The sequence below is a fragment of the Oppia nitens genome, unplaced genomic scaffold (assembly GCF_028296485.1).
Source record: "Oppia nitens isolate AA-2021 unplaced genomic scaffold, nextdenovo-longstitch-racon4-pilon3 scaffold43_pilon_pilon_pilon, whole genome shotgun sequence".
Taxonomy (NCBI): Eukaryota; Metazoa; Arthropoda; class Arachnida; order Sarcoptiformes; family Oppiidae; genus Oppia; species Oppia nitens.
In genome coordinates, this window is record NW_026533225.1 from 800,264 (window position 1) to 872,352 (window position 72,089).

At 21.7% G+C, this 72,089-nt stretch overlaps 7 protein-coding genes across 7 annotated transcripts; 1 reads left to right on the plus strand and 6 right to left on the minus strand.

Annotated features, from left to right (window-relative positions):
• Positions 1–25,808: 25,808 nt before the first annotated feature.
• Positions 25,809–28,600, minus strand: LOC128959282 (putative uncharacterized protein DDB_G0279653). The gene is made up of 6 exons (XM_054305222.1): positions 28,523–28,600; positions 27,952–28,328; positions 27,058–27,306; positions 26,723–26,980; positions 26,095–26,346; positions 25,809–25,982 (listed from the first exon to the last, which is right to left on the minus strand). Exons 2-6 carry the CDS (start codon positions 28,297–28,299, stop codon positions 25,815–25,817), a joined length of 1,275 nt encoding a protein of 424 aa, XP_054161197.1. The 5' UTR covers positions 28,300–28,328; positions 28,523–28,600; the 3' UTR covers positions 25,809–25,814.
• Positions 28,601–29,647: 1,047 nt separating this feature from the next.
• LOC128959268 (cytochrome P450 4V2-like) lies at positions 29,648–32,845 on the minus strand. Its single transcript, XM_054305207.1, has 2 exons — positions 32,834–32,845; positions 29,648–30,160 (listed from the first exon to the last, which is right to left on the minus strand). Exons 1-2 carry the CDS (start codon positions 32,843–32,845, stop codon positions 29,648–29,650), a joined length of 525 nt encoding a protein of 174 aa, XP_054161182.1.
• Positions 32,846–41,611: 8,766 nt separating this feature from the next.
• On the minus strand, positions 41,612–48,703 carry LOC128959269 (cytochrome P450 4V2-like). The gene is made up of 7 exons (XM_054305208.1): positions 48,563–48,703; positions 48,332–48,444; positions 47,830–48,148; positions 47,366–47,749; positions 46,671–47,310; positions 42,818–42,933; positions 41,612–42,729 (listed from the first exon to the last, which is right to left on the minus strand). The coding sequence occupies exons 1-7, from the start codon at positions 48,660–48,662 to the stop codon at positions 41,612–41,614; spliced, it is 2,790 nt and encodes a 929-aa protein (XP_054161183.1). The 5' UTR covers positions 48,663–48,703.
• Positions 48,704–49,992: 1,289 nt separating this feature from the next.
• Positions 49,993–50,564, minus strand: LOC128959286 (kelch-like protein 18). Its single transcript, XM_054305224.1, has 4 exons — positions 50,456–50,564; positions 50,315–50,392; positions 50,146–50,243; positions 49,993–50,070 (listed from the first exon to the last, which is right to left on the minus strand). Exons 1-4 carry the CDS (start codon positions 50,547–50,549, stop codon positions 50,056–50,058), a joined length of 285 nt encoding a protein of 94 aa, XP_054161199.1. The 5' UTR covers positions 50,550–50,564; the 3' UTR covers positions 49,993–50,055.
• A 525-nt stretch (positions 50,565–51,089) lies between these two features.
• Positions 51,090–52,395, minus strand: LOC128959270 (kelch-like protein 5). Its single transcript, XM_054305209.1, has 4 exons — positions 52,324–52,395; positions 51,615–51,700; positions 51,467–51,522; positions 51,090–51,313 (listed from the first exon to the last, which is right to left on the minus strand). The coding sequence occupies exons 1-4, from the start codon at positions 52,393–52,395 to the stop codon at positions 51,090–51,092; spliced, it is 438 nt and encodes a 145-aa protein (XP_054161184.1).
• An 8,678-nt stretch (positions 52,396–61,073) lies between these two features.
• LOC128959271 (sodium-dependent glucose transporter 1-like) lies at positions 61,074–63,994 on the minus strand. Its single transcript, XM_054305210.1, has 5 exons — positions 63,954–63,994; positions 63,762–63,885; positions 63,081–63,605; positions 61,854–62,642; positions 61,074–61,120 (listed from the first exon to the last, which is right to left on the minus strand). The coding sequence occupies exons 1-5, from the start codon at positions 63,975–63,977 to the stop codon at positions 61,074–61,076; spliced, it is 1,509 nt and encodes a 502-aa protein (XP_054161185.1). The 5' UTR covers positions 63,978–63,994.
• Positions 63,995–67,078: 3,084 nt separating this feature from the next.
• LOC128959272 (E3 ubiquitin-protein ligase NRDP1-like) lies at positions 67,079–68,725 on the plus strand. Its single transcript, XM_054305211.1, has 3 exons — positions 67,079–67,681; positions 67,784–68,068; positions 68,708–68,725. The coding sequence occupies exons 1-3, from the start codon at positions 67,079–67,081 to the stop codon at positions 68,723–68,725; spliced, it is 906 nt and encodes a 301-aa protein (XP_054161186.1).
• The last annotated feature ends 3,364 nt before the right edge of the window (positions 68,726–72,089 follow it).

Sequence of the window (72,089 nt, forward strand, 5' to 3'; positions counted from 1 at the left end):
TAWTTATTAAATAATTTTATTTTATAATTTTTTTTTCTAAATTAATTAAAAATTTTGTACATAAAATTCMGTTTCCAATAGTGAATGTCTATAAATCGATGGTATAATATCATCGGCAGCCATAACAATATCATCTAAACTATCGATATCATTGACAAATCGATTGGCAATCCTATCGACTGATATCATCGAATTGAACAATTGATTTAAAATGAACCAGATCATTATCAACATGGATAATAATACAGTTATCATGGTACATTTATTGTTGTTATTGTTAACAAAATAATCTAATTAATAATTAATTATAAATAATTTTAATATGCTAAAAAATATTTAAATAAATAATAATTATATTTTTATTAGCTGGCTAACTTTGAGCATAGACTACACGTACGAGTGTCCAAAATTTAATAACCCGGTGCTTGTTGTTGTTGTTGATTTGACCATGATGATGATTATGATGCTGCTTATTAGTATTTAAATAATGATCTAGATAACTAATTAAATAGACYAATAGAAAACTGCTAAWCAATAGTAGCCAGGTGCCCAGGTCAACATGTTTTAGATGATCAGTTAGATCGGGTATCGACCGAAACGAGTTGGTTCGGGTCATTATAACATAGTAGACATCAAACAATGGCCGAGAAATATCTATTTGAGATAATTGTTTGGCATTTATTGACGCTAAYGATGTTATTATAATATCGGACTCCTATTATATATATATATAAATAGAAAAATAATTTTATTAACTAATAAAAAATAAATAAATATTTTATAACCAAAAAAAACATTAGGAATTAAAAAACAATTATTTGTTTTTTAAACTATAATTACATTTCTAACTAATGTATTGATCAATGAGTTGGCCTTTTTGTCRATTGTCATCGTATTCATTGAAAAACTTTTTAAAACAATTTTTTAAAAAAAATTAAATAACAGATAATTATAAAAAATATTATTTGTTTATTTATTATATTTAAAAAATGCTAAAATAGTTAACTACTTATWAATTATATATATTTTTAATATTTACCTTAAATTTAAATGTGTCTGCAGTATATCAATAAACTTAATTAATGAGCCAGTAAATTTTGTTTTATTACTATTGATATTATTATTATTATTATTATCAGTTATTACATTGATTATTGGCATAAACTAAAAAACATAGATAATTTTAATTTTAAAAAAAATATATATATATATATATTAATAAAAATTATAAWTTTTTAGTATTAATTTTAAAATAATATTTAAAAAATAAAACATTTTACWTACCGGTGCAACCATTACTCTAAGATAATTCATGTTTAAAATTATCAATTTTTGTTGTTGTTTTAACAGTTTGTTTGTTATTATCATTTAAACTAATCAAATATAATATAAAATTTTAATATAATATTCATATATATATATATATTGATATTAATATTTTTTGTATAGACTCTAAACTATAGAKTATATAAAAATATACATCAATATATTTTTTGAACATTATTAGTTTAATATTTATAATTATTGTATAAATAATTAAATTAATATATATATATATATTTATAGAATAATTATGACTGTTAAAAAAATTTWAAAAATGTTTTTTAACATTGATGATATATTTGAAAATTTTTTTTTTTTAAATATCAAACTAATATATAATTTAAAAAATAAAAATTGAAATTAAATAAATTGATTATTAAGTAGAATAAATATTTTTTGTTAACATTTTTGTTATTATTATTATAGTATTTATGATAATTATATGTTTTTAACTTATATTCATTCATAATGTGAGTAGTAGTCAAAAAAAAATTATTAGTTGTTATAAAAATTATTAATAATAATGACAMTAATTTGAAATTTTTATTTTATAAAATCAATATTGTATTAAAAAAAAAAGTATATATTTATATATACTWTTTATTCAATAATATATTTACATTAAATATTAATTATATAAACTATATATTTAGATATTTGCTATATTTATAATAATCATTGATTATTAAATTGATTGCTCCAGTTATGCTAAATTTTATTAATTAAAAATTAAATAATAATAATAATAAATATTATCTCATTATTAATGAGATAATAATTTTTTAAAGATATAGTAAAAGTATTATAAATATATTTAGCTAAATTATTAATAAACTTAACTAACTATATTTTTTTATATAACAAACATATTTTTATGTATTTAATTAATAAATAATTCATTGTATTAAATTACTTAATAAATTTAACTAAAATATTAGTTTTAATAACTTATATATAATTATTTTTAAATGTATTTATTTAATAAATTTTTTAAAACAATTGATAAATAATTCACAAACTAATACAATAGTAGCTATTATTAAATAATGAATTAAAGTGTAGCCAAAATCTTTGATATTTTTCAGTGATATACCAATAAATAGCATATTTTTTATTAAATTATTATTATTATTATATGAATTAGTTAAGTAATTAACTGATGTATCACTGGCTACAACACAGCCAAACAGTCTCATAAAGGGCTGGTCATACCAGTTATGGGTATCGTAATACCACCTGTCCATCAAACCGTTTTCAATTGTATAGGCAATCCTTTTTTTAGACAAAAAATAATATTAATAATAATACTCAAAAAAATAATAAACTATATATCAATATAATTATCAAAAAAAAAATTAATACATTTTATCAATATTTTTGGCAATAGTTTTGTTAAGTTGTTTACGATAGGCCAGCGCTGGCATCATATGCGGTAAATTTGCGGCCGCTGTATGCCATTCAATGTCCGGACCGTTATTATTGTTGTTGTTGTTGTGGCCATACATACAGACACTGTGTTTTTGTTTATAAACTAAATAGTTGACCTCCAGGACAGCCAACTTTCCCCGTGATAATAGTTGCAAATATTTTTCAATTATTTTCGGTTCTGATTGTTGTTGAATACTAAATGATCGCAAACTTATGTCACGATTTCTATCGATTCGTTGCCAAAGTTTTTCATAGATTGGATTATTTTCTGTATTATTCTGTTTTGTAATTAAAAAATTAATTGTAATTATTTTGTTATAATTTAAAAAAAAAATATTTTTTTTTGTTTATACATATAAATCAATTTCCAATAGTGAATGTCTATAAATCGATGGTATAATGTCATCGGCAGCCATAACAATATCATCTAAGCTATCGATATCGTTGACAAATCGATGGGTAATCCTATCGACACTAATCATCGAATTGAACAACTGGGTAATAATTAGCCAGTTCATTATTAATGTTGATAATAGAAAATTTATCATGCTAAATTTATGGTTGTTAACAAAATAATCTATAATTGATATATATAATTAATTAATTAATAAATAAATAATCTATAGACTATTTAGCTAGCTAACTTTGTGCACAGGCCACACGTAGGAGTGTCCAAAATTTAATAACCCGGTGCTTGTTTTTATGATGATGCCTATTGATACGATAATCTAGATAGCCCAATAGATAGACTACCAGGAAACTGCTAAACAATAGTAGCCAGGTGCTTAGATCAATGTAATGTAAATGGTTAGTCAAATCGGGTATCATTTTCATCGAGTTGCTCCGGGTCATTATAACATAGCTAACGTCAAACAATGGTCGGGTAAAGTCAACTATTTCATAACGATTGGCATTTATTGTCATCGGTGTCAATATAATATCCGATTCCTATATATATATATATATATATATATATATAGTATAGTATAGTATAGTACTTATACTAAATTATAAATCAAAATTTATTTTTTTTAAATATTAATTGTTATTTACATTTTTGACTAACATATCGATAAATTTGTTGGCATTTATGTCCATCATAGCCGTCATTGAAAGACTATTATTTGGGATTTTTTTTTTAAATAAAATTAAATATAATTAATTATATCTAGGTTTTTCAATTTAGAAAATTAATTAAATTAAATATGTAACATTGTAACATATGTAATATTTGTTAGTTAAATAATTTATCTAGATACTTGATATTTAAATGTTTATGTAGTATATCAACAAATTCCATAAGTGATCCAGTAAATTTTGTTTGATTATTATTATTATTATTATTATCAGTAATTACATTGACCAATGGCATAAACTATTGAATTAATTTTTAATAAGATTTTTTTAAAAAAAAGTTAATTAATTAAATAGATATACTATTAAAAAATTTTTAAAAAAAATATATATTTTTTTAAATATTACATACCGGTGCCACTGTTAGCCTAATTGTTGACATAATTTTTATTTTGCTTTTAATTTTGTATTAATTGTTTATTAATAAAGCATCACAATTTAATTTAATTTTTTTTATAAAATACTGTAATAGTTGCTAACAATAATTAATTTTTTTAATATACTATATATAGTTTGTTATTATTTATAAAAATTTTTGTAATAATAATGAAATTTTAATTAAATGTATATATAATATAGTTTATTATCTAAATTGAAAATGTCTAATCACTCTAATAAATATATAGTTAAATACAAAATATAAAAATATAATAATAAAATATTTTTTAATTACAATTTGGTTTTCATTGTATTTTATATTTGAAAATAAAAATTATTGTGTTTTCTAAAAATTTTTTTAAAAATGTAAATTTTTTAATAATACTATTTATAAATATTCAACGATATATTATAATAATAATAATTTTTGCAAATATATTGCTATTTATTATAATAATAAAAAATTATTTAGCATAAATAAAAACAATAATAGTTAATATAAATTATAAATTAAAATTAATCATAAGCAAATTACCCAGGGTTAATAAATTTTAATAATATTTTGTTATTGCTGTTGTTGATAATAAACTCATAAATTATTAATATATAATTTATTATTCAAATTGATTTTTTATAAATAAATACTATAATTTTATGAAAATCATATTACTGTATATACAGTATATTAAAATATTAAAATACTATTAAATAAAATTATTATACCGGTAGTAAAAAACAAATTCAATATATATATATATATATATATATATATATATATTACATATTATTTATTATTAATAATATTTTTGAAAAATAGAAAAATAATATTAATAGTTTTATTTATTTAAGATAAATAATATAATAATAATATTATTTTTAATGATAATGCAATGAAATAAATAATATAATATTATTATTTTTTTTAATGATAATGCAATGCAACACAAATTATAAGCTAATTTACAATATATAACTACTATAATATTGTTATTAGAAATAAAATAATTGATAACAATTATAATAATAATAATATTTTTTACAAAAAATAAATATAATATTTATTGATAATTTTTATGGTTGCACCTAATTTATACGTGAATTTAGTTTATTAATTTTTGTTGTTGTTAAATTAAGTACATTTAAATGCTTATCTAGGCCAACAAAAATAAATAAATAATTTTTTTGCAATAAAATAATCATGATAAATTTGGCATTGAATATTATGTTACAATATTGCTATTGTACACTGTATATTAATATTATAATTTATTTTTTCATAATTATATGTCTAGTAGTATTAATATGATTACTGTATAATTATTAATAATAATGACACTTATAATAATAATAATAATACAAATTTGAAATTTTTATTTATAAAATCAATATTGTATTAACAAAAAGTATGTATGTTTAAATACTATTTATTCAATAATATATTTACATTAAATATTAATTATATAAACTATATATATATATATAGATATTTTTTCAATATTTATAGTAATCATTGATTATTAAATTGATTGCTTCAGTTATGCTAAATTTTATTAATTAAAAATTCAATAATAATAATAATAAATATTATCTCATTATTAATAAATTTTTTAGATATAGTAAAAGTATTATAAATATAATTAGCTATTTTTATAATGTATTATATTATCTTAAATTAACTATAATTTTTTATTTACATAACAAAAATATTTTATATGTATTTATATAATAAATCTTTTGAAACAATTGATAAATAATTCACAAACTAATACAATAGTAGCTATTATTAAATAATGAATTAAAGTGTAACCAAAATCTTTGATATTTTTCAGTGATATACCAATAAACAGCATATTTTTGATTAAATTATTATTATTATATGAATTTGTTAAGTAATTGATTGATGTATCACTGGCTACAACACAGCCAAACAGTTTCATAAAGGTCTGGTCATACCAATTACGGGTATCRTAATACCAMCTGTCCATCAAACCGTTTTCAATTGTATAGGCAATCCTTTTAAACAAAAAAAAATTATAATAATAATAATAATACTCAAAAAAAATAAAACTATATATCAATATAATTATTATTTTTTAAAAAATAAACTATATATCAATATAATTATTATTTTTTTAAAAAATAAACTATATATCAATATAATTATTTAGTTAAAATTAAAAAAATAAATACATTTTATCAATATTTTTGGCAATAGTTTTGTTAAGTTGTTTACTATAGGCCAGCGCTGGCATCATATGCGGCAGATTTGCGGCCGCTATATGCCATTCAATGTTATTGTGACCATACATACAGACACCATGTTTTTGCTGATAAACTAAATAGTTGACCTCCAGGACAGCCAACTTTCCTCGGGATAATAGTTGCAAATATTTCTGAATTATTTTCGGCTCTGATTGTTGTCGGATATTAAATGATCGCAAACTTATGTCACGATTTTCATCAATTCGTTGCCAAAGTTTTTCATAGATTGGATTATTTTCTGTATTATTCTGTTTTGTAATTAAAAATTTAATTGCAATTATTTGTTATAATTTTAAAAACGTTTTGTTTTTAATATTTTTATACATATAAATCAATTTCCAATAGTGAATGTCTATAAATCGATGGTATAATATCATCGGCAGCCATAACAATATCATCTAAGCTATCGATATCATTGACAAATCGATGGGTAATCCTATCGACACTGATCATCGAATTGAATAACTGGGTAATAATTAGCCAGTTCATTATCAATATGGATAATAATAAATTTATCATGCTAAATTTATAGTTGTTAGCAAAATAATCTATTTGATAGTTTTTTTTAAAAAAAAATTAATTAATTAAACAATATAATTTTATCATATAATTATTATTAGCTAGCTAACTTTGTGCACAGGCCACACGTATGAGTGTCCAAAATTTAATAACCCGGTGCTTGYWTTTACGATAATATGTTTTGATACGATAGTCTAGATAACCCAATAGATAGACTACTAGAAAACTGCTAAACAATAGTAGCCAGGTGCTTAGGTCAATGTAATGTAAATGGTTAGTCAAATCGGGTATCATTTTCATCGAGTTGCTCGGGTCATTATAACATAGCTAACGTCAAACAATGGTCGGGTAAAGTCAACTATTTGATAGCGATTGGCATTTAGTGTCAACGGTGTCAATATAATATCCGATTCCTATATATATATTTATATAGAGTAAAGTAATTATAATAAAATTATAAATTAATTTTTTTAAAACAATTAATTAATAAATAAATAAAAAATTTATATACATTTTTGACTAAAATATCGATAAGTTTGTTGGCTTTTATGTCAGTCATAGCTGTTATTGAAAAACTTTTTTTTTAAATTTTGAGAGACATTTATAAAATAAATAAATTAATATTAATTAATTAATTTTTCATTTTAAAAAAATAAACGGATAGAAACTATATTTTATAGTTTTAAAAATTAAAATGATCAAGATACTTTAAATCTAAGTGTTTATGTAGTATGTCAATCAATTCCATAAGTGATCCAGTAAATTTTGTTTGGTTATTATTATTATTATTATCAGTAATAACATTGAAAAGTGGCATAAACTATTGAATTAATTTTTAATAAAATTAAAAAAATTAATTAATTATAAAGATATACAGTTAAAAATTAAATATTTTTTTTATATAAATATATATATATATATATATATTACATACCGGTGTCGCTATTAGTCTAATAGTAGTCATATTTTTTAAATTTTGTTATTTTTTATTATTAAAGCATCACTTTTTAATATATATATATATTTTTGCTGATAAAATAGTGTAATATATGCTAACAATAAATCATTTTTTTAGATATAGTATTATATATGGATTGATATTATTTTTTTATTAGTAATAATAATAATAATTTAATTAAAATGTTTATATCATATAGTTTATTATCTAATTTTTGAAATATATATCACTCTAATATATATAATTAAATATAAAATATAGTAATAAATATTTTTTTAATTACAATATTGTTTTCATTGTATTTTATATTGAAAATAAAAATTATTGATTCAAAAAATGTAAATTTTCTAAATACTATTTATATATACTGTATATAAAAATATATAATAATAATTTTCGTAAATATATTGCTATTTATAATAATTAAAAAAATTATATAACATAAATCAAAACAATAATAGGTTAGTTAATATAAATTAATATTATAAATTATAAATTAATCATAAGCAAATTACCCAGGGTTAATGGTTTTTAATATTAATTTGTTATTGTTGTAAACTCATAAATTATTAAAATATAGTTTATATATAATATTCAAATTGAATTTATATAATAACTACTATAAATCATTTTATGAAAATCATATTACTTTATATACAATATTAAAATATTAAAATACTAATAAATAAAATTATGATAGTAAACACAAATTCAAAACAAAAATATTTTGCTTATTATTTATTATTAATAATATTTTGAAAAATACAAAATAATATTATTAATAGTTTTTTTTGTAAACTATAAATAATATTATATTATTATTATTTTCAATGATAATGCAATGCATTATAACTTATAATATTTTTATAGAGAAAATAATTGATAACAATAACAATAATAATAATAATAATAATAATAATTTTTTTACAAAAATAAATATAATTATTGATAATTTTTATGATARCAYTTAATTTACACGTGAATTTATTTATTAAATTTTTTATTTATTTATTTTTTGTCAAATTAAGTACATTTTAATGCTAATCTAGGCCAACAAAAATAAATAAATAAATTTATTTTTGCAATAAAATAATCATGATAAATTTGGCATTGAATATTAGGTTACAATATTATAATTGATTTCATAATTATATATGTCTTTAAAAAATTATTATCATATGTATGTAATTTAGTAATAATTAATTGTTATAAATATAAGATTAATACTATAATTATTAATAAATTGAATGTATTGAATATACTGATAATAATAATAATATTAATACAATTTAGATATTATTTATAAAATCAATATATATATATATATATATRTATWTATATWTTAATTAATCAATAATATAAATTAGTAATGCACTTAATAATATGTAATTAAACTATATACTAGTATAAAAATAAAAATAATTATTATTTGTGAAATTTATATTGATCAAAAAAATTTATTTAATTGATTGCTCCAGTTTATGCTAAATAATATATTTTTTTTGTTTCAAATTCAATGTCATTAACTTGATGTTAGATATGATAATAATAATAATATTTATAATAATAATTATTATTAAATATTAAGCTAAAATAAATATTCTAATAAAAAGTAATTATTTTTTTAAATAAAACTTGTATTTTTATTAATTTTTAAAACAATTTTTATACAATTTTAGCACTATAATTTTATTAAAAAAATGATTTAATTATAAAGTTTACTAAAAAATAAAATTATATAATAACACTTATATAAGAAAATATCAAATATTAAACAATTTTTTATTTGAATATAGATTAACATTATAAATAAAATCGTTATTATATTATTTATAATATTTAAATTATTGAATAACAATTAAAATAGTGGTAATTTAAAAAATAAATAAATTATATCTTAAATTTTATATAAAGAAAAAATACTATTATATAATAATATTATTATCTAAATATTACAGTAATAAATTCAGATAATTTATATTTTCTATTAATAAATAAATAAAAAAATTTTCTAATAAAAAAATTAGCAATAAATTCAAAAATTATTACCAAAATTGCTGTACAAATATACATAAATAATATGCAAACAAATTTTTTAATATTATCTATGGAAATGCCAATAAATACTATATTATTAATATTATTATTATAATCATTAGCCGCTAATGTATCGCTACTAACTAGAGAGCAGCCAAACAATTGTTGGCCAATTAGCCGCTGGACATACCAGTTACGGGTATCGTAATACCACCTGTCCATCAAACCGTTTTCAATTGTATAGGCAATCCTTTTTTTAAAATAATAAAAAATTTATAATAATAATAATTATATAGTATTTATTATTAAATAAAAATAATAATTATAGTATTTATTATTAAATAAAAATAATACCCAAAATAAACTATATATCAATATAATTATTATTTTAAAAAATAAACTATATATCAATATAATTATTTTTTTAAATAAACTATATATCAATATAATTATTTTTTWAAAAAAAACTATATATCAATATAATTATTTTTTTTAAATAAACTATTGTATCAATATAATTATTTAATTAAAATAAAAAAATAAAAATACATTTTATCAATATTTTTGGTAATTGTTTTGTTAAGTTGTTTACGATAGGCCAGCGCTGGCATCATATGCGGTAAATCTGCGGCCGCGATATGCCATTCAATATCATTATTRYTATTTATATAGTGACCAAACATACAGGTGCTATGTTTTTGTTGATTAACCAAATAGTTTAGTTCAACAATAGCTAACTTTCCMTCAGATAATAGTTGTAAATATTTCTGCATTATTTTCGGCTTTGATTGTTGTCTGAGACTAAATRATCGCAAACTTATGTCACGATTTTCATCWATTCGTTGCCAAAGTTTACGATAGATTTGACTATTATCTGGATTTTTCTGTAAATTAATAATAAAAATAAATAAATAAATTATRAAGATTATATATAATTTATAAAATAATAGGAAAATTTCTAGAAAGTTCCTAAAAACATTTCTAAAAAGTTCCTAAAAACATTTCTAAAAAGTTCCTAAAAACATTTCTAAAAAGTTCCTAAAATTAACTTCTAKAAAKTTCCTAAWAGTAATTTCTATCTATGAGATAGTATAGTATTATTTCTCATTAATATATTGGATAGTATTAGAATATCTATAGATATTAGGGATAGAATTCCATAGTATAATAATACAGTTAAAATTTCCATAGAAATTTATTCCATGAGAAAGTTTCTCATGGAAATTTTATAAGAAACTTTCAATTTGCCCATYTCTAAACAATATATTAAAAATTGTTTAATTTACTTCTAAATCAATTTCCAATAGTGAATTTCTATAAATCGATGGTATAATATCATCGCCAGCCATAACAATATCATCTAAGCTATCGATATCATTGACAAATCGATTGGTAATTTTGTCGACTGATATCATCGAATTGAACAATTGATTTAAAATRAACCAGATCATTATCAATATGGATAGTAATAAATTTATCATGGTAAAATGTTTGTATTTTTTAACAATATAATCTATTGTATAAATAAAAATTAATTATTAATTAAACTATTATCATCGTATATTGTATAWATAAWWTTAGCTAGCTAACTTTGTGCATAGACAACACGTATAAGTGTCCAAACAGTGATGATATTGATGATGACCCTGGACTTTTTGTTATTATTATTRCTATTATTATTAACTAGATAATCTAGATAGCCAAACAAATAGACTACTAGAAAACTGCTAATCAATARTAGCCAGGTGCTCTGGTCAATATATTTYAAATGATCAGTCAAATCGGGTATCGACCGAAACGAGTTGGTTCGGGTCATTATAACATAGCTAACGTCAAACAATGGTCGGGAAAAATCAATTATCGGAAAACGTTTGGCATTTATAGTCATTGGCGACAGTATTATATCGGACTCCTATTTTCAACAACAAAATTAATTAATTAATTAAAATTTTTTAGTTAATATCATTTTTGAAATAAAATAAAAATTAATTATAAATAAAATAAAAATTAGTTATAAATAAAATAAAAATTAGTTATAAATAAAATAAAAATTAGTTATAAATCTAATAAAAATTAGTTATAAATAAAATAAAAATTAGTTATAAATAAAATAAAAATTAGTTATAAATAAAAAAAAATKAGTTATAAATAAAATTAGATGTTTAATTAATTAAGGTTAAGCAAAAAAAATTAATTTTATAATTAATTTTCTAGTTAATTAATTTATTTATTTGCTTAACCCTGATAGTATATTTTAAAAAATAMTTAATTAATTTATCTATATAWTTAAATTTACATTATTAATTAATGTATCAATTATTTTGTTGGCCTCTTTRTCGATGATTGCTTTCATTGAAAAACTATTTAATAGATAAACAAAAAATAATTAAATAATWATATTTAAWAAATTCARTATTTTTTTAATAATRTTACTTTAAATTTAAATGTATATGCAAAATGTCAACAAGCTCCATTAGTGAGCCAGTAAATTTTGTTTTATCATTATTATTATTAGTATCATTATCATCAGTAATTATATTGACCATGGGCATAAACTAAAATGTTATWAATTKTTATAATTTATTAAAAAGTCAAATTAATATGTTTAATATTTTATAGTAATATTTTAAAATTTATTTATACAATAACTTACCTGGTTCATTATTAATCTAATATTTGTCATTATTTAATCACTATATATATATATATATATATATATATATATATATATATATATATATATATATATATATATTAGGAAAAACTCATATATTAATACATTATATTTTTAATAAAATTTAYATAAATTTATAATGTTTTATTTTAAGGTAATATATTTATAAACTTATTAATGMATAMATTATTATTATTATTATTACACCCATAATATAAACAATTCAATGCAACAWGGTAYWACTGATATAATTATATTAATAATAATAATAATAATTTTATATAAAAATTATTTAATTTGTACCAATGTATAAATTGCTTAATTATTTTGTATAAYTGAAATATTTATTGATTATTAAACATAACATTAAATAWAAAAAATTATTATTATGYTGTATTTATATAATAATGATTATATTGATAATTTAATATATATATATAAATAGTATTTAATATTAATTTTAGCATAAAAACWATTAAAATATATAAATATCAAAAAATACATTATGTCATATGCTATTAAAATCAATAAATATAATTAATATTATTTTTTTAGATAATAAATTAATTATTGTACAAATGGAAAAAAATGTTTAATTAAAATTTAAAAAATCAATAATTAATTATTAACTATACTAAACAAAATAAGTAATTAATTATTATCATAAATAAAATACTACTATTATTATTATWATAAAATTTTTATGAKTAAAATGTAATTCAATATTTTTTTTAATAAAATTAATTAATGATAGTCAAATTTAATAAATTAATATATATATATATTTTTATTTATTACAAACTTAAATRATAAGTTTATAATAAATAAAAAAWATTAATTTATAATAAAAATCATTTTAAATAACAACATAAACATAATTATTAATTATATTAAATATAAAATAATTTAAAACTATTAATAATATAAAAAATCATATGTTTCAATGCTTATTAAATAATAAATATTATTAAGTAATAAAACAGTTATTAAATAAATAAATAAAGATTTTACTACTAATAATAATAACAATAATACAGTAATAATTCAATYAATAGTACGCCAATCGATATTATCAATGCTATTAGTATTACATATAAAATTGAAACAATATTTTCCAATGAAATATCATTGAATACATTATTATTATTATTATTATTATTACTGTTTGTTTGTGTACTATAAATACATCCATAAGCTTGAAGTCTACTACTATTACTTATCAATAGTATGACYAGTYATTGATCTGTCTATATATTGATTACGGCTATCATAATACCACCTGTCCATCAAACCGTTTTCAATAGTATATTCAATACTATTAAACAAATAAAATTAWAAATTATTGTAAATTTTAATTTTTAATAATAACAACAAAAAAATTGAAAATTTAATATACATTTTATCTATACTATACTTGATTTGTTTGTTTAGTTGCTTTCTATAGCCAAACGCTGGCCTAATTGGTGCCAAATCTGCGACCGATATATGCCATTCAATCTGATCCTCGTTGTTGTTATCATTGTTTTTATATTGTTGGCCAAACATACATGAGCTATATTTTTGTCGACCAACCAGATAGTTCAGTTCAAATATGGCTAACTTTCCCCGGGCTAGTAGMCGATGAAATTTATGCCTAACATCAAGTGTCTGTCCTCTAATTTRGTTGACTAAATGATCGCAAACTAATATCACGATTACTTGAGATTCGTTGCCAAAGTTTATGATATATTTCATTATTTTCAATATTATTCTGTTATWATTAATAAATGATAATTAAATTGTGACCAAAAAAATATATTTATAATTTTAATTATTAATATTTTTTTATATAAATTCCTATATAAAATCTAATTGTTTTATATAAATATAAATTTTTTTTTGATTATTTTTGATTATAATAATTTAWATAWTATTTATTAAATCTATTTTTTTAACTGTAAATATTGTAATTTATATTATAATTAATGTATTTTGTTTTGTTTTATATTTTAATATGAACTTAATTTARATAAATAAAAAATTATTRTAATAAAATGTATATTTTTWAAATAATTTTTTTAAAAAATACTTATTAAATTGTGACAAAAAATATATAWTTTAATTATATATYTATATTAATTAATTTTATATTAATCTAATTGTTTTTATATAAAAATTGATTATTTTTTAAAAATAATTTAAATAATATTTAGTAAAACTATTTTTTTACTGTAAATAATGTAATTTATATTATAATTAATGTTTGTTTTTTGTTTTGTTTTGTATTTTAATATTAACTTAATTTAGATAAATAAACAAATTATTGTAATAAAAATGTATATAATTTTTAAATATATATTTATATATTACCATCAAATCGATGGCCAACAATGATGTTTCATATACTGATGGTATCATATCATCACTGTTGACAATATCAGCCAAAGTGTTGACATTTTTTTGCCATAAATTGGTAATCTTGTCGACACTGATCAATGTATTGAACAATTGATTCAAAATAAAGTACATCCATATTATCAGTGATGCCAACAATGATATAGTATTCAACTTATTATTGTTGTTGTGTTCAAAATGTACTGAAAATTTTTTTATATATTTTAATATAATTTTTAATATTTAAAAATATTAATTAAAAAAAAATATTAATAATTATTATTTTCAAAAAAATATCAATAAAAATAACTAATTTAATTTTATTAATCAAAAAATTTGTATATATTGATTTATACTGTAATTACTATTTGATATTTTGAAAAAAGGTTTTTATTTTAAATTTAATTTAATTATAGTTAATTTTTTTACCTTGAGAGCATGCCATCCTAATTAATGACCATGGTGATATTATTGTCATATTATAGCTTATAGATTGATTATTACCTAAAAAATAGTTATTTAGCTGGCTAACTAAATACAATACTAGAAAACTGGCCCCGATCAATAGCCATATATGATAATCAATATTAGTTAGATAACTGGCCAAATCTTGACTAATTTTCATTGAATTAGTTCGGGTCATTAAAACATAGTTTACCGAAAACAATGGCCGCGAAAAGTCCACCAAATCCAAGCGTTTCGGTGTCGGTATTAGCGGTGTTACTATGATATCACTTAACTATTTAAGTATTTAAATTTATTTAATTAATTAATTATTTTTTTTAATTTATTAAATATTAATAACATATAAACTTTAATTATAAATATTAATATATATATATATTAAAAAATAAATTAATTAAAAAATAATTGATACATTTTTAAGTACATCATCAATGAGTGATTGGCCATTATCTTGTTTAGATGATTGAAGTGTCCAGCTAGATTAATTAATTATTTAAATATTTTTATAAATGAATAATAATTTTTAGTAATAATAAATAAATAATAATTTTTAGTAATAATAAATAAATAATAATTTTTAGTAATAATAAATAAATAATAATTTTTAGTAATAATAAATAAATAATAATTTTTAGTAATAATAAATAAGTAATAATTTTTAGTAATAATAAATAAATAATGATTTTTCTTAATATACTGTATATMTATATTATAAACTATTTAATAATACCTTATATTTAATAGTTTGCCAACAATATGCAAAAATTCAATCAATGTTCCCGATAATAGCAACTGGGTCCTATTATTATTATTATTACTAACAATTGTTTTTTCAATATTGATCAATGGCATAAACTTATGTCCAATAAATTTTAGCATAATTTTTCAAATAATAATAAAAAATTAATTTAGATAAACAACAAATCAAACTAACAATTATTAGGTAAAAAACATATTATAATTAATATATACTGAAATATATATATATATATAAAGTATACAGTATATACTGTTTATACTTACAAGTTAGTTTAGTTAATATTTATAAACAGTTTGTTATTTAATGTTTTAATATATCTCAAAAAAATTATCATATAATTGTGATTTATAAATCGTTAAAAATTAAAAATAAAATAAAATTATACAATATATACAATTTTATAAATATTATTATAGCTTATTATTTTAACTATACTATAAATTTTTTTCCCTATTTATTGTATTTTAATTTAAATTACTTATAAAAAACAACTAGTTATACAGATATACAATATATTAATCAATGTTTAATTTAAATATTATTGTTATTATTATTATTATTATCATTATTATAATACATTGATTAATATAGTTTAATAAAGTATATAAATATATATATATATATATTGATAAATACTTACTGAATTACTTATATATCTGATGTTTTGCATATTAATTATTAACTATAATATTATATAATTAAATTATATATAGATTTATAATTACAAATTATTAAAAAAAATTTCTATGATTTATACTCTATAACTGTTTAATAAAATAKTTTTTTCAAATAATAATAAATAAACTWTAATAGTATACGAWATGATTAATAAATTATAATTTATAATTTATTTAAAATATATTTTTAAACAAATAAATCAAMAAAAAATATAAAAGCAAAAATAATTTATATATATATATTGAAATTTTTTTATTTAATAAAGTATACCACAAAAATACAATTTATTATTTATGATTGCAAAAWATATATATTTATACAATAAATTATTATTATTTTTTTATAAATTTTTATGTTATGATAGCCTAAAATGATAATATAATAATAATAATAATAAAATAATTATTATTATTGCTAATATTATTATTGTATAAACTATCAATAATAGACATAAATAAATAACTATCTAATAGGATATATATCATGATATCATTTATACTAAATAATAAATATTTTGTTGTTGTTGTTATTGAAAAACTAAAATATAATATATTTTATATAGAAAATAAAATTATCAATTTTTTGTTATTATTATTATTATTATTATTAGCTAATAATAATTTTTATAATAATTAATCATTGACAAATGTTAGCCAATGTTTTGTTTATTATAATATATTTTTATTTTTAACAAACAGTATTTACAGTATATAACTTATAATAATAATAATAATAATTTGTTTATCATTTTTATTTATTAAAATAATAGTATTTTTTAAAAAAAATATATGCTATCATCAAACAAGCCACCAAAAAAATTAGTACAATAAAATATAATTAACTTAATTATATATAATAAATATATCAAAAAATTTATTTATTTATTATAATGGTTTTATTATAATAAAGATTTATTATGTTGTTTTCAGAAAAAAAAATTTATTTATTTAGTTTTTATAATTTAGTATTTTAAACCAATATCTATAATATTAACTATAATAATATTTCATAATGTTTTAAATATTATTTGAATATTATTTTATTTTATAAAATTCAAAAATAAAAAATATATAATAAGCCATTAATTTAGTTTCCTATTACAGACACTATATTTAAGTTATTATTATTGTATTGTTATTTGACTTTATAATATACCAAATATATATATATATATATATAAATTTAAATAATAGTCAATTAAAAATGACAATTAAATTTTTTAGATATTTTATTTTATAATTTTATATAATTTTTTAGAATAATTAAGAAATATTATAATTTTTTTTTAAAAACAACAATTAATTATTTTTTAGATATATTACAGTAAAACATAAATACTACTATTACTAATAATAATAATAATAATATATTTTTATTGTTATAYTATTATAAAACTAGTTTATTAAGCAAATACTATATTATTGTTATTATAAAGTTAATATATAGTATAATACATTAAAAATATTTAATAATATAGTATATTATATTCACTTAATTTAATATTAAATCTAAATAATTTATAAATATTAATTAAAAAATTATAATATTAATTATTTCTATTATATTATTGAATAATGAATAATATAGATATAAATGAAACAAAAAATGTTATTAAAAATTATTATTATTATAATAGCAAAAAAATATATAATTAAACAACAAATATATGGAAAATAATAATAATAAGTCAATGGATATTGAATTTGTCGATAGAGTCGACAAATTTTGTACAAAACATTATCTATTAAATGCTGAAAATTTTCATACATATTGTCAACAACACCGACAACCGGCTAATACTAGACTACTAACCACTAGTACTAGTATTAGTCGTAGGGTTGTCATCATTTGGCTACTGAAGCTATCGGTATTATTAGTCTGTATACGATATGCCTTATCAGCCGTTTGTGGCGATAATAATATACTAATTAAAAAATTAATGGTCAATGATCTATATCTAGTGGGAAACTCCAGTATATTAAGTACACTGATATGTCTATTCGGTTTGCTAGCACTGGTAGCTATTAGTTGTTTTACATACTATGAATACAGTGGACAGTTGTATGCCATCGAAATGTTGGATAATATACGCCATAAGCAAGATATTAGACAATTAAATACTAGAAATCACTGCCGGTTTGCCAACAAAATGAATTATATTAGCCAAATATGTTTTCGGTTATATGTATCGGGGATTTGTATTGTTTATATCATTGCCAGCTATAGCAGCAACAATAGTACCCTATTTTCTGGTCAATAATAATAATAATAATAATAATAATACTGAATCGATAGTACAGTTCCCATTGATGGCAGTCATACTATGGTCAACGATAACCAGTTTGGCCATATACTATATATTTGCACTGGTATTTATGGGACTGATACTAATCTATTCGACTGTAACCTATATTAAATACCAGTTCAACGAAATTAATACCCGGCTATCGCTTAGCATTAAACTAGCAAACATGAGGTTACTTACCCGTACTGTCCGCGACTATCGGCTAGTTGTCCAAACAATTGGCAAATTGAATGCAGCCTACAATGTGTTTGTATTTTTCATGTATTTCCTATCGGTTCCCCTAATCGATATGATTGTCTATGTGATGCAACATCATCAGACAACTGTCTATGTTAGCTGTGTGGCCATCTATGTACTAGTCAACATTGTTAGCCTATTGACAATGATTAACTATGTGCTGGCATCGGTCAATAGTGTGCCCATTGGTCCCGACCATTGTTGCACCGGTATGTCTGCTGCCAGCAAATGAATGGCCGGTTATCATTGAAACACCGGCTAATGATTATGTCATTTAATGAATGGCTTTCCGATACGGATATCGGTTTCTGGTGTCTGAATATGTTTGCCATTAATAACTATATACTCTATCAGTATTGTTGTCAATTGGCTGCAAATTATCTATTGATTACAAATTTAATGAATAATATTTAAAATAAAAAAACAAATGTTTTATTTTTTATGGTTTATTTACTTAAGTTATTGAAAACAAAACAAAACAAAAAAACAAAATAAATATTATTTACATTAATTAGATTTTTTTATTTCTTTTAATTTCTCATTATTTTTATTTGATTTATTATTATTTATTATTATTTATTATGTCAATGCATTTATAGTTAAATGATAATAATTTTCTTAATTATAAATGATATAATAATATATAATTATAATATTTACTTATAAAATTAAATTAAGTTATTTTTAATGTCATTTATAATAAATACAATATATATATACAATATATACAATACTGTTATAATACTGTATTATTATAAATGACATTAAAATAGATTTTATTTTCTAAATAACTATTTTTATATATCTAATTATTATTAGTAGTATTATAGTGTATACATTATTTATAAAATAAAAATTAAGTTTATGTTTGCAATGTTTAAACATTCAATGATTAATTATTATAATTATTATTTTTTATATATAAAACATGCGATAAAAAATTATAATAAATTAGTTTAGATATATTTGTGTGTATTATATTTGTTTGTTTGTTCAAAAAAAAAATCTAGATTTTCATAATTATCTATATTATGAATATTATAATATTAATATTGTTATAAAAAATATATTTAAAAAATTATAGCAAAATTTATTRTATAAAACAAAAATATAATAACAAATAATATTTATAATTTTTAAAACTATTCAACTAAAAGTTATTTATAATTTATTTAATATAAATATTATCATTAAAAATACTTAATAWTAATAATWATTATTATTATAAGTAATAATTAGTGATAATATTATGAATAAACTAAAATCATTGAAATTATTATCAAAATCAAAATTAGACAACTATTTTGATGATAAACTATTGTTAAATACATTTGTCGATAGATTTGATAGATTTTGTACAAAACATTATGTATTATTTGCCAAAAATTTTGATGACTATTGTCAACAACACCGACACCACACAACAACCTAATAGACTAACTACTAGTCGTAGAGTTATCATCATTTGGCTACTGAAGCTAGCCTTTATGCTAACTGGGCTCCGGTATGSCCTAATAGGACTATTTGATCGTAATATTATTATTAGAAAATCAATGATCAACGGCCTGTATCTGTTGGGTAACTCCCGGATAATCAGTGCACTGGTATGTCTATTATGTCTACTAGCGATGGTAGCCATCTATGTGTTTACCTACTATGAACTGGTGGGACAGTTATWTCCCATTGAAATGTTAAACAATATGCRMCTCAATAAGCATCTCCTCCATCATCATCATCAGCAACATCAGCAACCATTGACCAAACGTAATCAGCGCCGGTATGCCTACAAAATGAATTTGTTAAGCAAATATGTTTTCTCATATATGTATTGGGCATTTGTTATACTACTATCGCTGTTAGCATTGATAACTACTATACTACCCTACTATCTGATGGTCGATCCATTGAACATACAGTTCCCATTGACTGCAGTCATCATATGGTCCCTGCTAACAGTATCGGCCATCTACTATATAGTTGCCATCATATTTACGGCAMTGGTAGCTACCTATTCAACTGTTACGTACGTTAAATACCAATTACAGGAACTAAACGCCCGGTTCTCACTGAGTCTTAAACTGGKAAACATTGGTCTACTTATACGTACGGTTGGCGACTATCGACAAGTAGTCCAAACTATCCATAAATTGAATATTATGTACAAATTTGTTGTATTTATCATATATTTTCTATCCGTACCCATAATCGATATGGTCCTGTATGTTATACAACATCCCCAGACAACTGGCTATACTATCGGTATAGCCATCTATGCGTTAGGTAATGTTGGCTGTCTATTGGCAATGATTAACTATGTATTGGCATCGGTCAACAAGTGTGCCCATTGGTCCCGACCATTGTTGCACCGGTATATCTGCCAACAAATGGATGGCCGGTTATCATTGAAACACCGATTAGTGATTATGGAGTTTAATGAATGGCTTTCCGATACGGATATCGGTTTCTGGTGTCTGAATATGTTTGCCATTAATAACTATATACTCTATAAGTATTGCTGTCAATTGGTTATCAATTATATATTAATTAGTAATTTGATGATTAGTTTATAGAAATATTTGTGTGTTTTTTAAAAGTTTTTTTTTAATCATTTATAATAATATTATAAATATATTTTTTTTTAATTTTAATTTATGTTTGTGTGTTTAAATGATTAGTTAAAAAGTATTCAATATATACTGTATATATATATATATATATATTTTTTTATAACTATTATAATTATAGTTATAAACTTTATTTTATTTAATTATAAGTTTGTCTAAATGATTAAATAGACTTTTAATATTTAAAAATTATTATTTTTGTTTATAAAAGATAATTAATACTTACTTGACAATAATATTTTTAAGCGTATTTTTTATAATTTATATATATATTTAAAATTAGTTATTACATTATTTATAAATATAATAGTAATTTATTGTTAAATTTATCAAATATTTGAAAATATTTATAAAACATTTAATTTACTTTATTATATGAATATATATAATATTATTTACAGTATAACACAATATTTTTTTAAAATAAAGTTTATTTAATGTCTTAACGACTATATCATAGCTGACAATACATTAACAACACATGATTTAATATGTAATAATTGAAAATATTAAAAAAAATCAAATCAAATATCATATCAATCATTTTATTAATAATTTTTTTTGCTAAAATTTTGAATTATTGTATTTTTCCAGTTTACTGCATTATGACTTTTAAAAAAATAATTATTAATTAAAAAATTAATTATTAAATAAAAAAATAATTATTAAATAAAAAAATAATTATTAAATAAAAAAATAATTATTAAATAAGAAAATAATTATTAAATAAAAAAATAATTATTAAATAAGATAACAATTATTAAATAAAAAATAATTATTAAATAAAAAAATAATTATTAAATAAAAAAAATGATTAATTTTATATTTACTATTTTACTACTACTATTGATAGATATAATAATGTTGATATAGTTTATAATTTAAAATACAAATTTTGTATTTATTAAATAAATTTATATATAAAAAATTATAATATATTTAAAATACAATGAAAATAATTATTATTATTATTACTTTATAAATATAAATATTGTATAAATTATTAAATTACTACTACTACTACTATTAATATTTAATAATTTTATTTTAATTTTTTTAAAAAAGCATAGTCATAATGCAGTAAAATTATAATACTATTTTAGCATAATTTATTGATACAGTGATTTATTTTGTAAAAAAATATTTTTTTTATCATTAATATACAATAAATTTTAAGATAATTAGTATAATTAGTAAAATTCTGAAACATTCAACATGATTATGATAGATAATTAATCATTAAATATAATAATAAATAATCATTAATTAGAAATATATATATATATACTGTTCTGCTGCAATAAAAGTGAGAATTATACTGTATTGAAAAGTAACTTTATATTTGTGCGACCCATTGTAATATTTACAAATTTTGTTTGTTGACAAAATATAACAGTCATTACTAGTCTTCAATTGTGTTATTAAATATTTGTGATATCTCTTGTGATGGAACCGTTAGAATGCCTAAACTCACATGACGTTCGGGTGAGATATGCCATGGAATATGAATATCGTCGCGGAACTCCACCATCAATAGCCGCTGCAAATATCAATGAGGTCTACCCGAAAGCCGTTGGTGAGAGCACATGTTATCGTTGGTGGAAGAGATGGAAAGAAGAAGGGGTTAATGTAGAAGACAAAGAAAGACCAGGACAACCATCGAAGATTGACAACGAAGTATTGACGGATCTGATTGAAATGAATCCAAAATTTTCAACTAAAGAGCTCGGTGATATACTTGAAGTTGATGCTACTACCATTCAAAGACATTTGAAAGCCATTGGCAAGAGATATGTGTCATCTGTTTTGGTACCACACGATCTCACTCCTCAGCAAATGGCAAAACGTGTAGAAGTATGCCAACAATTGCTTTCTCGAGAGAATTCTGACGGTTTTATAAGACATATGATAACCGGTGATGAAAAGTTGATATACTATGTCAACGCTGATAAAAGGAGTGAATGGAGAAGTCCGGAACAACTACCTGTTGGGACACCACGACCAGATTTTCGTCAACAGAAAGTAATGTTGTCTGTTTGGTGGGATAAGACGGGAATAATCCACTGGGAACTGTTGGAAGTCGGAGCCACTATTACAGCTGAAGTCTATTGTCAACAATTAACAAGACTTCGTGATAAGCTTTTCGAAAAGCGTGGTTCATTGATAAGATATTGGGGCGTTAAGTTTCAACAGGATAACGCCCCATCACATACTGCAAAGAAGACCAAAGACCTATTGAAGGAGTTTGGGTGGGATGTTGTGGATCACCCGCCATATTCACCAGATATTGCTCCTTCAGATTATTATTTGTTCCGATCAATGCGACACTTTCTTGATGAAAAAAAATTCAAAAATCGAGAAGAGGTCAAAATGGCAGTTCAAGAGTTTTTCGATTCACAACCAGAGGAATGGTATTCCAAAGGAATTTATGAGTTGCCGAACAAATGGAGAGATGTCATAGATTTAAATGGCGATTATATTATTAATTAATAAAAATTAACTTTTTTGTAAAATCAAATTAAAAACTTGCTATTTTATTCTCATGATTATTGCAGCGGATCAGTATATATATAAAATACCGTTAAACAAAAAAAAAATTATACATTTTTTCTTAATAATATATTTTTTTATTAAGCTATAAAAGTATATAAAAAGATTGAATTTATCTAAAAAAAAAATTTATATTTATAAAAGTATTTTTTGTTAACTAAAAATTTTGTTATTAAAATATTTTTGTTTTATTATAAAATTATTATTTAAAAAAAAACAACAACAATGAACAAAATTATTATTATACTTATAGTAATTTCCTATGTAATGATGGCCACAATGAGTAAGTTTTTAATACAATATATATTTTATATATATATAATTAATTACTTTTATATTTTTTTTGTAATAAAAAAAGTTAATTTTAATAGTTTTTTTGTGTGTGTGTGTATATAATGCTAATTATAATTTATATTCAATTATTTAGGTTTTATAATACCCGACAGTAACAGTACTGATATACTACCGAACCGATCGGCTGATTGTTATATTTGTTCAAACGCTTGTTCAGCGATCTACTGTTGCACTGGTAGTCATCCTCAGTGTTGTGTTATTGGCGGCTATTGTGGTTGTTGTAGTCGTTAAACTAAAGACATTGTTAATAATAATTAATTTTTAATTTTTAAAAATAAAATATTTTATTATTATATAATGTTATACACTGTATATATATATATACTGTATATATAAACTGTATATATACTGTATATGATATATATATGTAGAAAATATAGAAATATTTTAAAAATTATTAATATTGAATTTTTATAATTATAATTACAATCTATTATTTACGAGTAAATACTTAGTTATTTTTTATTATTTTTATTATTTTTAAATTTTTATTATTACATTGTAATTGATTGTAAACAGTTATATATTATATGAAATATATTATAATATTAAATAATGCTAATAAATAAAAATATAAATGTATTGAATAATAATGTTTTAAAAGATTTATTTATTTGAATTTTTAAAAAAAAAATTACAATATTGTGAATTGTATAAAAAAAATTTATAAAAAAAAATATTATTAATAATATTTGTTATAAATTTTATTTTTAGGAAATTTTTTGAAAAATTTAGAAAAGTTTGGAAATTATTTTTTAAAAATCTTGAAATTTAGGAAACTCTGGAAAGTTATGAAACTTTAGAAAGTTATGACTGTTATGATTGTTAGGACTGTTAGGAAGGATAGGACTGTTAGGAAGGGTAGGACTGTTTGGTTGATGACTATTATTATTATCATTACCAATAAATTTGAATGCACAATCCTAAAAATTTAAAAAAAAAATAATAATTAAAAAATCAAATTTTCGTACAAATAGCTAGTTAATAAATACATAAAAAAAAAATTTTTTTTTTCAAAAAAAAAACAATACTTACATAATATACGCTAGCGTATTTACCAAATTGTTCCAAGCTGATTTTCTGTTTCAATTCAATGATTAGGGGATTATTATGACTTTTTAGTATTTTACATGTCGACATTGCCATTGAACATGTTGAATATAGAAAACGTTTTACAGTTTGACCATCTACAGTATTGGCCAACCAATCGACTTTGGTATAGGTGCTCAGTTCGGCAGCTATTCTATCATTTTGTTCAACCATACATTCAGCAATTATTTTGTTATACTGTTTTGTTGTTGTTTTTATTTTTAAAGAAATAAATTTAAATTTTTACTTATTTTTAACTTATTATTATTATTATTACTTATAATTAGTTATAATAAATATAAATAATAAATTAAGTAAAAATAAGTATTAATTAATTTATAATAAGTAATAATAACTAAATAATTTTACTTATTATTACTTATAATTACTTATTATTACTTATTATTAGTAAAAATAAGTAAAGATAAGTAAAGATAAGTAAAGATAAGTAAAAATAAGTAATAATAAGTAATAATAAGTAATAAGTAATAATTAGTAATAATTAGTAATAATTAGTAATAATTACTTATTTTTAACTTATTTTCAACTTATTTTCAACTTATTTTCAACTAACTTGACTATAATATTGTTGTAATAAATCTGAACTTTGATTCGTTGTTTTTTGCTTACAATCCCTAACTTTGCGTACAATATCAGTGTCGGTACGGTTTGGCTGACAAAACAATTTATCCAATTTCTCTACGTTTGCAAACATTCCGTGCAATCCGTTATCATTTTTTATAAGATTTTTGCTGCCATTAGTATTGTTGTTATTGTTGTTGTTGTTAGGGTTGTCATTATGTGTAATATTCATAACATTAAATGCACATTCCTTTAGAATTTACAAATAAAACAATTAATATAAACAACAAATATTTATATATATATTATTTAAAAATTTTTATTTACATAATTCAATTTAGCCGCTAAATGAAGATCATCGTAAGTGTATATTGCTGAATATTGTTTTATTAATTGATCATGTTGACTTTTCAGGATTTTACATTTTGACATTTTAGGCGAACATTGAGAATATAGATAACGTTTGACAATATTAACATCACTAGCATTTATAAGATTTACTTTAGTATAATCTTTTAACTCTGTATTTAAACTATCTTTTTCCTCTTCCATACAAATGTCAATTATTTTTTGAATCTATAAAAATATTAAATAATTATTAAAAAAAAATTTATTAACTATTAACTAATTAGTTCTAAACTACTAACTATTATTAACTAATTAGTTCTAAACTATTAACTAATATTAACTAATTAGTTCTAAACTATTAACTATTATTAACTAATTAGTTCGGAACTATTAACTATTATTAACTAATTAGTTCTAAACTACTAACTATTATTAACTAATTAGTTCTAAACTACTAACTATTATTATTTAATTAGTTCTAAACTATTAACTATTATTAACTAATTAGTTCTAAACTATTATTAACTAATTAGTTCTAAACTATTATTAACTAATTAGTTCTAAACTATTATTAACTAATTAGTTCTAAACTATTATTAACTAATTAGTTCTAAACTATTATTAACTAATTAGTTCTAAACTATTATTAACTAATTAGTTCTAAACTATTATTAACTAATTAGTTCTAAACTATTATTAACTAATTAGTTCTAAACTATTATTAACTAATTAGTTCTAAACTATTATTAACTAATTAGTTCTAAACTATTATTAACTAATTAGTTCTAAACTATTATTAACTAATTAGTTCTAAACTATTATTAACTAATTAGTTCTAAACTATTATTAACTAATTAGTTCTAAACTACTTACTTGATTATAATTTTGTACAACAGCTTCGGGACTAATTTTTGCTGTTTGTTGTTCGCAATTCCAAACTTTGCGTACAATATCACTATCGGTACGGTTTGGCTGACAAAACAATTTATTAAATTTATCGATATATCGGAAAGCGTTACTCATTTTATCATTATTTTCCAGTAATTTACTGCTATTTTGTTGAATATTTTTATTATTCAACAAATTATTTGTCAAATTGTTTAGATTAGTGGTGTTGTTAGCGCTGATTGTTTGACCATTGATTGTGTTTTGGACATTAATTGACTGATTAATATATGCCAACAATAGCATTGATAAACTAATTAATAACCAGACGGCCATTTTGTTTAATTTTGTTTTTAATTAATTTTCTGTTAGTTTTAAAAATATAGAAAAATTAATTAATTATTTATTTAGAAAATATAGTATTAAACTACAAAATAGTGTAAATTTTTCAAAATAATTAATGTTTATATATATATAAATTATTATTATTATTATTCTACGAATTTAAATAAATAAATAATTACTATTATAATAATTAATACAAATAATAATTGCTTACCTATTAGTTTTAAAAAAATTAATTATAATTATTTTTTTCAACCAAAAAATTTTTACTTTACTTATCAAAACTATTTCTTCATTTAACTAATAAATATTATATACTTAATATATAAATGTTGTTTTATTTAATTAAATATTTAATTAATTAAAAAAATAAGACATAAGTATCTGTTTTTTAAAGAAATATTTTTATTAAAAAATGTAATTGAATTACAAAGTGTTTTTGATACATATTAAGTAACTTTATTTTACAAAATAATTTTTTTTGAAAACATATTTTTCAAAATAAATAATTATAATAGTGCTATAATATTAATTAAAAAAAGTTATACTAATGTAACTATAGTTTTATTTATTTTATTAACAAAAAAGTTAAAAAAAATATTATATATAGATATAAAACTGTACTTTATTTAGTTAAAAAATAATTAGGATTTTATTTATTTTATTGTTTATTAAAATATAATAAATATTATTATCTGTATTATAATTTTTTTATAAAATTCATTAAAAAATGTTAATAATATTTTTTAAATATTTTTTTAATTAAAATAGATCCTATGTTTACTAATTATTAAAAAATAAATCAAATAAACTATAAATACTATCAAAAAAAAACAATTATTTTATATTTTTCTGGAATTTATCAATCAATGTTTTGATAAATAATATAATTTTAACAAAAATAAATAATACTATTAAATATTAAATAAGTTTAAAAAAAACTAATAACTATAATTAAAAAAAAAATACTAAAATCTATTTATTTAGTTAAAAAATAATTAGGATTTTATTTTATATTTTTACAAATAAATTTCTGGCCATAATTTTTTTAGCCGCAATCCGTTTACCGGTTTACTGACTACGGCATTAAACAGCTTATTTGTGTCGACCGATCGGACCCGATTTGCGGCCATTAACTTTTTGCGCCGACAACACTATGTTTGGGCAACCAATTGTGGGGGTGGGGGGGGGGTAGGTAAAACACTGGACAAATATAACGGTTGTGCTAGAAACGGCCGAAAACGGTATGTAAGCAAACGGGTCGACGACCACTACCGGTGCGGCTGCTGCTGCTGCTGTATGTGTTGTTACTTACCGGGACTAGTAGTAACCGGAGCTATTAGTAGTGCCGATAAAAGCGCTCGGGTTTGAACTCAAGCGTATCGTACCGGTTAGGACACACGACTGTCCCAAAATGCATACGTCCTATACAGATAAAAAAACAGCGCCGAACCGGCCGGTACACTGTATACTGACCGCCAATCGCTAGATCCTGGCGTATGTCGCGCCTAATGACCGGCGGATACAGGCGTAACGATTCCCGGAGTACGGCATCCAAGTAAGGCATACGGCGTAGTTGGTCGCCGCGGACATCGGTGTCGGCAACGATAGACTGGGCATCCAATTCCTGATGCAAACGGCGCTGAACATCGGGATACAGACCCAACAGATACAGTGTCCACGACATACATAGGGCACTGGTGTCGTGTCCGGCAAACATAAAAGTGTCCACTTCTTCCCGGATGTCTTCAAGTGTTAGTCCAGGACACGTAACGATTCCCGGAGTACGCAATCCAAGTAAGGCATACGCCGTAGTCGGTCGCAGTCGGACATCGGTGTCGGCAGCGATCGACTACGGCATCAATTTTTTTTTAATAATAATAATAATAAATAATTTATTGTTTTGAAAAAATATATATATATATTGTGTTAAAAAAACTAATAGAATTAATAATTATATGTTTTAATCAAATAATTTGAATAAATAGTTAATATTATTAGAAAAATAATTCCATAATTTTTTTTAAAAATTTAATGAAAAAAATATTATTATTATTTAAATTAATGAACTATAGAAGTAATAGTTTAATAGAAATTGATAATTAAAAACTATTTATTTATTTATTTTTGAAAATGTTTTACATTGTATTTCAATAAATTATTTTTTTTTTAAAAATAAAAGTAATTATATTGTTAAATAAAAAATAAAATTGATTTCCAATAATAATATTAATATTAAAATATATTTATACAATAAATATAGTATATATAGGAAAAGTTTTGAGTAATTTTTTTCTGTTATTTTAAGTAATTAAATAAATTATTTTATTATTTTTCTAATAATTATTTTTAGAAAAAAAACTAATTGTTTTGTTTTTCAAATAATTTGTTGTTTTTTTTTATTTATTATTACCTTTTTATGTATATTAATAATTATCTATTTAATATATATATATATTTGAAATTAATTGTTTTGTTTTGTTTTTATTTTCAATAATATTTTATCCATAGTAACTTTAAGTCAATTACTATGTAGATTAATTTAATAAAAAAATTTAATTACAAATAATTTACATTTATTTAATAAACATTTACTAATTAATACACTATTGATGATAAAATTAGTCTAATGTCTAGACGTGTTAGTATAAACATCAATATATTTCAAGTTTATTGTATTGGTGTATAGATTAATTAATAAAATAAAAAAAGTTTGTGAATTAGTATAATATATAAAATTAAAGTTAATTGTCTTCTTTTAAAAAACTAATATATTTATTTAATAAAAATGAAATTTTTAAATCTAAAATCATTATTATATTTTCATGTTGTTTGCGGTTCACTATATCAATCATTTAAATTAATACAATTATATTTATCATTTGAATTGACAACAAATGTTGAATTTAAATCAATTAAACAACATATTGATCCACCAGCTATTTCAATATGTATTAATAAGGATAGCCTATTAAATAATACAGTACGCAATAAATATATTGTCACCAAGTTTAATAAATTGTCTAATACTACTGTAAAATATTTTGATTTGGATATATTTAATAGTGAAATAACAATTGATGACCAAAATTCACTATTTATACCAATAAAAACATTAATTTCATGTAAAGTATTTCAAAACAAACGTCCCATAAATTGTGCTGAAATATCTCCTTATAAATATAGTTATAGTAGTGAAAGTTATTGTTTAATGATGTTTACTAAATTTGATAACAATAATAATAAATATTTAATTGATAATAAATTGGCACAAAATTCGATAATTATTAAGCTTCGAAATAATACTATATTTAACAATTTAATTAGTTTTATCAAAGTGATATTTCATGATAATAGTGAATCATTATATTATGGCGAAAATAATGTATTAGTAACTGATAAAAATAATCTTAACAATTTGCATATTTTATTTAGTCGTATAACAAAAATCAAAAATTAACATCAAATCAATGTTTTTATCAATGTTATATTAATAATTATTATAATAATTATAATAATTATCCTAAATCAATATTATATCACAATAATAATTTAATTAAAAATTTATTATTTGACAATAAAATTTATGACAATAATATTAATAATTATTGTATAGACAAATGTTTGCATATAATTGATTATACATCCTATGTCTATGAATTAAGCCATAATATAAATTATAATAATGATTTAATTAATACTAGTTACATAATAGATATTTATTTTAGTCACCTGGATGAATATATTTATGTAACTAGTTATCGATTATTATTTATTGAATTTTTTTCACTAATAGCAAGCTTAGTTAGTCTATATTATGGTACAACCATTATACAATTTACGAATATTATTGAAAAATTTTTAAAACAATTTATTAATAAATTTATTATTTATTCAAAAAGCTTTTATAATTATATATTTAACGTACAAGTAAATCATACTAGTTTAAAATTAAATGTTGTTTATAAAAATAAAATTGTATATAAGTAAAAAAAATTATTTATTGTAAACCATTGTAAACCATTGTAAACTATTGTAATTTTATTTATAATAATTGTAATATATGTAAAAATTTTAATTAGAAGAAATATTCAATAAATAATTATAAATATTGCTGTTGTAATAAATTATGTATAATTTGTTTATATAAATTAGTTATAAAATTTTTTTTTAAGTAATTTAAACAATTTTAATTTATTTAATTATTCATACATTAAACATAAAATATAATTTATTTCAACAATTAATTACTACTTCACACACATAGAAAAACAATAAAAACTATTAAGAATAATAATAATCTAAATTTTAAAATTTTTTTTTTAATAATTACTGTAATTATTTTTATAATAATATTATAGTTCTCTACAATTGTTTCGTAATTCAATTTGTGTACGAAAATCACCTGGATACTTAATAATATAACATTTACTATCAATAGGACAACAAAAATCTTTATAATAGTCCTCCTGTTCACAGTATCTTTCATCTGATTTACACTTTTTTTTATGATTATTATGATTACCATCGTTGCCATCAACTAAATTGATAACAAATATTAATAACAATTATATATTAATTATGAAATATTTATTATGAAAATACAAACAAAATAATAATAATAATAAATACATATTATAATTGTTATATTGTAATCTAATTAATATATATATATATATATATATATATATATATATATAATTTTTCGAAATATTAAGACATGAACAATATAAAAAAAATAATAATTTTTTAAAAATAATATTTATTACTAATAATTATACAGTACTTACTTAAAGTAATTAACATAAATAAACAAACAGCTAATAGTATAAACTTTAACATTTTAGTCATTTTGTTTGTGTGTGTGTTTTTTTAATTAAATTTGTTTTATTTAATTTTAATTAAAAAAAAATTATTTTTCTTAATGTTTATATACTTTTTCTAATATTAAATAATTTTTTAAATAATGCTTTGTAATATAAAGTAAACACATTTTTATAGTTTCAATAAACTTTTATATATTTTATTTATTAACACTAATTGTAAAACTATTATTTTTATAGTTCATTAATATAATAAATAATAATAATTTTTCATTAAATTTATGAAATTTTATGGAATTATTTTTTTTATAATGTTAACTATTTATTCAAATTATTTATTAAAACATTTTATTAGTTTTTTAACACAATATATATTTTCTTTAAACAATAAATTATTTATTATTATTAAAAAAAATTGTTGAATTGTTTATTAAAATATATTTATTATTATAACCTTTATTATTATTTTTATAAAAATCAGATTAAAATCTATTATTATTGCTTTACTGATATTTATTTAAGTATAATATATTTTCTAATTAAAATAAATAAATTAAAATTATTTTACTTGAATTACTGAATTTATTCATAAATAATATAATTTTAACAAAAATAAATAATATTTTTAAATATTAAATAAGTTTTAAAAAAAACTAATAACTATAATATCATATACAGTATAATCTAAAATATTTAAAAAAAAACTAAAAACTATTTATTTAGTTAAAAATAATTAAGATTTAGTTATTATTATTATTTATTTAATTATTTTTTTTTTGTTTAATTTCTGGCCATAATTTTCAGCCGCAATCCATTAACCGTAAATATGTTAACCATATGTTAAATATGTTTTAATAATTTATTTATAATAAAAGAAAAACAATACAAAATAAATTAGCATATATATATTAGACTATATAATATAATTATATTATTATTATTTTAAAAATAAAAATCAAATCAAATTAATTAACTTTTTTGTTTATTATTAACATAATTAATAATTATAATTATATTCTATTATAATTATTTTTTTTTAAAGATAAAAATCAAATGAAAATTAATTAATTTTTAATTTTTCTACAATATCTTTGTAATTGAATGGCTCGTTGTTTATCGCCTTGAAAACTAAATACAGGACAATCATCATCAATGAAACAACAATAATCTGTATAATAGTCCTCCTGTTCACAGTATCTTTCATCTGATTTACACTTTTTATGGTTATTATCGTTACCACCATCTGATTGAACTAAATGTTATAATAATAACAAAATTAATTTTTTTTCTAAATAATATAATAAAAAAATATACAGTATGTTATATTTGAATATTGTTTAATAATTAAAAATATAGAACTTTTTTATTTTTTTTTTTTTTAATTTACATACAATTAACAAATTATTATTATTATTTTTAGACAAAAAATTATATCATAAATATAATTAACCAATATTTATTTTTAAAAAAAATTAATAAATAATATACCTACTCAAGTTAATCAACATAAATAAACAAACAGTTAATAGTATAAACTTTAACATTTTGGTGAATTTTTATGTTGTGTATGATTTTATTAGAAATTTGTTTTATTTAATTTAAATTAAAAATAATATTTTTCTTAATGTTTATAAACTTTTTTTTTAAACATATAAAATATTTTTTCTAAAAATTCTTTTTAATATAAAATAAACACATTTTTATAGTTTCAATAAACTTATATAATTTATTTATTAACATTAATTGTTAAAACAATTACTTTTATAGTTCATTAATATAATAAATAATAAAAAAATTATATAATTTTCATTAAATTTAAGGAATTTTTGTGGAATTATTTTTCTAAAAATATCAATTATTTATTCAAATTATATATTAAAATATATAATTAATTATTTTTAGTTTTTTAACACAATAAAATATTTTCTTTAAACAATAAATTATTTATTAATTTTAAACATTTTTTACATTATAAATACTTTTATTAATTTATATAATAATTAATTTTTTTAAATATGATAAATTGTTTATTAAAATATAATAAATATTATTATCTGTATTATTTTTTTATAAAGATCACATTAAAAACTATTATTAATATTTTTATATATTTTAATTACAGTAAAATAATTCTTATGTTTAGTAATTATTTAAAAAAATAAATAAAAATAAACTTTAAATATAATACTATCATAAAAATATTTTATTTTATATTTTACTTGAATTTATCAATCAATGTATTTATAAATAATATATTTTTAACAAAAAAAATAATACTATTAAATATTAAATAATTTTAAGAAAACTAATATCTATAATAAAAAAAACCTTAAAAATCTATTTATTTAGTTTAAAAATAATTATGTTTTAGTTATTATTTATTTAATATCTATTTTACAAATTACTGATTTTAGTGAAAAAATTGCTAAAAAATTTAAAACAAAATTTATTATTAATCCAAAAAATTTTTATAATTATATATTTAACGTAAAAGTTAATCATAGTAGTTTAAAATTAAAGGTTGTTTATAATAAAACAATTGTTTATAAGTAGAAAATATCTAATATAAAATATTTTAATTAATTTTTAAATATTTGTAATAAATGTATAAATTTATAAAAGAAATAATTAATCGAAAAATTATGTATATTATTATTAAAATAATTGTTTTTAAGCATTATAAAAATTAATTATAAAAATAACAATTTTAATTCATTCATTTTAAATACACATATATAAAAATCAATTGTTTGTACATAGAAAATAAATACATTATTTAATTTTTAAATTTTATTAAATGTTTAATAAAAAAATTCTATAATTATGATTTATTAATTTTATATTAGATATAATTAAATTTTATTTAAATTTTATAAATAAATTAATATATTAACTATTATTTACTAAAAATTTTTTAACAAAATATTTAATTATTTATTTTTCTACAATTGTTTTGTAAACTAATCCAACCATTAAAATCGCCTAAAGGTTTAATAGTAATACATTCATCATCAATGAAACAACAAAAATCTGTATAATAGCCCTCCTGTTCACAGTATCTTTCATCTGATTTACACTTTTTATGGTTATTATGATTACCACCATCTGATTGAACTAATAATAATAATAATAATAATAATAATAATAATAATAATAATAATAATAATAATAATAATAATAATAATAATAATAATAATAATAATAATAATAATAATAATAATAAGAGGAGGCACAGTGGTGTAGTGGTTAGTGTGTAGGGCTAGTAGAGTAATGGAGAGTAAGATCGTGAGTTCGAGCCCTGATGTGGAAAGCAATTTTTCTGAGAAAAAAAAATTGTTTTAACTGTGCTTCCCGTCCCTGCCCAACCAACGCTGTTTAGGACGGCCAACTTAAGTAGTATGGGGAAAGCGGGGTGCTAAGTGAGGACGAGTTTCTGCCCGACCCGGGTATCGGTACTTCGGTATCGGTGCCCACCTGGGGGTACCCGCAAGGGTACTCCCACCCGGGGGTGCCTGTAAAAAGGTGCCCCCACCCCGAAGGGACGTCCGCAAGGATGTCCCTTCACCCTTCGAGTAGTTACTCGTCCTCACACGCAATGGCCACTTTTGTTTCAAAAAAATAAAAATAAAAATCCTATTTCAACAAACACATGTTAGTGGTGAGAAATGGGTGGCAATAGACACATGTTAGTGTTGAGCTTTCTCTAGGGACCGGGACCCCGTAAAAAGGCCACAAAATATATAAATATGATTACACGTAGTCGTAGGAATAACGAGGGGTGTTCGGGAGGTACCCTCTCAAATAAATCCCGCGTTCAGCAGGTAGGCATTGACTGCAGTTCGATAAGTATGCATCATATCCCACGCAGTGATGTGCTATGCGGGCAAAGCTGTGATGTAATGCGACCGCAGACCAGTCAACAAAATCAGACTAACCGCCAAAATGTTTCAGTTCAAGCTGGTTCTCAGCGACAACTGACCAATTTGGTTGAAAAATCGCAAAAGCGCATGAAATGGACACATGAGATGAATACCTTGATAATGCGCGAATACTACAGATCAACTCGACTCGAAACAAATATGACTGATTACAGAAACCAAATATACTTAGCATTCAAACAGAAATATCCAGAACTAAATGTAACGGAACAAAGAATTGCAGACCAACGGCGATTCTTAGCAAAGAATAATAAAATATCCCCGATTGAATTACAAGAAATCAAACAACAAGTGGCACATGAACTATCATTAAATGAAACAACTGAATTAAATACCACAGTAGAAGTAGTGCCAGAAATAGAAGAGACACCTACAACAACAGATAACATAAACAATACAAATGATGAAATAAAAAGAATAACAGCAGAAAATGAACTAAAAACATCTTTAGAACAATATAAAGACTTTGAAATAGAATTCAGACCTAAATTACCAAAAATAAGAAGTGGCATTAAAACAAGATCTACTATAATAACGATAAATGATATACTTAAAGATTACATCGAAGAAAATATGTCGTTGAGCGCGATTAATACAATAACGTATTGTGCAGCAGTAGCAGTATCGAGACTCTTAGGCTACAAAATAGAACACATGTCTACAACAAAACCAAATCAAGAAAATGTAATACCTAAATGGCAAAAGCGAATAGAGACACGGATAGAAGGGAAAAGAAAAATAATTGGAAGAATAACGCAAGTGTTAAATGGAATCAAATCAAAAAGACTTAACCAATCATTAAAAGATATATACCGATCATTACAGACAAAACCTGGAAAACCTGAATTTGAATCCATAATCCGAAATTACAACGACACATTAAAACAAACAGTTCAAGCACTATCACAAAGAATTAGAAGATATAAAATACAAAGCGAAAGACGAAAACAAAATACAATGTTCTATAATAACGAAAAAATGTTCTATAGAAATCAAAATAAAATAAATTCAAGCAATAATAACAATACACCACAAATAGATGAAATAGAAAACTACTGGAAAGAAATCTGGAGTAACCCAAAGGAATATAAAGAATCTAATTGGATAAATGATATTGAATATGAAAATAAAGAAATACCACATATGACTTCAGTAAATATAATTAAAGATGACTTAACCGAAGCCCTCAATAAATCCCACAATTGGAAAAGCCCAGGACAAGACAAAATACAAAACTTCTGGTACAAACACTTTACAACAATACATGAACCAATGGCAATAGCAATGGATAAAATAATACAAACAGGACAAACCGATGACTTCCTCACTTCCGGAATAACATATCTACTCCCAAAAACAGAAAATACATCAGATCCCAGCAAATATAGACCAATCACTTGCTTAACAACAATGTATAAAATCCTAACATCCATAATATCAACAAAAATATATAATCATTTAAGCAACAACAACATAATAGCACAACAAAAAGGCTGTATAAAACACTCTATGGGCTGTAAAGAGCAATTAACAATAGACAATATCATAACAATAAGAGCTCGTCAAAAACATAGAAATCTTGAAATGGCATACATAGACTATAAGAAAGCATTCGATTCAGTCCCTCATAAATGGTTATTAAGAGTATTAAAACTATATAAAATTGACAACACATTGATAAACACATTAGAAAATATGATGAAAAAATGGAATACTAAATTGTGTGTCAATACAAATAATGGAACAAAAATAAGTACAGAAATCAAAATAAATAGAGGAATATTTCAAGGAGATTCACTCAGTCCTCTGTGGTTCTGCTTAGCCATAAACCCACTGTCATCACTACTTAAAAAGCTAAAAGGCGTAAATCTAAAATCAAGTGATACAAAATATAATCTAACACATCTACTATATATGGACGACTTAAAACTATACGCCGAAAAAGAATCTGATTTAAATGCAATGCTAAAAACAACAGAAACTTTCTCCAATGATATAAATATGGAATTCGGATTAGATAAATGTGCTATAATGAAACTGAAAAGAGGAGTCTATTCTGAAAGAAATCAATACGAAACTGAAAATGGATATATAAAGGCACTAGAAAATGGAGATATATATAAGTACTTAGGAATTAAGCAAATGCATAAATCTAAAATGACAGAAGTTAAAGAAGAAATAAAGAAAACATTAAACCAAAGAATAATAAAAATACTAAAATCTCAACTAAACTCAAACAACAAATTCAAAGCCATAAACACTTGGGATATACCTGTACTGACATACTCGTTCGGAATAATAAAATGGAGTAAAACAGAACTTGAGACCATTGAAAGACATATAAGGCGACAACTTACAATGTTTGGACTACACCACCCTAGAAGTTCTGTAGCACGACTGTGTGTTAGTAGAAAGCATGGGGGTAGAGGGTTACTAAACATTGTAAGCCTTGAAGCCAAACAGCGAGAATTGCTGAGAAAATACCATCAACAAAAATGCAATGTCTCAGAGCTCCACAAAATAACATCAACACTTGATTACAACTACACACCTCTAAATCTCAGCAATAATGAACATCAAATAGAAATTCAAAATGAAAAAGAGAGGATTAACACATGGGCCTCAAAAGAACTCCACGGTAGATACAGAGCAGAACTCAACCAAACACACGTAGACGAAGAAATGTCTACAAAATGGTTGAAGTACGCCGGTCTTCATGGAGAGACAGAGGGGTTCATGATGGCAATACAAGATCGAGTGATTCCGACACGAAACCATCAGAAATACATCCAAAAGCTAAATATACCAACAGACAAGTGCAGGATGTGTCATATGGAGTCCGAAACAATAGAACATATACTAAATGGGTGTAAAGTACTCACAAACACCGAGTACCTAAGCCGTCACAACCAAGTAGCCAAAATCATACATCAGGAACTGGCAATAAGATTCGGATTAATCAAAGAACCATTACCATACTATAGATACGAGCCACAAAGTGTAATGGAAAGCAACAGAGCCAAGCTCTACTGGGATAAAGAAATAAGAACAGATAAGACTGTGGCCCACAACCGCCCAGATATAGTACTAGTAGACAAACATCAAGATAAGGCGTACATAATAGACATAGCGGTCCCACTAACACACAAACTACAGGACACGCATAGTGAGAAACGCCGAAAATATACAGACTTGGCCTATGAGATCAATAAGATGTGGCGCATTAAGAAAGTTGAAATCATACCTATAATCCTGTCATCAATGGCCGTAATACCGAAAAATCTGGCCATAAGTTTGGAATCACTGGAAATCAGAAAAACTAAGATCTATGAAATGCAAAAAGCAGTGATACTTCAGAGTTGTAGAACAGTCAGAAAAGTACTAGACTTGAGTTGAGTCTAACCAGTCGTGTCTCTGCCACCAAAAGTGGCCGACACAATTGTGATCACACCGGAACAACCGTGATATTAAAAGATAATAATAATAATAATAATAATAATAATAATAATAATAATAATAATAATAATAATAATAATAATAATAATAATGATAATAATAATAATAATAATAATAATAATAAAAATAATAATAATAATAATAATAATGATAATGATAATAATAATAATAATAATAATAATAATAATAAAAATAAAATATAGAATTTTAATTTTATTTTGCTGACAACAAATAAAAAAACAACATATAAAAAATATTTTTTAAAAATATTTATTATTATTATTGTAAATACTTACTCAAATTAATCAACATAACTAAACAAACAGTTAATAGTATAAACTTAAACATTTTGTTTATTTTTTGTGTTATTTTATTTTTATATTTGTTTTATTTAATTTTAATAAAAATAATTATTTTTCTTAATGTTTATATACTTTTTTAAGGATATAAAATATTTTTGCTAAAAATGCTTTGTAATCTAAAATAAACACATTTTTATAGTTTCAATAAACTTTTATATAATTTATTTATTAACATTAATTGTTAAACTATTACTTTTATAGTTCATTAATATAATAAATAATAATATTTTTTCATTAAATTTATGAAATTTTATGGAATTATTTTTCTAATAATGTTAACTATTTATTCAAATTATTTATTAAAACATTTTATTAGTTTTTTAACACAATATATATTTTCTTTAAACAATAAATTATTTATTATTAATAAAAAAATTGTTGAATTATTTATTAAAATATATTAATTATTATAATCTTTATTATTATTTTTATAAAAATCTGATTAAAATCTATTATTATTGCTTTACTGATATTTATTTAAGTATAATATATTTTCTAATTAAAATTATTTTACTTGAATTACTGAATTTATTCATAAATAATATAATTTTAACAAAAATAAATAATACTTTTAAATATTAAATAAGTTTTAAAAAAAACTAATAACTATAATATCATATACAGTATAATCTAAAATATTTAAAAAAAAACTAAAACTCTATTTATTTAGTTAAAAATAATTATGTTTTAATTATTATTATTATTTATTTAATTATTTTTTTAGTTAATTTCTGGCCATAATTTTCAGCCGCAATCCGTTAACCGGTTTACTGACTACGGCATTAAACAATCGTAACTTATCACGCGTGTCGACCGACTCGACCCGATAGGCGGCCATTAGTTTGGCCAACACTATCTTCAGCTCCAATTGGGCAAAACGTTGGCCAATACAGTTGCGCGAACCGGCCGAAAACGGTATGTAAGCAAACGGATCGACAACCACTACCGGTGCTACTGCTGCTGCTGTAGGTGTTGCTACTGACCCGACAGTAGTAACCGAGCTATTAGTATTGGCCAGAAAGCGCTCGGGTTTGAACTGTAGCGGATCGTCCGGATAGACACGACTGTCCAAATGCATACGGCCTATACAAACAAACAGTGATGAACCGGCCGGTACTGTATACTGACCACCGACGACCAGATCCTGGCGTATGTCGCGCGTAATGATCGGTACCGGCGGATACAGGCGTAACGATTCCCTGAGTACGGCATCCAAGTAAGGCATACGGCGTAGTTGGTCTCCGCGGACATCGGTGTCGGCAGCGATCGACTCTGAGTCCAATTCCTGATGCAAACGGCGCTGAACATCGGGATACAGACCCAACAGATACAGTGTCCACGACATGCATAGAGCACTGGTGTCGTGTCCGGCAAACATAAAAGTGTCCACTTCTTCCCGGATGTCTTCAAGTGTTAGTCCAGGACTACCACTACTACTACTACAGACTTTTCCTTCACCGCCGCCTCCTCTGAGATGTATATMCAATAGTAGGTCGAGAAATGCTAAACGTTTAGGTTTTCTATGGCTGCTATCATCGTTAGCACCGATACTGCTGTCTGTCTGCCGATCAGTACAGTATTTGCCGTCATCGCCACCGCCGCCACCGCTGCCGGCCTTAATCAAGTCCAGGCGTTCGGCAATTACTCGTCGGGTTAAGCGATGCATCAGTTGAATATCCCGGCGAAACTGACCGCCCATTCGGGTTCGATAGTAGATCAGGTTTAGCCAGAGCCACGGCCGCTGCAAACGTTCAACAAAATAACGGCCGACACGTTGGACGGCCTCAATGTAGTCCCCGTTTTGTCGGCTCTGGGCGTTCAACGACACACCCATTACTGTCTCTATATATACAGTATATACAAAAAAAAATAATCAGTAATTATATGATATATATATATTTATATAAATAAAAATAATAATAATATTTACCCGAAATTATGTCCAACGCTAACGGAAACGTATAGTCAGTAATGTCCACATAGTTGTCCCAATTTTCACTGATGTTGTTGTTGTTGGCCATCATTATTAACCCCGATTTGGCAGATCTGTTGATTATGGCATCAAAAAAAATCGGCCAATAATTTACTAATAGAAATGTCGGAATCGGCAACAATAGAGTGGCTGTCAGTTATACGCCACTGATGGCCGCCTCCGCCGATGACAATACACCCCCCCAACCAGTCATTAAAGCAATTGATAATTATAAACGACTTATTTTTTGAAAATTTTTTACATAGTATTTCAATAAATAATTTTTTTAAAAAAATAAAAAAGTAATTATATTGTATAATAAAAAATAAAATTGATTTCCATTAATAATAATTATATTAAACTCTATTTATATAATAAATATAATATATATATATATAAGAAAAGTTTTGATTAATTATTTTTGTTATTTTAAGTAATTAAATGTAAATTATTTTATTATTGTTCTAATAATTATTTTTAGAAAAAATTAATTGTTTTGTTTTTCAAATAATTTTTTTTATTTATTAATTACCTTTTATATACATATTACTATTTATCTAGTTAAAATATATATATTTGAATTTAATTGTTTTGTTTTGTTTTTATTTTCAATAATATTTTATCCATGGTAACTTAGTACCATTAAGTCAATTACAATGTAGATTAAATTAATAAAAAATAATTATTAATAATTATCAAACATATATCAGTAAAAACATTTACTAATTATAATAATATTGATGATAAAAATTAGTTTAAAGTCTAGACATAGTGTGTGTGTATAAACATAAATATATATCAAGTTTATATTGTATTGTATATTAATTAAATTTTTTTTAATTAATTTTGAAATAATTAATTAAAATAATAAAAAAGTTTGTGAATTATTAAATTATTTTATAAATTATAAATAAACAATGTTATATTAAAAATGAAATATTTAAATCTCAAATCATTATTATATATTATTGTTGTTTGCGGCTCATTATATCAATCATTTGTATTAACACAATTATATTTATCATTTGAATTGACAACAAATGTTGAATTTAAATCAATTAAACAACAAATTGATCCACCAGCTATTTCTATTTGTATTAATAAGGATAGCCTATTGAATACTACATTACGCAATAAATATATTGTCAACAAGTTTAATAAGTTGACTAATAATACTGTAAAATATTTTGATTTTGATAGATTCAATAGTGAAATAACAATTTATGATCAAAATTCACTATTTATACCAATAAAAACATTAATATCATGTCATGTATTTCAAAATAAACGTCCCGTAAATTGTGATAAAATATCTCCTTATAAATATACATATAGTGGTGAAAGTTATTGCATTATGTTATTTACAAAATTTAATAATTATAATAATAATAAAAAATATTTAATTGATAATATTTTGGGACAAAATTCGATAATTTTTAAATTTTACAATAATACGATATTTAACAATTATATCAATTATATCAATGTAAAATTTCATGATAATAGCGAATTATTATATTATGGTGAAAACAATATATTAATAACTAAAAACAATAATAACAATAATTTGGAAATTAAATTTAATCGTTTAACTAAAATAAATAAAACTATTAATAATAAAATATTAACATCGAAACAATGTTTTTTTCAATGTTATGTTAATAATTATTATAACATTTATAATTATTATCCTAAATCAATTTTTTATCACAATAATAATTTTGTTGAAAATTTATTATTTGACAATAAAAGTAACGACAATATTATTAATAATAACTGTATAGACAAATGTTTACATATAATTGATTATAGTTCATATGTATATGAATTAAATCATAATACAAATTATAATAATGATTTAACTAATACTAGTTACAAAATTGATATTTATTTTAGTCACCTTGATGAATATATTTATATAACTACTTATAGACTACTATTTGTAGAGTTTTTTTCATTATTAGCAAGCTTATTTAGTCTATACTTTGGAATTTCTATTTTACAATTTACTGATTTTAGTGAAAAATTTTTAAAAAAATTTAAAACTAAATTTATTATTTATTCGAAAAATTTTTATAATTATATATTCAACGTAAATGTTAATCATAGTAATTTAAAATTAAAAGTTGTTTATAATAAAACAATTGTATATAAGTAGAAAATAGCTAATATAAAATATTGTAAATATTTTAATTAATTTTTAAATATTAATAATAAATGTATAAATTTATAAAAAAAATAATTAATCGAATAATTATGTATATTATTATTAAAATAATAAATTGTTTTTTTAAATATAAATTAACATAATTTTAATTTATTCATTTTAAATATATATATATATATATAAATTGTATTTATATATTATTACAACAAATAATTATCGATATTATTAAAAAAAAACAATAAAAACTATAATAATAATAATCTAAATTAAAAAATTATTTTCATATAAAATAAAAAATATTATTATTAATATTAATATTATAGTCGTCTACAATAGTTTTGTAATTCAATCTCTGTATCAAAATCACCTGGATACTTTATAATAAAACATTTAAGATTTTCAGGACAACAAAAATCTTTATAATAGCCCTCCTGTTCACAGTATCTTTCATCTGATTTACACTTTTTATGGTTATTATGATTATGTTTACCACCATCTGATTGAACTAATAATAATAATAATAATAATAATAATCAATAACAACATTAAAAATAATATAAATATATATATATATATATAAATTATTTGAATATTGTAAGAAAAATAGTTTTTTTTTAAATTTAATTTACAGACAACAATAAGCAATATTAAAATTTTTAACTATATTTATTATTAATAATAATAATAATAATAATAATAATAATAATAATAATATAACAACTTACTTAAATTAATCAACACAAATAAACAAACAGTTAATAGTATAAATTTTAACATTTTGGTCATTTTCAGTGTATGATTTTATTAGTAAATTTGTTTTATTTAATATTTAATAAAAAAATTATTTTTTTTGATGTTTATATACTTTTTCTAATATTAAATAATTTTCTAAATAATGCTTTGTAATATAAAATAAACATATTTTTATAGTTACAATAAACTTTTATATAATTTATTTATTAACATTAATTGTTAAACTATTACTTTTATAGTTCATTAATTTAATAAATAATAAAAAATAATATAATTTTCATTAAATATAAGGCATTTTTGTAGAATTATTTTTTTAATAATATTAACTATTTATTCAAATTATATATTAAAATATATAATTATTTATTTTATTAGTTTATTAACACAATAAATATTTTCTTTAAACAATAAGTTATTTATTAATTTTAAACATTTTTTACATTATAAAAACTTTTATTAAATTATATAATAATTATTTTTTTTAAATATGATAAATTGTTTATTAAAATATAATTAATATTATTATATATATTATTTTTTTTATAAAAATCACATTAAAAACTATTATTAATATTTTTATATATTTTAATTAAAATAATTCTTATGTTTAGTAATTATTAAAAAAAATAAATAAAAATAAACTATAAATACTATCATAAAAATATTTTATATTATATTTTACTTGAATTTATCAATCAATGTATTTATAAATAATATATTTTTAACAAAAAAATACTATTAAATACTAAATAAGTTTAAGAAAACTAATATTTATAATAAAAAAAACCCTTAAAAATCTATTTATTTAGTTTAAAAATAATTAAGATTTAGTAATTATTTATTTATTTATGTATTTTTTTTTTTGATTAATTTCTGGCCATAATTTTCAGCCGCAATCCGTTAACCGGTTTACTCACTACAGCATTAAACAGTCGTAACTTATCGCGCGTGTCGACCGACTCGACCCGATAGGCGGCCATTAGTTTGGCCAACACTATCTTCAGTTCCGATTGGGCAAAACGTTGGCCAATACAGTTGCGCGAACCGGCCGAAAACGGTATGTAAGCAAACGGGTCGACGACCACTACCGGTGCTACTGCTGCTACTGATCCGACAGTAGTAACCGAGGTATTAGTATTGGCCAGAAAGCGCTCGGGTTTGAATTGCAGTGTATCGTCCGGATAGACACGACTGTCCAAATGCATACGTCCTATACAGACAAACAGTGATGAACCGGCCGGTACTGTATACTGACCGCCAACCACCAGATCCTGGCTTATGTCGCGCGTAATGATCGGTACCGGTGGATACAGGCGTAACGATTCACGGAGTACGGCATCCAAGTAAGGCATACGGCGTAGTTGGTCGCCGCGGACATCGGTGTCGGCAACGATAGACTGGGCATCCAATTCCTGATGCAAACGGCGCTGAACATCGGGATACAGACCCAACAGATACAGTGTCCACGACATACATAGGGCACTGGTGTCGTGTCCGGCAAACATAAAAGTGTCCACTTCTTCCCGGATGTCTTCAAGTGTTAGTCCAGGACTACTACCAGTACTACCACTACTATTACCGACTACCGCCGCCTCCTCTGAGATGTATATCCAATAGTAGGTCGAGAAATGCYAAACGTTTAGGTTGTCTATGGCTGCTATCATCGTTAGCACCGATACTGCTGTCTGTCTGCCGATCAGTACAGTAGTTGTCGTCACCGCCACCGTCGCCACCGCTGCCGGCCTTAATCAAGTCCAGGCGTTCGGCAATTACCCGTCGGGTTAAGCGATGCATCAGTTGAATATCCCGGCGAAACTGACCGCCCATTCGGGTTCGATAGTAGATCAGGTTTGGCCAGAGCCACGGCCGCTGCAAACGTTCAACAAAGAAACGGCCGACACGTTGGACGGCCTCAATGTAGTCACCGTTTTGTCGGCTCTGGGCGTTCAGCGACACACCCATCACTGTCTCTATATATATACATACAGTTTATATACACACAAAAAATAATCAGTAATTATATGATATATATAAGAAAAATAATAGTTACCCGAAATTATGTCCAACGCTAACGGAAACGTATAGTCAGTAATGTCTACATAGTTGTCCCGATTTTCACTGTTGTTGTTGTTGTTGGCCATCATTTTCAACACCGATACGCGTAGACGTTCAACCATTATATTGCATTGTCTGTTGATTATCGGTTCAAAATCGGCCAACAATTTCTGATGAAATGCCGGTGTCAATAGTCTCCGTCGGCTACGCCACAGATCGGCACTGTTGTTGATTAGCAAACCTTTACCCAACCAGTCGTTTAGCAATTGATATTCAAACGGCTTCTCTATGTTTACATTGTCTTTCAATAGATCCTTATTTTATATTTTTAAAAAAAAATTATTTATTTCAGATATTATTTARTTATATAACWATAACAACTATATATAGTATTAATATATAATATATTAACAATTAAAATGGCTAATTATGTATAACTATTACTATTACTACTACTACTAATAATAATATTATTACTACTATACAGTATAGCATACCTGAGCTAATCGATGGTCAAACAAAAATATCCATTGTTTRTAACCGCACTGTAATCTGAATATACCATCATTTTTATACAATACTGTCATTGATTGGACTATTTCGTCGAAAACTTTAATGAAAAATAAATTATTAGTAATCATAWTAAATATATATAAAAAAAAWWATAATAATTAGTTAATTAATAGATGAAAAATATATTGAAAATTAAATATTTAATTAATAATTACCGCATAAATCGTTTGGTTTATGCGTCCAAATAATGTCCAAATTGCCAATAAATGGATATCTAGGTCGAGGTCCGGGTATTTGTTGACATATCCTAAACATACGRTTATATTTAGTCCATTCAATAATACTATAGTTAATTAGTTTATATAAAATCAATATTATTAACAAATAAATTGTTGCTGTTTTTAGTAGACTATTAATGTCTAGACTTGATGTTAACAATAACATCAAGTTTTTCATAATATTATTTTTTATAAAAAAAATTAGTATTAACTATATCATTAAAATTTTTAAAAATAAAACAAAAATTAAAAAAATCAATAAACAAATATGTTTTTTTTGTAAAAATACTGTATATTTTTTAAGTTACAATTTAACAAATGGTTGTATTTTAGATAATTTTTGTGTTTTTTAAATAATAGTTATTTTTGTTTAAGTAATAGAATATTATTTAAATAAATTAAATTAAAAAATATATATTTAAATGTATTATTTTTCTGCATATATTAACAATAATAAATAGGATTTTATTTTTGCAAAACATTTATTTTAGTAAACTCTATAACAGTTAACAGTATATCCTGTAATAATTATTAAGTAATAATTTATTTTTTTAATATTAATATTTTTTTAAAAAAATAACATAATGTAATAAAATATTTCATATAWACTTAATTAACAAATTAAAAACATATATTTTTTCCATATGTTCATTAATTATTGATTTAATTAAAATTTATTTATTTTATTGTTGATTAATAAAAAATATTTGTTATTTTCTTAATACAATATAAACACTATTTACAAAACACTTGTATATTACAAAAATATAATATATTAACATTTAATATTAACATAAAAAATATATTAATTTTATTTTAAGATTATTTACATAAAATTTTTAGTTAGATTTTAGAAATTAAATTTATAAATACATTTAAATACTGCATATATTTAAATATATTTTTGTTTTAGTATCATATTAGTTAATATTGTTATTTGCATATTAAATATACAGTAAAATCTATTCATATAAAAAACATTATGTATTATATATATACAGTATATATATAACAAAAATATAATTATTTATTAAAAACAATATGAGATTTAAAAAAAAAATCTTAAATAAATACATATATAATATTTTAGTATTTTAATTTTTTAAAAAATAATATATAGTTTGTTTCATAATAAAAACAAATTTAAGCAAATAATTTTTTAAAAAACAATATACCAAACAAAATATTTTAGTTAAAAGTTAGAGACAAAAAAAATATATGAAATATTATTGTTTATTGTTATTAATATTAAACTATAAAAATATACATTTTTTTTGTCTATCAAATTGAAAATTAGTAATAATAATAATACTAATAAAAAATATATATTTTTTAAAAAAGATTTATAAATATTGTTGAATGTCGGTTTAATTTTGGTATAATTAAAATTATTTATAAAAATAAGACTTATTTCGGTGGAAAATATCAATTTACAAAACAGTTGCCTAAAAAAAWTAAAATATAAATTATTATAAATATATATAWATWTATATATAATATWTTTTTTAAAAAAATTATACCCCAAATATATCAATTTTTTGTGGCAATGATGTCGTATATAACCATTTATCTGATTTATAATCATATAATTCAACTGAATCTAGTAATCCGCCATCATCTTTATTTAATTATTAAAATTTAAAATAATATATATTTTTTTAAAAAACTAAAAAATATTAAAATATTTACCCGAATAGCCTCCCAATGCATATAGACTRTCATCGATAGCAATCAATTTAAATAAAGATCTTTTTGATTGCATTGACTCTAAATTAAGATTTTTTTTWWAAAAAAAACTAAAAAAAAWTACTTTTACTTTAATTTACTAACCAATTGTCGACCATTGGTTTGTTTGCGGGTCATACGATTCGCATGATTTTAATATGGTTTTACCCGAACCGCCGCAAACATAAATTTTGCCCATAAATGATGCCGAAGCGAAACCATATCTTTATTTTTAAATTTTTTTTAAAAAAAATAATATTTATTAAAATTAACAAAATAATGTACTAGTATATATATATCAGGGGTTTCAATTTTAGGGGGTATAGGGGGTGAAGGGTATAAAATGAAAAATTTAGAAGTTAAAAATTTTTATAGTATGTTTAAATAACAATTTTTGGCAAATTTATTTAAATTGCTTATAAATTCCATATAAATTCCCTATAAATTCCCTATAAATTCCCTATAAATTCCCTATAAATTCCCTATAAATTCCCTATAAATTTCATATAAATTTCATATAAATTTCATATAAAATCCATATAAATTTCCTATAAATTCCACATAAATTACCTATAACTTCACTGAATAAAATATTCCCAACTTAATAMTTTTAAACTCTCTCTCTCTCTCTCTCTCTCTCTCTCTCTCTCTCTCTCTCTCTCTCTCTCTCTCTCTCTCTCAATATATATATATGTTATTAAATAAAATGTAAATTGCTAAAAAATATTATTAWTAWTAATTACAATAACCTTGGCGATTGCATRCTAGCTCTGGGTGTCCATTGTTTTGTTTGTGTATCAAAYMTATCCATTGAATTCATATATCCATTTCCATTGTCGCCTCCAATAGCATACAGTAGACCCTCATGTGATACCARTCCTAAACCATATCTTTCAATAGTCATCGGTGTTGTTAACTGCCAATCATTTGTTGAATAATATTCACATGATTTTAAAACTTGACCTAAATTTTAAAAAATATAAATTAATTTAAATTTTATTTAATAAAAATAATTTTATTATGTAATTAAAGTATTTTTTTATTGAAAAATCAATAGTAAAATATCAATTTTATTAATTTATTTAAACAATTTTTTTATAAAAAAAAATTATTTACCATTAAATCCTCCGCAAACATAAATAGTATTATTAATTACGGCAGCACTAAAATCACTGAAAAAAAATTAAAAATAATTTTTTTTTTATTAATTATTTTTTATAAATGTATTAATTATWTTCATTTTTTWAATCAATAAATAAAATACTCTTTTATTATATTCATCGATGAAATTRATTTCCAATTGTTTGTTATCGTATCGTATGTTTCAACACTTTTAGATCTTCCTTTAGTCTATAAAAATAAATAAAWAAATAATTTAATTTAAATATTTACAAAAATKTATGTAWTTTTTTTAAATAAAAAAACTGTTTAATTTATAATTGTTTAGTTATCAAAATAATTTWTTTTTAYAATTTTGCAATAAAATTGTTATGTCATATTTATGTCAAATTATTTTTTTAAAAAAAGTTAAGTTTTTTAATTATTATAMTTATWAATATTATTTGTTYTTTTGRAYAGATATTTTTTRAATATTTACWTGGTATAAATTATTAATATATACTATGTAAATTYTAAAAATAATAATAATAATAAATATTGWCATRGCMTGTCATTWATAATATATATACTGTATATGACACTGATCAAATAATTAAAAAATAYTATACTWTTAATAATTATTTACTATATATATATATATATACAATAAGGGACGATTCGTAATATTACGTTTGCATTTAGGGGGGGGGTCTGTTGGCAAATGATTACATGCAAACAATTGCAAATATAGTGGGATGAGTAGGAGGGGGGTCTAGATTTTAAAAAATAATATGTAATAAATATGTTAATCAATCCTAATATATATATATATATATAATTTTAGTATTTTTTATTATTATTATTATTATTATTACATTATCGCCGCCCATTGCATACAATTTTGAATCGCTTGAAACCAAACAAAAATTGATGCGTTCACTGGACATGGTTTTATTGATTGCCAWWSATTTATMMGTTTATTATATTTATAGCAAACWGACTGTTGGGMYGATCCATTAAATCCGCCGCATATATAGATAAACTTTTCCGATTGATTTGCTGTTAACTATTTATTAACATAAAAAAACAATAAACCGAAACACAATTATTATTSAATTATTAATTAATTAATTAATTTATATTTTTAAAATACATTAATAACTTTGAATTTACGAAAAAAAACAATAGTAATTAAAATATAAATTATAAATTTTGTTTGTTTTTTAAATATATAATTACATTAATATCATAAGTATTAGTAGTGTTTATTAAAATTATATTTGAAATAAATATTAATAAAACTATTGAATATATAATTTGAATCATAGTTTTTTTTTTTGGTTAAAACAATAAAAATAAAAATTAAACAAACAAACAAAAATTGTAACTTTTTATTTTTATTATTATAAATATTGTAACTATTTTTTAAAATAAAAACTAGCTTTTATATATATATATACCGTCTAAAAATTATTTGATAAAAATATATATATATTTTAATCATCAATTTATTTATTATTAACAAAGTTCAAGTGTTAGAAACTTTTATTTTTAAAAATAAAACTATTAGTTATTTTTTTCAAGTATTTTATGATTTTATAAATAATAATAGTTTCCTGTAGATAACAAATATTATCAATTATAGTTTAAATTAAAAAAATTAACTATTTTTAAATTATATAAATATTAAAACCAAATTGATTACTATGTAATTAATTTATATAGATATTTTTGATAATAATTATATTATTAATATTATTATTTTATATATTTTTTAAAAAGYTTAATATTTATTTATATATWTATATATATTGAATTAATTAATTAAAGACAATGATTAATATATTTGTCAAAATGTAGATTTTAAGTATTAAATACTTTACAATTAGATAAAATAATTAATTTTTTATCATAAGTGCTAATTCAAGTATTTTWTATCAAAATAATTTTATGTATTATCTTATTATTTAATTAACTATTTTTTTAAAAAAAACTWATTTTTAATAGCACTTAAATTTATATACAGTTTATCAAATTGATCTATTGATAATAGCAAATAATAGTTTTATTAATTATAAATAAAAACTACTGTACTATTTAGTTATCACAACTTGTAAATTTTAAACTAATGTTAAACTTTTTTATTTATTATTATAAATATTTATATTCAATAACTAAAATGTAATAACAATTTTATATATCAATAATCCATAAACTRTTTCATAAAAATTTTAKTCATTTAWWATTAATTATATAAAAATAATTATTATAATTACTATAAGAATATTAATTAGAATTTTCAACTWATGATATAATCAATAAAAACTAATTAKTTTTTGAAAATAAATAAAATTATTRTTTAATAACAATTTGTCATATATTTTTAGCTCTAYTAGTATTTTATAATATTATATTTATAATATCTTTATTGAAATATAAATGATATATTTATTGATATAAAAAAATAGTATAATAAATCAATTTTAGTTTTGAATATAAAAAAACATAAGACATTATTACTATAAAAAAGTTGTATTAATATAAAAAAATATATAATAATTATTACATTATGAATACAATTAATTCAAATGTTAATTGAAAAACAATTTTTTCTTAATAGGAAAAACAATTAAATCGATTTTTGAAGTAATATTTATTTTTGCACACAAAATAAAACGCTATTATTATATATTTATGTTTAATATATATATATATATATAAATCTGAAATTATTAGCTATTAAATTGTTAAAATATYTATMATTATATTASTATTATAKCAAACTTWAAAATTAATTAATTWWWAAAAATCATGAAAATTAACTTGGTAATATAATAATAAATTATCTAATCAAGCTACTATGTCTATCATGTTTTCTATATCAATCAGTAAAATTAAGTCAATCATATTTTACSTATGAAACTGTTACCAATGTTAAACTASTATCAAGTAGACATCGAGTAGAGTTGCCAGCTTTGACTATTTGTGTGGATAAATTTCAGATGYTSGATTGGTCTAGACATGGGAAACGTTTAGCAAACATATTTAACACAACATATATGGATAATTTGGATATTACAAATAGTAATGYTAGCTACCTGTTCAATAGGCTACCCATACGGGAACAATTGGATCTACTGGTACCATTTGATAAATTAATAAAATGTATCCTGCTAAATACTACTCTACAGATAATGGTACATCRACAACACCAGTTCCATGTACCAGAAAATCAGCTAGCACCTTATTGGCCAGCATTGGATATGARTTCCTATTGTTGGACAATGTTTTCCAAATGGTCGAACCTATCGGACGATCGGTTYCAAGTGGTCGACCAAACGGAACAGTTAGCTTATATGGCAAATATATTGGTAGTAATGCCAAATCAACAAAGAATACGTGTTGATGTGATTTTRTTGCACGTGCACGATCGACAKGARATATTATGGAATAGCWTGAAACGTGGACTATTGGTTATAAATGTAAATCAATCATCATCTGGCAACACTATTGGTTTATTAAGCTATACGAAAACAGTAATGCGATTAAACAAAAAATTTATGGCTACCGGTGCCGGTGCTGGTGGTGGTGCCGGTAGATTTCAAAGTAAATATAATTGTCAAATGGAATGTCAAATTAGKSARACATTAGCTAAATATAATGGATATCCCGATAGAATATTATGGCAATCCTATGACAGCAGCCTAACAACAACAACAACAAGTAYGGGTGGGTCAACTGGCAACTATAGTTTTGTTCAACAACWTCAACAACAATTAGCTGAACCTATAGTTAGCGAGTGTAACAAAATATGTTCAACAATTGTCGACACTAGACATGTCTACTATTCACTGGCTATGGATAAAACATCGATTAGTAATGTCTAAAATATTACTAATAGTTATTCAATACTATTGGAATGGCCATCAAATCCGATAACCATCTATSARCTACAGGTTCGGCTACCGTTCGACGAATATCTATGTTTGTTGGCCAGTCTGGTTAGCCTATATTTTGGTCTATCCYTATTGTTTGTTTTGGATAAAATTGTCAATAATTTTCTAACCAACATTATCAATTTGTCAATAGTATCAACTACTACTAGCTTAAGGCCAGTTATTCATCATAATAATAATTATAGTAATTATTTTTTAAATTTTAAACTATCACGTGATTTGATTAAAAAATCTAAATCTAGTAGTAGTAGTAGTAGTAGTAGTAGTAGTAGTAGTAGTAGTAGTGGTAATAATAATAATAATATGTTATTTACTATGTCTGATAAATGTACTGGTATAAATATGTAAAACACAAATTTTTTTWWAAAAATCAATATAATTATGTAATAACTATTTGATAAGTTATTCAATAAAGTAATATTTATATTTTAWTRYAATATTTTATTTGTATTTATTTTTTAAAAAATAATAATTTACTTAATTATTATGCACTAMAGATATAATTATAATAATAATAATAATTAGAGTTTATATTTTAATATTATTGATATTTGTTGTGTTGTGTAATACTAATGATAATTTATTTTTATATAATAAATATAATAAATAATATATAATTTTTAATATTATTTATTAACAGTACTGTAGTTATAAAAATTTAATAATAATTTAGCAATTTTTTTAAATTAATAATAAATTTTATAAATTATCAAATTATTTCACTTACTGATTTAAATTGCCAACTTATTTAAAAAAATTAAAATAAAATACAAGTATTTTTTAATTTGTTTTATATAAAAAAATTATAATTAGTTTTCTAAAAATAATAGAATAAAAATTATTAATATATAAAATAGGTATTTATAAAAATACTTTAATAAAATAATTTTTTTTAAATCATAATAAAAAGTTTTTTTAATAGTAATAATACTAATAATAATATTTAGTTATAGACTTATAATTTAGAAATAAGTTTATTATTATTATTATTATTATAACAAAGTTTGTTAATAATAATAAAATTAGTATCAGTATAATTGAAACAATAAATCACGCAATTATACTATTAGTATATTATAATATAAATTATAATTTATATACTGTTTTATGCAATTATTTTACAGGTATTAAATATATACTATATATATATAATATAATATTATAGTTAATAGTCATTAAAACATTAAAATAGTTACAATAATTATAATTTAAGATATATAAGCGAAATATCTAATATTATTTTAATAGCTAATAATTTATAATATATTTAAAATTAATATATTCTTAAACTAATAATTGTGTTAAATATTAAAATAATATTTAGATTTTTAGTAATATACAGTATATATATATATATATATATATATAYATTTAGAAAAATAATTGCATAAAATAGTATATAAATTATAATTTATATTATAATTATTTATCTACTAATAGTATAATTGCGTGATTTTTGTTGTTTTTTCAAATATACTGATACTAATACAATTAGTAAAACTTATAGTTATTGTAACTGTAATAATAATAAAAAAATTATTTATTAATTATAAGTCCATATATAGAATCAAGATATTTTTTAAAAAAATTATATAAATTGTATATATTTTTTGAATACTAGTTTTACAAAAACAAAAATGTTAATTTACAATAAAATAAAAAAGTTTAAATTGCTATTGAAATATAAACTAAACACTTATTTGGCTAATAATTCAACAATTGATAGTTTTGTCAATAGATTGGATAAAATTTGTACAAAAAATTATGTATTAATGGCTGAAAATTTTGATGACTATTGTCAGCACAGACATCATCGACAACATMGGTATAGACTKYCTCTCGTAGAGTAGTCATTGTTTTACTGTTGAGACTGGCATTTATGCTAACTGTGCTCCGGTATGCCGTATCAGTACTGTTAGACTATAATACTGTATACTACTATACGGCTAACAGTATGTATCTATTGGGCAATTTCAAGATTATATCCATATTGTTTTGTATTACCGGTGCAATAGGTATCAGTGCTACCATTGTTAACGATTACTATGAATGGWTGGGTCGGTTATATCCCATTGAATTGCTTAACAATATTATGCGCCAAACACAACATAATTCAAATAGTCTATTAAATAATGGCCTAACAATATCTGAGAGACAATTTGCTTATAAAATGAATTTATTGTCGAAAATATTTCTAGACTATATGGCACCGATAGTTGTCCTATTGTTAACAATGTTGCTTATAGTACCTACAGTACTGTCCACAGTTCATAACAATACTACCGGTTCCTCAAAACAACAACAACAGTTTCCATTGATAGCTATCATCCTATGGTCGACCCTAGCATTTATGAGCGGACACAATACAGTCTATACTGTATTTACTATAATATTACAAATATATTCAACAGTCAGTTACTTGAAATAGCAGTTAATTCAATTTTTGATTTATAAAGTCTTAAATCAAACAACATAATGTTTAGCCAAACAATCGGCGATTATCGCCAGGTTGTCCATATGATTGCCAAATTGAATCAGGTCTACAGTCGTATAGTATTTATTATCTATTTTATAATCCCGTTTCAAGTCAACATAACCGTCTATGTTATCCAACATAACCAACAGTTTAATAGTTGGTTTATTGGTATAAAATTATGAATGGCCATTGCAATAATATTGATTTATTTAAATCAACTTATTTATTGCAATGGCATCGGTCAACAAATGATTTAATATATTTTTTAGTCATTTTTGATTAATTATATTTGTTGTCCAACTAAAATGGATGGCCGCCAACACCGACGCCGACGGTTATCATTGAAACATCGGTTATTGATTATGTCATTTAATGAATGGCTTTCCGATACGGATATCGGTTTCTGGTGTCTGAATATGTTTGCCATTAATAACTATATATTATATCAGTATTGTTGGCAAATAGTTTCATCATATTTATTGATAAGTGATTTGTTAAATAATTTTTGATTTATAAAATTATTTATATTAAATGATAGACTGACTAATTATTCTCAAATGTATAGTAAACTATGTAAAAAAATAAAGTTTTCAAAATTCATTTATTAATTTTATTTAAAATAATTATTTAATTATTTTTTTTAGTTTAGACTTATTTTAATTGATTTTGTCATTGTTTTTTTTAAAAATAATAATTTATATAAAAAATTATATAAATATTTACTAAAATATTTTAAAAACAGTACTGAAATTATTATTATTTTATCTAAATATTCTACTATAATATAGATTCTAATACTAAAAAATAATTAAATAATTATTTTAAATAAAATTAATAAATGAATTTTGAAAACTTTATTTTTTTATATAGTTTACTATATCCTGTATTTTAAAAGTCAACTTAATATATAATATAGACTTTACTAAATTAATTGTTAACTTATTTTTTTAAAAGTAATACTTTAGTTTACTTTTAAGTATTAGTAACTGAATAAATTTAACAATCTATATATATATATATATATATATATTCTATATATATTATATCTAAATATATATATTAATTATATAATAAATATTATTAATTAAAAAATATCTCCTGCTATTAAACAAAACAAAAAATAAAAACAATAAACAAATATTTTTGTTGCAATTTTTTTATAAAACAAACAAAATTTAGTAATATTTTGTTTGTTTGTTTTTTTGTTAGTAAAAATAATATTTATTTTTTAAAGTAATACTTTAGTTTAAAGTTAAGTATTAGTAATTGAATAAATTAAACAATCTATATATATATAATATATACCGGTATATATATTGATATATATATTTAAATGTATAAATTTTGCATATATTAACAAAAATAAATATTTATTTTTATTTTTTTTTTGAAAAAATAAGTTAACAATTAATTTAGTAAAGTCTATAATATTTAATAGCATATCCTGTATTTTAATTAAGTAATTATGATTTATTTATTTTTTAAACAAATTAAATATTTTTTTTAATTGTTTTTCAATTTTTCTATTAGATTAGAGTTTTAATTTATTAAAAAATTATTTATTTATTTATGWTTGAAAATTATWATTTATAACTCAATATTAACTTTAAATACATGTACAGTATATTACAAAAATAAAAATTTGAACATTTGAACATTTCATATTAACATAAAAATATATATATTATATTTTAATTAGAAAATAAATAAAATAAAATCTAATATTTTTTTATTATAGTATTACATTAGTTTATTATRATTTGCATATTAAGTAAAATTGTATTAATAGTAAAATCAATACAAAAAAATWACATGAAATAATTTTTTTTAAATAAATATTTACCAAAAATKCATWTTAATTGTTAAATACTATTAATAAACTATACATGTGTGTATATTATTATTTGTTATATTAAAAATAAAATATCTATTGATATTAGAAAGTTTATATCTATTTAAGCATAATATAAATATCAATATTTACARATAATAAACARACAATTTAWTATAATTAATTATATATATATATATATATAASTATATATATCTTTTGTTAGACTATTGAATAAMTATTTTTTTAATTATATAATATATATTRACAAAAAATATTGATAATAATAATAATAATAATAAATACATATTTAGTTATTAAGTATAAGTTATAAGCAAATATAAAAATATAAARCATTTATTYATACATTTAATGATAACGCTATACAAGTATTTTTTTATTAATAGTTATTATATACAGTATATAACAGTAATAWTAATAATGTTTTATTAAAAAWTTAAAAAAATAAATTATATAATATYTATGATTAWTATTATTTAAAAAAAATATGGCATATCGTGGTCTAAAAATATTAATCAAATATATTAACTATACTGGCAATACATATTTGGGCTATCATTTAACTAATAATAATAATAATAATCCTAATAATAATAAACTATTAATTTTTAGGAAATTATGGAAATTTCTAATAAATCTAATATTTATTTCCATAATTAGCTATTTATATTACGTTAGGGTTGTCCACAGTCTACAGGTWTTCAACGCAGTAATGGAYACGACATCGTCGACATCATCGTCGGCAATGAAATTCAAATTACAACAAATACTGTATACCTGTGCCATAGTTGGCCATTCATTACAGATATACAGTCCATATTTGTTGATTGTCATCAATGGWCGTAAAATTTTAGACTTATTATTGCTAACCAATGGCAGTCATCAATACGTTAGTAATGGACGTGAAAAACGTACGGGTATTATGGTTACGGTTATTACCGCCGGATTGACCATRCTAATTGAACTAGGCTATTATCTGGGTATTTTATTAAATTTTCAACTACCMCTTATCGGTTGTCTATGTTTACCATTGTTTCTGATGGCTATYAATACAAAACTAATAATAACCGCATTGATTGTCTATAAATCCCGGATAATAGGCCGACAATTGGTATATTTACGGAAAAATTTACAAACATTTTCCCTGCAATACGTCTATCGTCGARTGTGTATCGTTGAAAATTTATCTWGGTAAATTTGATAGACTAGTATCCCTGTACAATTTGGGTACACTATCTATACTATCAATTAGATTGATGTCCGATTTGACGATGCTATTTTTCGGTACCAATCGTACTAAACCATTATCAATGGCAGCCATTTTCGATGAGCTAGTACAGTTTAGCTATTTGATTTATGCATGTTCAATTGTACCTGATCAATTAAGCCTATTGATTCAAAAAATTGAATCTATCTATCAATTAGATAATAGTAATAATAATAATAATAATAATAATAATTTAAATAATTCTCATCTATTAATACTAATGTCATTGAAATCCCTATCAAATGATATATGTTTTACRGCTTATAGTTTGTATGCAATTAAAAAACAATTATTGATAACATGTTTATCACTAATACTATCMTATACTGTAATACTTATACAAACAACTACTTGATGTTTAAAAATATATTTTTTATTATTATTTTTGAAAAATAAAATTATTTTCAATTATCTATTAATTATCATAATATTGTTAAAAAAAATTACGGAGAAACAACAACAACAAAATTTATATATTAATTGACAATAAATATTAAATAATTATTTATGTTAATTATTTTTTGTATGTTTTTTAATGATTTTTATAAATTAAAAAAAAGTTTTTATTTATATATATATTGTATATTGTAGTTTGAATTAGATTTAATTATAATTTTATAAATTAAAAAACTAATAAAATAATTATTAATTTTAAATTAATCGTAGATAAAAACAGTTTTTTTWWAAAATAATATTTTATTAGTATTTATAGTATAATAAAAATAATAATAAGTATCACTATTAGTATAATTATTATTATTATCAATATTTTTGATTAATATGATTATTAGAAAAATTATTAAAATTATTAGTTTTAATATCAGTATTATTATTATTATTGTAATTACTATTACAATYATTATTATTATTATTAKTAKTAGTAGTAGTAGTAGTATATAATCTATTATATCGGTTAACCAGATATATCATCGACAGAAACAATAGGAAACATAGACAGACATACACGGCCTCAACGATTACCACTATCTGCGAATGTTGTTCAATAAATATGCCCAACAAATACGGATTGACCAGATTTATTAGGTCGGAGCTGAATATAGCAAACGCACCWATAGGGTTAGTTAGCTGTACGTACTGTTCCAGATAGGCAAACATTGCCGGACACATTGCCGACAAGCCTAGGCCAGCTAGTATACAGGCTAGCCAGAGCACCGGGAGATTATATTGGCCAACATACAGGCAGATTAYGGCTGAGGCYAGCAGTCCGAAATGGTAGGCAATCATATGTTGAGGTGAAAATTTCATGGCAGCCACAACGCTGATTGCCCGGCCTACGGTAAACGATATGGCTATTGCCGATACCATAGCGGCTGATTGCTGGGCAGTTAGCCGATGAGGACAGTACTGGAAATAGGTTGCACCGAATGATGTCAGCGTTGATTCGCTAACACAATAGGCCGATAGCCACAGACAAAACAATATGATTGCCCGACGACGGCACGGAAAGTCTGGCCTATCAAACAGTTTACAGTCGTCGTCGGCCGTAACGGTGTTRCCGACGGCAATGCTGTCCTCCTCRCCAACGGCTCTATCGGCCWGTTTGGTGGTGGCGGTTGGCTTGTGGTTATATCGGGGCATTTGATAGCGTTTGATAAAATACATGGCCAAAAATGATACCGGAGCTGATAGAGAGAGAGAGAGAGAGAGCAGATAATTATTATTAGATTTATTTATTTAATTAATTATTATTTTTATTAAAAAAAATTGTTTAAATTTTAATCTAAATTAAATTTTCTCATTTTATCACATATTTTTTGTTTTTTTTAATTAATATAAACATAATATTGTATTTTAATGATTACAGTATAATAAAAATAAAAATAATATATATATATACGATATATATATATATATTTATATCTATTAATATTTAGCACTACTAACTGGTTATTTTTTAATAGTATTTAAAAAAATAATATATATATATATATAGTAATAATATTTTTATTTATAACATTAATTCAATAAATATAAAATTCAAATTGTATTAAAGCAAAACAATATATATTAATAAAAAAAATTTACTAAAAAAATAATTAAATCAATTTTTCAATGCTTACCTATTAGTTGAACGAAACCATTGATAAGAAACGGTGCCAATAGGCCGGTACGTCTRTCTATACTGTCCTCATCCAACATACCATCATCACCAACAACACTGTCGTTATTTAGCCAAACATAGGCACCGGTAGCTGTAATATTCATAACCATACCGCTAGTATTTGTCTCTATAAGCGGTACCGGTAGCTGTTGCTGGTGATCATCACCATCTGCATCACTAACAACAACAGCATACTGTTCCCCAATCAGATGACTTTTCAGTATCAACGGTGCAACTATAGTACCCAAACCGAAACCGCAGTGCAACAGCTGTAGAAACGGTGGGCTACGGTTGGCCCACATTTCGCACATCCATACGTTAGCCATACTGTTCCAGACACTGCTGCCCATACCGATGAAAAAGGCGCACAAATAGAGTGCCCATAGATCAGGTGAATAGGGTGTCAGGGCTGAGCCGATGCTCATTATGGCCAGGAATACGACAGCTGTTAGCTGACGATTGATATAGTCGTATAGATAGCCAACTGTCCCATTAATATATGAAAAATTAATTAATTATAGAGAGAGAGAGAGAGAGAAAGAGAGAGAGAGAGAGACAAATAGAGAGACAAATAGAGAGACAAACAGAGAGACAAACAGAGAGACAAACAGAGAGAGAGAGAGAGAGAAAGAGATCTTACATATGGTGCCAATCATATAACCGGCCGATAGTAGTGTCGTATACAACGATACATATCGTATGGATGTATGGAGTATGTGYTTCATGTCGACCATTGCCGGCGCATACATACTGACGGTCATACCCTACGGATAAGGAAAGTGGGGTTAAAAAAAACAATTAAAAACAAAATTAAATTAATTAAATCACTTACTAATGCAATGTGTGTGTAGATCATGATTGCTGTCAATAGATATTTATCCCAATTTTTTTGGAAATTTTTTACAATACTATCGGTTTGAAACATTTTTTCWGCTATTTTTGTTGACATTATTATTATTAGTATTATAGTATAGTTTTGATATTTTTTTTCAATCTATAAATTTCAATCTAAATTTAAACAACAAAAAAATAATAGATAAATAAAATTTTCCAATAAAATAAAATTGAATTAAAAAGTATTTATATAATAATAATAATTTTATTATAAAATTATTTTTAAATAAACTATTATTAAAATATACTGTAATTAAATAATTTTTATTATTATTAAAATAATAAAATAATTTATATAAAAATAGTACAAATAGTAATTATCTTTTGAATAAAACTAAAATAATAATAATAAAAGTAATAATAAATTGAAATGTTATTTACATTTGAAACAACTGTGACTTTTTTTTAAGTCAACAATTATCGTATCATTAAATTTATATAAACTWTTTTTAAAAAAWAATTATTTACTTTCAAAGGTTTATCTCAGCGATCAATCACATCATTAATAATAATAATAATAATATTATAATAAATTATATAAATATATAAATTATTTATAACATAAATATTAAACACACAAAAAAAGTCTAAATTTATCTATAAATTTATTTATTTATTTATTCAGTGATCAATGTTATAGATGTTAAATAAAACTTTAAACTAATAATAATAATAAAAAAACAGTATATTTAGAGTTCAAGTTCAATAGTAMTAGTAAATTGTTTTTATTGTACAATATTGTATTTTATTGTATTACTGTAAACATTTARACAGACAAAAAATTAAATTAAAAAAAATATATAGAGATATACTTATGTTTTTTTTAAACTTTTAAATAAATTTCACAAAATTTAATTCAACACATAATATAAACATTATATTAATTAATAAATTGCAAAACAAAAAATATTTGTTAAATTGTGAAACATTTATTATTTACACATAATTTATTTTATTTATATATCAATTTACTATCATATGGTTAATACATATAATAAATTATTATTTTGCAAAATAAATATTTCGCAATTTTTTTTGTATTTAATTTTTAATTTTACAAAATTTATAAAAAAAAATATATGAAAAAACATAAGTTTTACGGCATTTACTAGATTTGACACATCAATAGATTAACAAAAAAATAAATAAAAATAAATTTAGTTTATATRTYGCAGTCGTGAAGCACAGGTATGTATATCTACTATAGGCATAAAATATAAGGTCATAGGCTGACCCTTATATAGGGATTTTAGACAATAGATTGACCCATAAAATAGTCGGTAGTTATTTGTAAACTAATAAACATATAGAAAGTGATTATTATTTTTACTATAAATGGGCAAAAATGCTTAAAATTTAAGTCTATTTTTAATAATTATAAATTTTAGCTAAATTTTAGTGAACAATATTGATATTTAAAAGTTATTTTTAAAAATGTTATGTTAAAAGTGTTTATACTTTACAAATATTTAATTTGTTGAAAAATTCACAGTAAATAATTTATAATGAGTTTATATATATATAATTAAACTAAACTAATTTAATTAAACTAGTTTAATTAAATAAATATTTTAAATTATTAAACATATTTGATTTACTTTAAARAAAATACTTTTGACAAAAATATTATAGTAATAATTTAATTTAATAAAAAAAACTAATTAAAATATTAAATAATTTTATAATATATAAGTTAAAAACTATTCAATAAAATATTTCTAAAATAAACTATACATACAGTTAAAAACAATACAATTATTTTTTTGTTTTTGTTATATTTGAATGTAAATTTATAGATAATACACATTTTGACTGTATAAACAATAAAATAATAAATTCAAAAAAAAACATTTTAAATATAATAATAATAAGTTAATAATTTTTTTTTATATAAATAATTTAAATATTTCAAATAAATTTAATAAACAAGCAAATATCAAGTTAGTAATTTATTAAATTATTTTATTTTATTTGAATATTAATATAAATATTATAAATTTGTTTTAAAAAATTAATAAAATTAATTTAAACACAAAAAATTTAAATAACAAACGTGTTAATATTTTAAATAAAATTATAATAAAAATACATTAAAATTTATAATTTTATAAATTTATTTTGATTTTACAAAATAACTACTTTAAAAAATATCTAATTTTTTAAAAAKAAAATTATTTATTGTAAAATTATATAAAGTTACATCATATACAATATAAGTTACTAATTAATATAAAACTTTTACTTTTTTAAAAAAATAATTATTTATCATAAAATTTAATCAAGCATATATATAAACTAAAAATATAACAGTAATAAACTAGATAAATTATAAGTATATTAATTTAGATATTACAGTATATATATATATATATATATATATATATATATTTCAATAGTTATATTTAAGTCACTAATACTATATATATACTGTATATATATATATATATATATATATATATATATATTACTATAATATCTAAGTTACCCAAATTGATAACAATGTTTATATTATTAAACTAAATAGATTATATGTTAATAATAATAATAATAATAATAATAATAAATGGTTGCTTTTTTAATGTATTATATATTATTTATATACAGTATTTTTATTATAACTAAATATTAAGTTTGATATAATTAGTAATAATAAAATAGTTTAACACTTTCACTACTTAGATAATAATAGAAAAAACATTATTTAATAAAAAAAAACATTATATTTGAGACTTTCAATACCACTTAATATAATAGTTTTATTTTATAAAAAAATTATTATAAATTTTTTYTAGTACAGTATTTTAATAATAATAATAATAATAATATTGTAAAATATTTAATATCAATAGTATACTATTACAAAACACAATATACTAACTGTGTTTATGTACAGTATATATGATACATGTTTTTACTACTAATAATATATTGATATATTAATAGTTGTAATATTGAAATAATAATTATTTATATATATATATATTTAGTATAATAATCATCAATAATAATAATACTGTAATATCTCTACTATTTTTTATATATTAGTGTATTATTATTATTATTATGGGTTACGATAAAAAACGGTTTGTTATCTCGACTACCGGTGCCCCAAACGATTTGGACGAGTTTGTCTGTACAATATGTATGGACGTATTGGACGATCCGGTATTTTCCCATCAGTGTTGCCGCCAGAGCTACTGTCGCCAGTGTATCGGCCAATGGCTCAAACAGGTACCCAGTTGTCCCAATGATAGATCGCCGTTAACTATGGACGACCTCATTGGTCAGTCGCGTGCGTTCACCAATCTATTGGATCAGTTGCGAATCCGATGCGACTACAACGCTAATGGTTGTCCAGAAACACCCCGATTAGCCGATTTGGCCGTACATACTGTCCAGTGTCGGTATAACCCGACCGGCGATAGTGAGTGCAGTCAATGCGGTGTACGACAAACACCGCCGTCGACGATGACTACCACCACTATTGACGGCGCCGGCGGACAACATAACTGTGTGGCAAATCTACAGCAAACTGTTGCCGACTTAAAGTCAGAGCTCAGACAGCTTCGGGAGGCTAACTGTGCTATGCTTAAGGCTAACACTACTAGTAGTAGTAGTAGTAGTGGACAGTTGTCTGATAACAACACCAGCAACAGTAACAAACGGGTCAGTAATATAATAGTTAAGTCATAAATATTTGTGGACAGTTATGTCAATACAACACTTYAAACTAATTATTTTCTGTATAATTGGATTTTTTTCTTGAAGTCGTCGACCACTACGCCGGCACCGGGAGTACTACGTATCAATATGACCGATATGACCGGTAAAATGCAATCAAAAATAACCAAAYTGGCCGTACAGTTGGCCACCACCGGTACCCGTGGTGACCTATCGAAACGTGAAYTGGCCGTCAAAATCAAGCAAACACTTGACAAACAGTACGGCCAGGATTGGACATGTATGATCCGGGTGCCCGATCAGGCAGCCATTAGTTTCTATTGTGAACGCGAATATTTYATMAATTTTGATCTGGGTCCTAATGATAATTATGTTATTTTCAAAAACAAACAATGGTAGATTCAAAAAATAAAAAATTGTTTTATTGATAATAATAGTAATATTATTATTTTTAAAAAAATTGTTTTATTGTGATTTTTAAAAAATTATTTTATTTAAGTATTTTTATTATTTTTTTATAAATACTTATTAATACTTATTAATAATTTTCTATTCTATTATTATTTTTGTGATAATTAATTATGAATTTTTGTTTACTAAAAATTAAATATTTAATACTTGTATTTTATTTTATTTTTTATTTTTAAAAATTAGTTAATAATTTAATAATCTATAAAAAAAATTAAATAAATGTCAAAAAAATTGCTAATTTATTATTATTATTTTATAACTATAGTAAATAATAATAATAAATTATATTATTTATTATTAATATAAAAAATATCATTATTATTGCACTTACACAACAAATATCAATAAAATATAAAATCTAATTATTATTATAATAATTATTATTATATCTGTAGTGCATAATAATTAAGTAAATTTTTTTTAAATAAAATATTAATATTATAAAATATAAATATTTTTTTTTGTATAATTTATCAAATAGTTATTACATAATAATATATTGATTTTTTTTGTTATTGTGTGTTCACATATTTATACTAGTACATTTATCAGACATAGTAAATAACATATTATTATTATTATTATTATTATTATTATTATTATTACCACTACTAATACTACTAATACCACTAGATTTTGATTTTTTAATCAAATTACGTGATAGCTTAAAATTTACAAAATAATTATTATTACTATTATTTTGAATAACTGGCCTTAAACTAGTAGTAATAATAGTAGATTTAATTATTGACAAACTGATAATGTTGGTTATAAAATTATTGACAATTTTATCCAAAACAAACAATAGGGATAGTCCAAAATATAGGCTAACCAGACTGGCCAACAAACATAGATATTCGTCGAACGGTAAGCGCACCTGTAGTTCATAGATGGTTATCGGTTTTGATGGCCATTCCAATAGTATTGAATAACTATTACTAGTACTACTACTACTAACCGATGTTTTATCCATAGCTAGGGAATAGTAGGCTTGTCTAGTGTCCACTATTGTTGAACACATTTTATTACATGTGCTAACTATAGGTTCAGCTAATTGTTGTTGTTGTTGTTGAACAAAACTATAGTTGCCAGTTGACCCACCCGTACTAGTTGTTAGGTTACTATAGGATTGCCATAATATTCTATCGGGATATCCATTATATTTAGCTAATGTTTGTCTAATTTGACATTYCATTTGACAATTATATTTAGTTTGAAATCTACCGGCACCACCACCACCACCACTACCAGCATCAGCACCGGTWGCCATAAACYGTTTGTTTAATAGCATWACTGTTTTCGTAAAGCTTAACAAACCAATAGTGTTGCCATGATGATGATGATTGATTTACATTGATAACCAATAGTCCACGTCTAGCACTGTTCCATAGTATCTCATGTCGTTCGTGCACGTGCAAAAAAATCATATCAACACGTGTTGTTTGGTTAGTTGGCACTAATACTAGTATATGTGCCATATAGGCTAACTGTTCCGTTTGGTCAGTCAATTGAAATCGATCATCGGCTAGTGGTGACCATTTGGAAAACATKGTCCAACAATAGGTATCGGTATCTAATGCTGGCCARTARGGTGCTAGCTGATTTTGTTTATTACATGGTATTGTCGATGTTGTTTTACCATTAGTACTAGTAGTAGTAGTAGTATTTATTAGCATACATTTTATAATGTCATCTAACGGTACCAGTAGATCCAATTGTTCACGTATGGGTAGCCTATTGAACAGGTAGCTAACATTAGGATTATTAATATGATTATCCAGTTTAGTTGAATTAAATATATTTTCCAAACGTTTYCCATGTCTAGACCAATCGAGCATCTGAAATTTATCCACACAAATAGTTATAGCTGGCAACTCTACTCGATGTGCACTTGATACTAGTTTAACATTGGTAACGGTTTCATATGAAAAATATGATTGACTTAATTTTATCGATTGATATAGAAAACATGATAGACATAGTAGCTTGATTAAATAATTTATTACTATTACCAAGTTAATTTTCATAATTATTTTTGTTTGCTATAATAGTAATATAAAGATATTAATACCTAATATTTTCAGATATATATATATATATATATATTAAATAAATATAATAGAGTTTTATTTTGTGTGAYAAAAAAATATTTAAAAAWWATAAATTTCTATAACAAGTAATATATAATGATTAAGTATACAATGATTTATTARCTAATAATTTCAGATTTATATATACAGTATATATATAAATTTATATATATATATATATATATATATTAATTAAGTGTTGTGTAAAAAATATTTCGTCAAAAATCGATTTAATTGTTGTTTTATTTTTTTTTCATTGAAAAAAATTATGTTTTTTCAAATAACATTTGTTAATTAATTGTATTCATAATGTAATTGTTTGTCAATTAATATATATATATATATATATATATATTAATAGTTTTGTATGTTTCGTATAGTCTAAACTAAAATTGATTTATCATATTATTATTACATCAAAAAAATAATAAAATATATTCAAATGAAAACATAATTAATAATTCAATTAAGTTATTAAAATAATTGTTTGAAATAAAATATCTGACAAATTGTTAGAAACAATAATTTTTATTTTATTTATTAAATAAAAATAATTAGTTTTTATTGATTATAAGTAGTAAACAATTGTAGTATTCTTATAGTAATTATAATTATTATTTCATATTTGATAATAAATTAATATTAACATATTTTTAGAATATTTTATTTTTTGATACAAAAATTGCTACTTTTAAGCTATTGGATTTTAATAATGAAAAAATTTAACATTTTAATACAATAAACTTACAAATATATAATTAAAAATATAAGTAATATAGTAATAGTTTCTGAAAATATAAAATAATAATAAAATATATAATTAATTATTATAAATTAGCTAATATATAAAAAAATATATTTTCTAAACATATTACAAAAATAGATAAATTACTATAATTTAAAACAAAGTTAAAACTTAATTGAATATACTAATATATTTTTAAAAAATAATCATTAATGTTAATTTAAACTAATAAAATTATAATTTTTCAACTTAAAAAACATAAATATTGATTTTAAATATTTTCATCAAATTAAATATAAAATAAATAATTTTATTCAAAAAAATAAATTATAAATTATTTAACAAATCACTTATCAAAAAATATGATGAAACTATTTGCCAACAATACTGATAGAGTATATAGTTTTTAATGGCAAACATATTCAGACACCAGAAACCGATATCCGTATCGGAAAGCCATTCATTAAATGACATAATCATTAGCCGATGTTTCAATGATAACCGTCGGCGTCGGCGGCCATCCGTTAGCTGGACAACCAGAAACCGGTGCATCAATGGTCGGCAGCAATGGGCATACTTGTTGACCGATGCCATCAAATAGTTGACAACAACTAGCATACCTATAATAATGCCCAGTTCACAATAGGCTACACCAATAATCCACGTATTGAATCGTTGATTATATTGGATAACATAGACGCTTATGTTGATTTGAAACGGTATTATAAAATAGATAATAAATAGTATACGACTGTAGACTTGATTTAATTTAGCAATCATATGGACAACCAGGCGATAATTGCCGACTTTATGGCTAAACAGGTATAGGCTGTTTGATTTGATAATACTATCGGCTAATCGTCTATTAACTTGAATTAACTGGTATTTCAAGTAACTGACTGTTGTATATATTTGTAATGTTATAATCGATACACTGGTCGATGCATTATGTAAACCACATATACCTACTAGAGCTATGGTCGACCATATGATGACAGCTATCAGTAGTTGTTTTGAGGAACCGATCGGACTGTTATGTAAATAGGACAGTACTGTAGGTACTATCAGCAACATTGATATAAATAGT

Coding starts and splice junctions, on each gene's coding strand:
- LOC128959282 (XM_054305222.1), bottom strand. CDS start 28,299: ATGGCCGTCTGGTTATTAATTAGTTTATCAATGCTATTGTTGGCATAT. Junction 26,981..27,057: donor TAGCGGCTAAATTGAATTAT/GTAAATAAAAAT, acceptor TAAATTCTAAAG/GAATGTGCATTTAATGTTAT. Junction 25,983..26,094: donor AATACGCTAGCGTATATTAT/GTAAGTATTGTT, acceptor TTAAATTTTTAG/GATTGTGCATTCAAATTTAT.